This window comes from Lontra canadensis, unplaced genomic scaffold (assembly GCF_010015895.1).
Source record: "Lontra canadensis isolate GAN:19392208 unplaced genomic scaffold, GSC_riverotter_1.0 scaffold128, whole genome shotgun sequence".
Taxonomy (NCBI): domain Eukaryota; kingdom Metazoa; phylum Chordata; class Mammalia; order Carnivora; family Mustelidae; genus Lontra; species Lontra canadensis.
This window is the reverse complement of record NW_022631122.1, coordinates 2,044,136-2,115,472: the sequence shown is the minus strand read 5'-3', so window position 1 is coordinate 2,115,472 and position 71,337 is coordinate 2,044,136. Positions and strand designations below refer to the sequence as shown.

Here is a 71,337-nt window from a genome sequence, read left to right as displayed (position 1 = left end):
TACAGGGCGCCGGCCTCGGGGATGGGGACGCCAAAGGACCAGAGAGCAGAGCCCTCCTCCAGACACTCATGGCTCGGGAGGAGAAACAATCAGAACAATATTCCTGGCGGGCCCCAGCCAGGCCCAAGGCCCTACCTTGTCCCCAGTCAGTGTGGAATAATGGCCTTCCGAATCCAGCAGCGGGGCGGGGGCTCAGCCCCAACACCCTTCTTTTATCCTCTACTTGATGCTTTGGCACTTTGGGTGTTTTTTGTTTTTTGTTTTTGTTTTTTTTCTTTTTGGTTTGCTGGTGATTAGGATCTCTGATATTAAGAAACTTTCACAAATTTGGCTGATGTACACAGATTCTCCCTTCCCGGCACCTAGTCCCAGGCCCATGTCCCGATGGGCTCCCACATCTGGATGAGATGGGGGGCCTTGGAGTATGGGCAATGGGGCTCTTGGCACTGGGGAAACTGCGGGATGGCTGAGAGATGGTGGCAGGAACTGTCACCAAACCACCCCGGGACCTCCCAAGGGAGCGCCATTTTCACCTCTATTCTTTGCCCTTATCTTCAGTCAGCTTTCCTCTCAACCAGACGCCAAGCCCACCAAATGTCTGTTCAGGTGATGTTTTTAAGGCATGACAACTGCTCCCCATGCTGGCCTCGCTTCTCCTGGGGCCTGGGAAGCCCCACCTTTCTTTCTATCTACCTACCCCAGTCAAACATGATTAGGAAGGTCTAGAAGTATGAAAGTCTGAAACTGGGGTGGGGAGGTCCCTTCCACAGGTAGCTTTGAAGCACAAGTCCCCCAGCCTAAACAGCCATTCAACCCAAAACAAAGTTGGCCCCCAACAGCCCCAGACATCACCTCCCCACCCGGTGCTTGGATACCAACAGGTGGTTACATCAACCAAAAGTTGATGTGGACACTTCAACCTCCTGTGTCTTCATAAAGATAAAAAGTGACCAGCAGACAGGCAGGATCTCTGCCTGCAGGAAAGCAATAATCTAGAGAACAGAACTTAATCAAGTAAGGACCCAAGTTCGTACCTACAATGCCAACAGCTGGGAGGAAATACCCAAGTGCTGTGAGCACAGAGAAGGTTAAAGTGGAGAACAGGCCTCTAGAAACTTCTAGTTCCCTCTTGTCCCAGCTGAACTGGACTTCCCAACACTTTACTAATCTGATGCTGATGGTTTCCTCCCAACTTCCTTCCAAAATGTGAGTCAAAAGGGCTCCTCTCCTCCAAAGACCTCTCCCGTGTTGACTCCAGCTGGAAGCAGCCCTTGGGGTTTGAATGTTTACTGGGGCTTCCAGAGGCCTATGCCCACGGGCCCCAGGCTGGACAGACAGACTCGGCAATCACGTGACAAAGAACAGCTGACGTCCTTGCACATTGAAGGCTGAGCGGCTTGACTGTTGTGCTAGCTTATTTGTGGCCCTTCTCTGTTCCACATCTCTACCATTGATTTCCAAAAAGGCTAGGATGATTTTGAGCCTGATTCCTGCTGGCTTGGGTCTTTTCCTCCAAGACGCCTGGGTCTTTTTTGTCTCCAAGTAGAGAGTGCTCAGAAATCCCTCCAAAGACTTAAGTTCCACCCTGGTGTCCCAATTTACAGCCTGTCCCACTTACCTGCAGCTGCGCACCTAATCACAGGTGAATTTCCAGCAGGAGGGCAATGCTCCCCCGGGGCGGATCTAAATGGGCGTTTGCCCCCAGACGGCCCTCAGTGAAATCTTGGTATGCTGCCTGGACGCTAGCGGGCTCACCATCCTAGTCTTCCCTCCTTGCTCAACCCCCTGGAAAAGCACCTCATCGGACAGAAAAGGGGAAAGGGACCAATTCTCTCTCACTGTTGGGGCTGACCACCACATGGGGTCACCGTTGAACGATGACCCTGTGGAGTGTCCCCAGGCTTGAGCTGGCCCAGCAATGACGATGGCCCTGGTCAGTCCCTGAGCAGGCTGCAGACTTCAGCCAGAGAAGGTGGCCCTGCCTCCTTTGTTGTTAGATTCAATCGAGGGTATCCCCACCTTCGAGCATGGACACGTGCACCCACACACACACTCGGTTGCTATTTCCAAAGCACGTCCAGGGGGCCTGAGTGGTTGGGGTCAAGAGTTGCTTCTGACCCCACGCACTGAGCTAGAACCCCATCCTTTCCCCCAACTTACCCCCTCCTTGAGCCCTACTTATACTAAGCCTGGGCCAGCAGTCTTTTCTTAAGGTGTAGTATTTTATGTCAGAGTGTGGTCCACCAGCGTCCATCCCAGAGGACTTCAGGCTTGGACTATCCGGAATCAGGGGTTGGATCTTTCCCAGAAGGTCCCAGCTCCTATGCAAGAAGATTCACCTCCTCACCTAATTAGCTTTGCCTTCAGGAGATTGAGGGCAAGTCAAGGAAGGTTCTGTGAACAGTCTAATAAATGCATGAAGAAAACAAGTGCTAGCTCTCACTGCTTCTACATAACTAAGAGGGATCTTCAAGTGGGTTTTTAGAAGGGGAGGGATTAGCTTCTCTCGATTAAAAAAGAAAACTGAAGCCAGCTACATTTACACTCCTTGCGATCCGTTCTGTGTGCTTGGGGGCTGGGGGCTGAGGGCGGGGGTGCTTGGGGCGTGGGGACGGTCTCTAATGGTCATTGACTCTGTGGATTCCACTAAAGAGTTAAGCACAATACCCAAATCTTAAGACTTTTCTTTTTTTTTAGCATAGGCAATGGCCCTCCCCGTTTATAGAGTTGGCAAAGAGAATACTTCCCCATGGGCTGTTCTTCTGGAAACAGATTCTTAATCTAAGCAGAAAATCGCCCTTATTCATAAAGAGCAAGGCTGGTGTTCAATGCAGCACACAGGATACATCTGAAAAAACAAAAACTAACCTTGTTTCTCCTCAGGGGCCGGCACCAGAGTCACATCACCTCGGGCTGGCATTTCAACTCACGCTTCGTTAAACTTTTGAGATATTTAACTGGGACGATTAGACACCAAAATACGGGGAGCGGTGCTGGCCGCGAGCTGTTTTGTGGCAGAGATGTGCCGTTCTGTCCAATAAACCCATAAGGGAGAGATCTGTGACCTCGCTGCCCATCTGGCGATGGCCCCTGCCCCTCTAAGGAAACTCTTTGGGGCGGGCTTCATCAGGGTGGTCAAGGACCAGCCGGCAGCCAAGGAAAAAATAAAAATCTTCCTGGTCGGAAACCACATCTCATCTTATCAAATTATTATTACAAACTTCTCCTTGCTCTAAAAAAGAAAAAAAAATCTCAGATAATATCAGTCCTTAATGGAGAACCAGCATCCGTCCCTGGGATCCAGGGAGGGGCGTTGTGGTGGGGGAGGGGGAGGATGGGAGCAGGCTGACTAGTGGACCAAGCGCTCAGGCACAGCATACAGGGTCTGATTATTTTAACATTTTTACGGTAAGCTGTTCCCTTCATGCTTTATTTTTTGAATTTTTTTTTTTAAGTTTCAACATCATTTTTTTCTTGATTAAGCCCCGGTATATAGTTCTATGGCTCCTGTCGTTCGCAAGAAACAAGGATTTAAGTGCAATGGGCTGCAGACAAATTGGCTGATTACCATCCCAAGGAGATATCTCTTGGGAGCAGCATAAGGCTGCAGCCCATGGTGACTTTTGGTTCCATTGATAAGAAATGCTTTGAGACTGTGCTGAAGGAGACCCAATTCAGACCCCCGTATTGAGGCATGCAGGAAATCTGTCCTTCCTATCACAACAAGGCATAAAGAAACTGTCTTTGATCAGATAAGAATTTCCCATGTGGGTACATAGGATATAGTCTGATGTCCCATATTTGTGAGTGACTTGGGCCCACTTTAAGGTGAACCAGATACAAGTCCCCCCCCATTGTAGAAAAGCTCACGGGGCTCTTCTCTACACAGATTAACATAGCTTCATTGCCATGATTAGAAATACCTTGATAGGCAACTGGGCCTGGCCCTCCCTCCCATCAGCTGTTACAGATTCTGCCCCCCACACCTTGACTAATACCCCCATTCCTCACAGCAACACTTTTATTTACTGGGGTGACATTTTCAAAAACATGTATTTCTTTTTGTTTTGTCTTTGTTTTGGAAAACCTATTTCTTGAAGATACAGGAAACCACTTTGCTCCAAGTTAATTGAGCATCTTAGAGTAATTTCAGAAATGTGTTTGTTTATAGGCTAAGGGGGCATCTGGCTACACCTGTTCTCAGGATGATTCTGGCTGGAAGAGAAAGCACCGTCAACAAATATATTTAACTATGTATTGCATTTGGTTTGGAGGAATCAAAAGTGAAGACGTAAATTGAAATTTAACTACATGTCGCAGACTGGAAAAATAGATCAAAGCTGCAGAAGGATCTAATTTTTTTTAATTGTGTGAATTTACTCTCATAATTTTTGTTTTGTTTCTAAATGATAAAGAACAATCATGCATAGTCCACATTTCCACATTCAGCACACTGCGGCAAAGGAAGTCTTTTCTTCCTGCCTCCCTGAAATGCATGCTCGTTTTCCTTTTGAGCAATGGTTTTTGAGGTATCAGAGACCTCTTGGAGCAAGAAAGAGTACCTCAAAAATGCAGTTCAATTGGAGGGATTTTGAGGAGCTGAATGCCCCTTGGGGATGGGGAAAGGGTTATCCTGCAGCTCACCTGTAGAATTATCTCCCAAGTTTGCGCTCTGCAGTGACTTGCGATTCAGCATCGGGATACACTTGGCTTCTATTTTTAACTAACGAGTCCATTGTGGGTCTAAAGCAAATAGCGAAGGAGGAAAGGGAAGAGATGAGACAGACTGGTGGCCAGAAAGGGTCGTGGCAGGTGGCAGAGAAAGCCAGGCCACCCAAGAACGTTAGGCCTGAACACGCTCAGATAGTCTCCCCAAGCTGCCCCACAGGTGCAACCTAGACACGTACAGAGCACCCACACTTTGCCTTAAAGGGGCGTTGTTCAAAAATACTTAAGTTAGAGGTTTTTTAAATTGGCGATTTGTTTCCTTTAATTCTGTCCCTGTGCCTCGCAGAGTTCATGAACCAACAGTTGGAAAACCTCTTCTACAACAGCTAATGGAAAGGCACAACGATTAGGATTTTGAAAAATTTCAGAAGGGTTTGTTTGGGAGTTGCTTTTGGCTGGTTGGCTTGTTGGGGGAACAGGTGGCGACGGGGGACACCAGTCCTGCTGGCCTATGTGTGCTTTCGCAACCCGTGGCCTTGTTGGGATTCTCAGCTTTCCTAGAAGATCTCAATCCCCACTGCCTGTCAAAGCACCTGATGAGTGTCCTGTAGTAACCATTCTCGTAGTGTTCAGCAGGAGCATCAGTTGGGCACGGTAGGGGGACTATCCTGAAATACGGCCCACGCTGTCCATTGGCCACTCCAGAACACTGTTCAAGCATTTTGTTAACCCCCTCCCCAAAATCACATGCTATCTTTTCAAGTTATTTGACATTTCAAAATAAATTCAACCCCATAACTTTGAAATCCAACCCTCAAAGCAATAGGGCCACACATCAACTTGTTTTCACACTCCACAACAGCCACATACTTGTGAGAAAGGAGGAAACTGTGTTATCTGCAGACTATAATATAATTATGCATCAAGATACTGTAAAAGCATCAATGGGAACACTCTTGGTATCAATGAGACATCAAGGAAGTGTGGTAAAATACAAAATAAAACATACCGAAATTTTCCGAATCGATAGCTTTCCTATATTTCAACAATAAGCAGAAGACCTAAGTCAGGGCGTGGGGGATGGGAGTGGGATTGCATTCATGAGAGGATTGAAAAAAATTGAGAAACAACACTAATGAGAAATGTCAAAGACCTTTTAAAAACACAAACCTTTTAATAGAGATTGATAAAAGAGAAAAGTTAATGGGAAAACATAACCTTGGATTGCAACATTCAATATATTAATGCTATTAATCCTCGCCAAAGTAATTGTTAGGTGAAATTCAAGCCTAACTAAATCCCAGTGGGATTTTTTTTTTAACTTGATGAAAGATTCTAAAGCTGATTTGGAAGGGAAAAAAAAAAAGATGAGAACAGCTATAACAGTTGTTTAAAGAATCTCAAGGAGGTAATTTCCCTAAGAGATTGCTAACTATGTTATTGTTGATACAGTAATTAAAATAGTGTGTTGCTGATTCAAGACTCTGCAGACCTGTTGAAGAAGTAGAAGCACACAGTCCTGAAACCTAGTATATGTTTTTTAAAAACTTAAACCTGAGAAAGGAAATGCCAGAAAGTAATGGCTAACTGTTGAATTATCTAAAAGGAAAATTGGAAAATATGGGTCTTTGGGAAGGAGAAGGAATCAAATTTGATCCCCACCTCATAACATACACTCCAAAAAATCCCAGTGTGTCAAATGTTTAAAAAAAAATGAATCCAAAAATATCTAGAAGGAAATATTGGTGTATATTTAACTAAAGCTTTGGCGAGCAAAAGCTTTCTGATCACGAAGTAAGTGAAAGGAATGACCACCAATAGAAGAATGAGTTGTTTAAACTCACACCAGAAACAACCTGCACAAAACATGAAGGAAAATAATAAATTGGTTAAAAATGTTTGAAGGAAATGAACAAAGAGCTAAAAAGCTTCCTATAGCAAATGCTTTGATGCATCAATAAGGAAAACCATCATAGGCAAAATACAGTTTTTAGGAGAAATGGAAGTGTGTAACTAGGTTCATGATGAATGGTTTGATTTCAAGGTTAATCAGAAAAAGGCACATTAGTAAAATGAGAACACTTTTACTGTTAATAATGATGTTTTTAATTACATTCACAGTTGAGCAGGTGAAGGGGGGGTGGTGGCTAGGGGTGGGGGAGAGGGGAACCTGCCTGGGAAGCAGAAAATTGACAGCTCCAGCTGCCCGCCTCCTTGTGACCATGGAGGGTCCCAACCAAAGCTTGAGAGTGACGAGGGTCCTCCTACCAGCTCATTCCTGCAAGAAACTTTGGTTTGGGGGTTCCCTATCTCTGCTCAAAACTTTCTTAGAATCCTACCATGAGTCTGAGACCCTCCTACCCAGTCCTTTTCTCTCTTGCCTTCTCAAATGTCCATCGGAAGGTCTTCTGCAGGCCCTGCCCTCTCCCCACTCTCCCATTCACACTAGCATTCCCCACATCCAAATCCACCCGGTTGCCTGCTTCTCAGACGCCAGAGTGACACAGAAAGTGACGTGGGCACTCTTCTAGCTGCCAGTGTGTAAATTAGCATAACCTTTTTGGAGACTATAAACAACGGAATTAAGGTGCTCCCTCTTTCAATAGGATATTGTACGGTCAATAAATGTCAGGTTTGGGAAGAGCCCTGATGGGAGAATCCTTGTGCCATCACCTTAACTGGCTGAAGTAAGAGACGACATTGACAGCATGACGTCAGTGTAATGAACTATCACATATAATAGGACGCCCAGAAAAAAGACAGACAGCAAAGCCTGTGAGTTGTAACAGGATGCTCGTGTCCCAGGATGGAATTTTTTTTTTAAGATTTTATTTATTTACTTGATACAGAGAGAGTGAGATCACAAGTAGGCAGAGAGGCAGGCAGAGAGAGAGAGGCAGAAGCAGGCTCCCCACCGAGCAGAGAGCCCGATGTGGGGCTCGATCCCAGGACCCTGAGATCATGACCTGGGCTGAAGGCAGAGGCTTAACCCACTGAGCCACCCAGGCCCCCCAGAATGGAATTTTGAATGTTTTTTTTTCCCTCCTCAATCTTTTCTGTGCGTTTTGCATTTTCTCCAGAAAGCAGAGATTACTTCATAGTCAGAAATTGTTGCTTTAAAAAACAAGACTGAAACGTAGGCCAGAACAGGAGGGGGTAAGAGATGCGGAGCCCAGCGTCCTCATGTCCAGAAACCACTGTGAGGGACAGGGCAGGGCAAGAGGGCCCCTGGCTCAGCTTGATGGAAAGGCTGATGTTCAGAGGACTGGAGGGGCCATAAACCAGAGGGAGGAACCGGTCATGCCCAAGGCATGATCCGAACCAACAATGGGAACGAAGGTCTATGAGAAAAGCAACAGAAAATCCAGAGAAGTTAAAGTCTGAGCAAAGATTCTTCAGCTGCTAAGGCAGTCGAGAGAAAGCTTTGGAAAGTTCTTTGGCCTTGCCACAGACTAATGCTGCCTTGTCCCTCCTATTCCTTGGAAACCTAGAGAAAGCACCCAGAGCCATAAGCAGCTGGGAGTAGTTGGGGGCTCAGCCACCATGGGCTGACTCCGGGGAGCCTCAGCAGCCACGGGCTGTCCCCCGAGTCTGGGGAAACAGAAACAGGACTGTCGCACCGTCCCCACCTTCCAACCGAAGGGGAAGGCTTCCGTTGAAGAAGCTATCTCTTCTCTTTTGCTTCATCTGCATTTCAGTTTTTAAAAGGAGATGTTTGGGAAAGATTCTTGCTGTCAGCGTAGTTTCTGCGATGGTCACACATTCCCCAGGACGGGACTCTGAGTAGTCGGTTAGGGACGTGGCCCTGTCGTCACACTCCGGGCTGTGGAGACGCCCTAAGAAGGGCCATCTCAAAGGCATAATACAAAGTCCACATAGACGCACAGCTGTGGGGCTGGCCCTTTGCGGAGCTTTCTCCGGTTCAAGCACACCTCCCTCTCCCTCACACGGACCAGCGAGGCAGGGACCTGGGCTTCTCAGGCCTCCTTGCTGAAGACCAGGGAGGAAATCTGAGAGGAAGGAGGCCTAGGATACTTCCCCACTCTCTGTCTCCTCACCAACACTGGGCCTGTGGAGACCTCTTCTCGCTCAAAAGTGAGCAAACCAGGAAAAAGAAAAGGAGAAAAAGTAGTTGTAGTTTGGGCCCATGAGGACTACTGATCTTTTATTTATTTATATTTTTTAAGGACTATTGATCTTTTAAAGATGCTTCAGTTTGTTAAAATAACAACAGAACCTTGATTCCTGCTAAAATGTCTCTGCCCAGAGGCACTCCTGGGCTGGGGAGGTGTCCCTCCTGACTCTTTCTTGACCTGTTCAAAATCCCACAGAGCCCCCCTCGAACCACTTTGCTTTTCACTTTTTTACTCCCATATCTCAGGGCAAGCCACCCCTGTCGCTCTTAGACATGGACTCCTCCGGCCCCCATAGGGTCTACCTGGGCGCCTGTGGGTCTGATCTACCAGGAGGAGGCCCCCAGCTCCCCAAAGGCTGCCCGTTCCAATCTGCCTGCCCCTGCAGAGGGAGGAAGGAGAGAGACGTGAGACAAGGGAGGCAGGAGGCAGGCAGACCAACCCCCTCTTCCTCTTCCTTCTGAGCTATAGTAAGCCCTTCTTCTCCCAGTCTGTGCATCTCAAAACTCCACAGGGATTCCAGAGATGAAGAAAAGGCCTGGACCTGTCATTGACACTTTCATAGCTAACCGCTGAATCCCTTTTAATCAAATTCCCATAAGGCAGCCCCTCTTACCCAGGTATGTGTGACAGGACCTGCTCCAGGATGGGAGAGAGGGTACAGGGCTCAGGGCAGTCCCTTGGGTCCAGAAATCCTGGGTCAGATGCTCCAGGACTGAGGAGACATAGAGGGCATGCTACACCTGGCCCAGGACACTGGGGAAAGGCTCGCCCCTTTCTCTGGGACCTTCCCCACACCCCATTCCAGGCTTGGTGCTCACTCTGCAAGACTCCAGGGCTAGTCGGGGTCCGCTGGGACACTCTAAGAGGCAGTTCCGATATTTTGCGAACCAGGACCACCGTAAGAAGCTCCCATTAGCTATCAGACACATGAAAAAATGTTCATCATCACTAGCCATCAGGGAGATTCAAATTAAAACCACATTGAGACATCACCTTACACCAGTTAGAATGGCCAAAATTAGCAAGACAGGAAACAACATGTGTTGGAGAGGATGTGGAGAAAGGGGAACCCTCTTACACTGTTGGTGGGAATGCAAGTTGGTGCAGGCACTTTGGAAAACAATGTGGAGATTCCTCAAGAAATTAAAAATAGAGCTTCCCTATGACCCTGCCATTGTACTACTGGGTATTTACCCCAAAGATACAGATGTAGTGAAAAGAAGGGCCATCTGTACCCCAATGTTTATAGCAGCAATGGCCACGGTTGCCAAACTGTGGAAAGAACCAAGATGCCCTTCAACGGATGAATGGATAAGGAAAATGTGGTCCATATATACAATGGAATATTATGCCTCCATCAGAAAGATGAAAACCCAACTTCTGTATCAACATGGACGGGACTGGAAGAGATTATGCTGAGTGAAATAAGTCAAGCAGAGAGAGTCAATTATCATATGGTTTCACTTATTTGTGGAGCATAACAAATAGCATGGAGGACAAGGGGAGATGGAGAGGAGAAGGGAGTTGAGGGAAATTGGAACGGGAGGTGAACCATGAAAGACTATGGACTCTGAAAAACAATCTGAGGAGTTTTGAAGGGGCAGGGGGTGGGAGGTTGGGGGAACCAGGTGGTGGGTATTGGAGAGGGCACAGATTGCATGGAGCACTGGGTATGGTGCAAAAATAATGAATACTGTTACGCTGAAAAGAAATAAAAAATTTAAAAAAAAAAGAAGCTCCCATTACCTGGGTACCAATAACATCCGTTGGTGTACTCCAAGACGAACCCTAAGTTTCACAAAACAATACTTACCCTACTTTGTACGGTACACCCTGATACTTGCTATTACCACTTTGGTGTTGTTCAAGACCCCCAGAACTATTTCCTGACTCGCTGTTGGGAGGCAGCCGGCAGTGGAAGGAGCACTGCCCTAGGAGACGGACCCACGGGCGCCCTGACAGCCTCCCCTTAGGTGTTGGGGAGGAAGCGTCAGCACTGGGATTGGTGACGGGCCTCCCATACATCTCTGTTCCTCTGTGCTAGGTCATAGTAAACACCCGGGACCCCCAGCAGAACTGTCGGGTGAAGGGGTTCAGATGCTGGAAATTTTGATGATGGAATCTGGACCAGAGGAAAGGCAGGAAATGAGTTGTCTCAGCAGCACACATTCTGTGGATGTCATTCCAAAATCTCATGTTTCGTCGGCATTCACCCCTGCAGACCTTTCTGTCATTTGGGGGGGCCAGGGGGCTGGGGCGGGGGGCCTGGGTGGGGAAAGATGCCTCTGGGAGGAGAAGGGACTCTCTCAGGGCAACTACGTTGGGGCCTGTCCCATATGCAGGTCAGGGGTCAATCTGCATGGCACGGGCACCTGTGTTTTCCAGACCGTTCCCATTCCCAATGCCAGGCACCCCTCCTCCTCCCTGCTGAGGAAAGACCATTTACCCCACGGGATGTCCCTCAGAGAATCCTGGGCTCCCAGGCCCCAAGTCTCAAATTGGGCCACGCTTGTCCCCTGTGCCTAAATGAGTGGAGTTTAGCTGGAGGAGGGCAAGAGTGAGCTCAGTGGAAGCCCTTGCACTAGGGACATAAGAGCTAAGGGACTCCCTCTCCCTGCATCCCTCTCCACTCTCAAGGGCACAGAAGCATCATCTGAAAGGCTCCTCGGGGAAACAAATCTGAGAAGGTGAGCAAAGTGGCCCAAAGCCCTCCCACCAAGGGCCGCGGTCCATTCTCACCATCCTTGCCTTGCCTTGCCTGCCTGTCTCTTTGGGAAGCTGTGGTCCTACCCACGGAGCTGAGTGTTTCCAGTAACATGGTGGCCAGTCTCCAGCAACATCCCTCAGACTGCCAGCCACAGGCCCCAGGGCGCAGCACACCAGGCTCTGACCCTGCAGAGCTGGGCTCACTGCCACAGAGCCCAGTCAGAAGCCTTTCCTCTGTCGTGCTCTCCTCTTCTGCTCTGAGCCACGAGGGGCCGGCCCACTGGAAGGCTGTCGTCAGTCCCTGACATCCAAGAGTCACTTTCATCTGTGGCTCCAGCTCGAGTCCGTGTAGAGTCCCCCAAATTCTAACAAATTCCATCGTCTACAAACACCTAAGGATTACACCCTATACCGCATGCAAGCCCAAGGAGACAAGAAGACAGGACAGATTGCAAACACTCAGGGAGCTTACAGGGGCCCTGGGAAGACAGCAATCCAGCCACGTATGAGGGCCTGCAAGAGGCCAAGAGAGGCATCTAGGAGGTGGGAACTGGGCAGGGGAACTGGGGAGCCCTGTACAGGGGATCAGAGTGGGGGGATCGGATCTTAGCAGAAGCACGGTAGGCCAGGAATATGTAAGTCCAAGAACGATGAGAGACCCCACAAGGCCAGAACTGAGGGTTTGCCTGAGAATAATTCATGGGAAGGTATAGGGGGGAGGGGGGTGAGGGGAGAGAAGGGGGTTGGGCGAGGGGAAGAGAGGGCGGCCAGGCCAAGGGGAAAGACTGTTGGTGAGGGAGGCTGTTGGGATGCAGGGAACTCTTCCAAAGCCACCTGTGGGTTTATGCGGGCTTTTCTTCAGAACCACAAAAAGTAGCTCTCCTAGAAATGTGACCGTAGCCAGCCGGAAGCAACAGCTACAAGTCAAATCACTGCAGTGGTCAGGGATCCTGACACATCCTCACGGATGCAGCACACATCTGTGAGCCCTAGGATGACGCACGCGTGGGGATGGCACTATCCCAGTCCCCCGGGGCCACAAAGGGTGGGCTCCCCATGCAAGTAGCTTCTCCCTCCTCTGTGTCATCCTTTTTGTCAAATAACAAAGAATGTGTCAAAGAATGTTTCCGTCCTACAGACTGATGCATAGCGTTCCTCCCGGACGTAGATCAGAAAGTCAGTTTCCATGCATAACGGGGGGCATGGAGGCCCTCTGAGCGGGGGGAAAGGGGAGTCAGTGCTTGTACTGGGTTGGCCATCAGACAAGAAGATAAGTTAGCTCTTCCAGATCCAAAATTGAGAAGTCTCTCTACTCCCTCCCAAACTCTTCCTGTTTCCAAGGTTGCTAGGGGTCTGGTTGAACAGCTGCCGCCTTGCTTCCCAGCATGCCCAGTTAGGCACAGTTGCGTGGCCATGCTCTTTCCAATGTGAGCAGAAGGGGTGCGTCACTTGCAGGTAGCCCCAAAAAGCTCTGTGCTTTCCCACATCCCATGAGATGGAATGATGATCAGAAGAGCAACCTTGGAAGCCACTTGTAGAATATGGCAGAGCCACTCTCGGTATGGGTCCTACGGGAGTACAGAGAGCAGAACTTCTGCATCTCCAACTCTCCAGGACATGTGCCCTGGACTCTCATGGGAGAAAGAAATAAACGTCTCTTGCCCTTGAGCCATTGCATTTCGGGTCTGTTTGTTACAGCAGTCTGGCCTACCCTAATATAATCTCAAAGACCTGAGTTTTCCTTTATCAAAGACTTTCCTTTATCAAAGTCAAAGAAGTGACTCAGGAATAGTTAATAAAACTCAGTTACTTACAATTCTGGGTATTGATAACCTAAGGAAAGAGAAAATGAGGTGGTAATTTATTTTTTTGTTTATCCTTTTTTGGTGGTGATTTAAAATGAAGGGTTACACATTCATAAACTCGCTCTAAAATATATCAGAGGTGTCAACCGTAGCTTTGTACATCTCCTCTTGAATTTGAAGGCAGATTTGGAGGTTGGGTGTAAGGAGGTGTCGAACTGGGGATTGTTTTTCAATTCAACAAACACCTCCTCAGAGAGTCTCCCAGGTAAAGGCAACGCCTAGAAAGGGAGCTGAATACAAAATGGAAGAAGCGGCCGGTTCTTACCCCATTGACCTCGCCATATAATAGATAAGTATCAACAGTTTATTGTAGGGCTGTGCCCTTTCTTTCAGTTTGAACCAGCTGCTTCTTGGCTCTGGGCACACCTTGTTTGATTCTGACTAAAGCCGTTTCAGAAATCTGCTGAGCTTGGGGACGCTGGGGACCCGAGCAGGGCTTCAGGAGACCAGCCTCCCACAAGTCCTTGACATTGGGATTGCCAGAGTACCATATGTATGTTTCAGGTGACTGCCGAGAAACAATGGTACCCTTTACTGGGCTCCAAAAAAAGGCAATCAAATACAGCAACCCAACCGGTTCTCCCCTGCCAGGCTCTTTCTCCAGGCCCTGGAGAAGACTGACATCATGCAAGTGTGCTGTAAAAAAGAGAAAAATCCAAGGGATTCTGGAAGGAGGGAACAGACTTTTCCTCCCCCCTAGAATTTTCCTGGGCTGGGGACAGAGACTGGGCTCAGTCAGCTGCTAAGATGTCTTCCTGGTTCTCCAGGATGCATTGAGAGCTTACATTTTAAAGCACGCATGAAGTGTGTGTTGGCATGTTGTACAGTAGAACCTGATATATGCCTTCTCCCCGGTTCCCAGTTAAAATGTCCCAAAATGGGCTTGCCCTGGGGGAGAACCTCACTAACCGCTTTATTCACGGTGGCAGATGGAGAAGCGTGTCCCTGGAGATGCGCCAATGGCCCTCTTCCCTAGAAGAGGACATCTTGTCTGAAAGAAGGCAGGAAACCTCCCTTGCCTCGCCCATCCACCCCTAACTCTGGGGCACAGGACCTTCCCCAGCTCTGAGGGGGACTCCTCCCTACCCTGGGGACTGTCTTCTGTGGGGGAGAGGACAGTGCCCCAGCCCTGCCGGCATCAGACCTATCTCTCCATATCAGTTCAGAGAGAATGGCTGCTGATGGGCTTGGCTCACGGCCAGCTCTAGCAGGCGACGAGGAACAGGTGTATTGCGTTCTGGGAAAGGGATTCTAGCAGAGCCTTCCTGGCCACTGTTTCCCTCTCCCACCCCAAAGTTCTAATCATCACTTTTATGACCTCCTCAGGGGAGCTGGCTTGGTGAATGGGAAGCCTTTTACTTTCCTGAGCACCGTTAAGGGCTGGGACATGCCAGCTGATACCTGGATGGGAGGACTGTCCCCTCCCCCGCTATAGGAGTGGGCTAGAGGAAGTCATGATGGTGTTGGAGAGGGGGCTCTGGTGACATTCCTGGAGACTGTTATGTGGCTCAGGGTGACCCCCTCATTGAAGCAGCCATATCTACAGAGGAGACCAGGAAATACGAGGGGGTGGGGCAGGGGGTTGGCTTCTCTGGGGAGAATGGGGACAGGGCTGTGTCTCACACTTGTTGACACGGACAGCAGGAATTCGAGCAGAAGTCTGAGGCCAGGGGACAGGGAGAAGGCCCTTTCCAGAAACTGGCAGGAACACTACGAAGCTGTGCTTCAGCCTTCTGTAGAACTGTGGCCTGGAGCAGGGCTGGTAATGTGGTCCACAAGCTGCAGGCCAGGTCCCTCCCAGGCTGGGCCCAGACGGCCCCTCCCGCACCCCAGCCCTCCCCCATCCTGCAAGGCAGCCTTGGGCCCGGTGACAGGCATGTCTTCAGGGCGCTCAGTCACTTACCCGTTTGGAGAAGTGCTAAATTGCAATCATGCAAATATGTCCTACGTCCCATTTCTTAATCCACGTAATGGAAAGGAAATGCAAATGAAAGTATCCAGAAGATGCAGCCACTGGCTCCAGTCTTCTTCCGATGGCCAGTCTTCTGACGATAGCCCTCTTAACCCCAGCCCTGCCGCGACCTCGGGTCCTGGCAGTCCAGCTAAATGCTGCAGTAGCTCTCTCAGCTGACGTCTGAGCCTCAGGCACCGTGGCCCACGAGGCAAGGCGTCTGACCAGTGCTCGCAGCCCACTCCCCAGCCCGGAAATCCTCCCCTGACCAAAGCCTGCTGGTGCCAACACGGAGCTCTGCCCTACCCCACAGAGGGCGCTGACTGGCCCAGAAAGGCTAGTGATAGAAGCTAAAGGAATTCAAGCCTCTGGCCTGGCGCACGTGAGTCCCAGAGGAACGGTGCTCACCTAGGAATAATTAAACCTGAGGACCTGGGGTAGGGGTGGGGGTATCGGGAGGAAGGAGGTTCCAGCACAAGGAGAGGGAAATCCTACTCTTGATGATTTAGGAGACTGAAGGATTCCTAAACGCATCCTCACGCATGACCCTTCCCGCGAAGAGGAAATCTACACAAGTGGGGCTTTTTTGGTAGGCTGGTGCGTCCCCCAGTGCCCGACATTAGACTTGGCACATAGTAGGTGCTCAGTAAATATTTGTGAAATGAATGAATGAATGAATCGATCAAGATGGGTCCCTTACCAACTGAAAGTAGACGTGCGGAATTATGATGTCGAAGAGCGTCCATGCCAGTTAAGCTGCCCAAGGTGGATACCAAAAAGACCAGCCGGCTCACCACCAAAGGGCACGCTTCCCCTAGAGGCCCCGGGAAGGTGAGAGGAGGACGGAGGACCTCCACCCAGCCTCTGCAAGCTCAGACGCCTGGCTTCCTGGGTACCCAGACCTGATAAACTCCAAGGCCAAGGGTAATCATTAGAAAAAAAGAGAGAAAGGCTTCTGTCCCAGGGGACATGAGCACGTCCTGCAAGCACACCTCCCTAGTATCTGCCCCCTCCTCTCTGATCCTCTGAGTCTGCAGACCCCTCCATCACCTCGGGCTTCTCCCCCCTCCTGGGCTGTCTCCAGGACACGTCTAGAATTTATCTTAGGGCTGCTAAGTGCGGAATTGTGACAAGGCACACTAATGGGGGAGCACTTGGGCAGGAATCATATCATCGTATGTGGCTTCTTGGATGCAAAGTGGTAGGAACTCTCTAGAAAAAGCAAAAGCCATGATGATATGTACTAAGAATCTTTGCCCTCTGTCGTCCCGCTTCTAGGAAACCTTGGTTAGAGTGATGAGCGAAAGGCAGTCGTGACACACCTGCCGAAGGATGTTTCCCACAGCATTAATTATAATGATGAGAAGCTTGAAGCTACACGAAGGTCCAGGAGAGAAGGGGTAAATCAGGTCCCTGCCATCCCAATCCCATGGGATGGCAGGGACCTCTGGATGTAAAGCGGCCGTGCCTGCAAAGGATTTTCTCAGTTTGCAGGAGGTGTAGGGGTTTGCAGAGATGACTTACGTAGCAGCTTGGAGAGCATTTATTTCCCTCCAAACAGGAAAAAAAAAAAATTTCCGTACTCCGCTTTTGTCCCCATGGCTCCCTGGGTTCACCCCCAGCCTCCCAGGCCTCAGCATCCCTGACCGACGGACTCTCTTCTTCCTTATTAGATATTTAGGAAAAGAGAAGTCTACATAAGACGCGTCCCATGCCAAATTTGGGGGGAGGGGTCACTGGTACAGGCACCCACAAAATACGGCAGAGGCCACAGTCAGAAGGCACAGCACACGTATATATCCTTTTGTATATGAAAAATACATAAGTACATGAGAAAAGAATTGAGAGGTGAATTTGAAGAAATGTAAATGTAATTTGATGTCCACTTGGGCCTCTTTTTCGTACCAATGCCTACGTTCAGTCCCCTAGAAATAATATATCTGCATATCTTTATATCTTTATATCTCTTTATATCTTTATATTTGATCCCTCCTCCCTGAACCTCTAAGGTCCACAGGCGCCTCCAGCCCTCCTGACTCCTCCTCTCTCCGCGTGGGCTGTCTCTGTCCCCAAACTCCCTTGGAGAAATACGGACTTGCCAGCTGGGGAGCGAGGAGGCCGGTTCTGGGGGCTCTCTTGGGTGGCTCAGATACCAGACCCTCCAAGCCCTCCTGGGGGGGTTGGACTCGAGGCTGTTGCTCTGAGCTCTCCCTACTCTGAAGGCCCAGATGCCTCAGGTTGGGCCCCCGCCCCAGGGCCCAGCCAGCCCTCCTCTGCCCTTCCCCGTCCCTCCCCAAGCTCTGCAGGGCTCCCATCTTCCCCAGCAGGGGGTGAGGGGGCCATCTCTGGAACTGAAGGGAAGAAGCCCATGGCCAGGAGAAACCTAGAGAAGTAACTAAGATCTCAGTTTCTGGAAATGGCCCCCTTGGCCCCTGAAACTATCCCCAGAAAACAATTATTAAAAAACAAAACAAAAAGAGCAGATATTATAAAAAGAAGACTCTTTTTAAAGGCATCAAAGAGATGACAAAATAGTGAATGATTGAGCAGAGCCACAGAGAAGAGAACCCAGAACAGTAAACCCAGCTCTCGAAGTTGCTTTTGCCTTGAGGGTGATGCTTAGAAACGGAGCGGAGCGGGGCTTCCAATAGGCTCAGGGACAAAAGTCGCAGCCTGGCACCCGCCATGCAGCGCAGCCTGGGGCCCGGATGAGCCCCCCCCGCCCCCGACCACCACCTCCTTTACACTGATCCCAAAGGGTTACACCTGCAGAGCAAAGGAAACCCAGAGCTAAGCCAGACCTCTGTGGCCTAGCAGCACGGCTCCCCATCCCCTGGCTGACTGGGCGATCTCAGCCCACGAGCAGGCGTGACGGTGGGCCCCGCTCGGTCCCGCCAGCAGGTGTTAGGCAGCGGCAGAGGAAAGTTTTCTCTGGAAGAAAGTAACATCATCCCGGGCCTCAAACTGTTCCTATAACAAACCTGACCCCTCCCCTCCCCCTACAATGAGCCCTCAGTGTGCCCTTTTCTGGGATGAAGCTGGACCCAGATGCAGGTTCTCTGTGAATCAGCTGTGTGCACGCTGGAGGCCTCTTCTTGATGAGAGGAATTTAAAAACTTAAAAAATGAAAACCACAAAACCCCATGACTGTCTTTTCCGGTAGTTGTCTTTGCAAGGAGTCATAAGGATAGCTTAGGAACCCGGGGTCCCTGCCTGGGGAGAGTGTCTGACTCCCGGAAATGGGCTCCAGGCTCTTTGTTAAGAAAGTTATCCCTCTGATGGGCTCAGGACTCATGTCACCTCTGGGCCATTTCTCCTGAGCCTCCCTCCTGGGTCTCCTCCCTGGTCCCGTCCCTGCCGATCCCATTCGGGGCGGACCACCGCCTTCATCCCTTAGAGCTCTCACCACCACGAGGGACTCTTATTCACTTGATGCCTGTCTTTCGTTTAGTCCAAATCCCAAGGACACCCGAGCCAACTCTGTTTTGTCCCTGAGGGTGTTCCCAGTTCCTAGAACAGTGCCTGGCACAGAGTAGGGCTCAGCGGCTTTTTTTTTTCCGAGTAAATGAATGAAATCACAGCATTTCCTATGAAGCCCAGAGACTTCGGGCAGCGAGCTATGCTGCCTTTGCTCCAGCGATGGACCTCTCCCTCCTTCAGGAACACTGGGGGTCCTTCTCCTTACCGCCCTTCATTCTCCTCTTCTTTTGTCTCCTCCTTTTTTAAGAGACGTCTCAGGTGCCTGGTTCACCAGGGCTTTTAGAGAACTCTTAAAGTGCTGGTCGGCTCGTTTCCGTGTCAAAAACACTCCCAAATCCACTTACCAGCAGTGTTCTCATACTACCGTCATTGTCACTATCAAAAACGGCCACGGCCTCGCTGTCCACGTGCCAGACCCTGGGCTGCGCACAAAGAGAACTGACCATCCGGGGTCCGAGGGGAAGCCGGGGAAGCTGGGGAAGGTGGGGCCAGCCACTGCTCTGATGATGTTGCCGGTGCCTCGACAAGGGCCCCTCCTAGAGAAGGTAGGCTATTTGCAGGGGATGGAGATGGAAGAGGGCTTGATCAGTGCTTGTGGCTGTAAGGGAGGTCCCCAGAGCTAGAGAGCACAGGGAAGAGGGTGAGCCCACGGCTTCCCAGTGGCAGGGAGGCAGAAAGAATGCTCATGGGCAGGAATGTCCCAGGTACCCTTGTAAAAGTGTGTGCATGTGTCTGCGGTACACAAAGTCCGGACCCTCGGGAACATCTTCAGGTCCTCCACAACATCGAAACAGCGTCCCCAAGTCTTTTATGCGATTGAGTTTTGACAGCACCTGACACCCAGGTTGATCTGGTAAAGAGAGCGCAGATGTACAGAAGTCAGAAAGCAGGAGGCAAAGATGACCCCACGGTCACAAGCCCCCCCCCCCCCGGGGCCACCAAAGCAAGCCCACAGCGATAGCGCTGTGTCTGAGCTCCCTAGATCTCAAATCTCACCGGGGCCCGGCCACCTCAGAGAACAAAGCTCTCCGGAGATACGGCCACGCATTGGTGGGCCACAGCATCACATAAAAGTGGGGCTGGCACTGGACCTTGACCAGAAGGCGGTACGTGGGTGTCCAGGAACCGTTGAGGACAAGGGCTGTGTGAAGACTTGGAGGCTTGTGGGGGTGGACAGTAGAAGGCAGAGCAGGCCTCGGATCGCCTCCTAAGCTAAGTTAAAGAGTTTGGACTTTTAATCTGTTGGCAATGGGGAGCCAGTGAAGGTTTATTGACCACAGAAGCACCTGGGTCAGAGAGTGCTTGAGACCACCCCCAAGGGCGGTGTTGGAGAGAGCCTGGAGGCAGAGCCAGGGGGCGCTGCAGCCCAGAGAGCAGTTAGGAGACTCAGACTGGGAGAAGGAGGGTCTGGAGGGGAGGGGGTGGGGAACAAGGCTGACAACTGCAGGGGAGGCAAAGAAGTGACAAGAACCCACAGTGAGCAGCTGGTTGGAGGCAGGGAGGGGAGATGGGGGAGGAGAGCAGACATTGAAGCAAAGATGGTGTGGATAACCTTGACCTTGACGCCTGGGAGAGGTCTGGAAGCTCAGGGGACCCTGGGGAGAGGCAAGTGGAGCTCGGGGAGCGCCAGGAGGGACATGTGCTGGGTGAGCCAGCCGGGAGGGTGGGAGGTAGGGAGACCTTCTTGACTCACACTGCTTTTCTCAAATGCGAACCCCTCTCATTCTCATCCTCTGTCTTCTCAAGTGCACAGAGGCTTCGTGCCGTCTGGCCTTGCCCCAGGAAAGGCATCCACGTCTCACTGGATGGAGATGCACAGCACCCCAAAATGCCCACTGGGCGCCACGCACACGCCCCAGCCTACAGCACTAACGGGTGAGCGAGGTAGCCTCCCCTGGCCCATCCAGTCACTCCCTTCTGCTGGGGATCAGGCTAGGGGCCCAGCACCCTGCTGTCCTCCCAACCCCACTCACTCCCCAGCTGCCCATTTGCCTTTTCTCTTTTGCTCACGAGCAAGGGAAGCCCTGCATGTATCCCCGCGTGTATCCCCGCCTGGTGGCGGGGGTGGGGGTGGGGGGGGATGGGGCGTGTGGGTTAGGGTGCAGATGTCTGAAATTACCTGCCAAGCTGAAAATGTTGAAAATCTCCCCAACTACAAGGTTACCACCCTCTGGTGCCAGTTTCATGATCCTTTACCTCTACTTGCAAAGTTTGAGGTCGTAGCTTTTTATGGATTGCGGCTGAAGCTTCCGGGGCCCCTTCTCTTTCTCTCCTCTGCATCTATGTCTTCCTTGTGCCACTCGGCGCCACTGCTCAGCCAGCGTCCAGATTCTTTGCTCTATTCTTCCTCTCCGTGCTCACCGCTTCCCTGGGCGGTGGGAAGGGACGCTGCATCCCACCTCTCTCCCTGCAAAGTGAACTCACACCTTTTTTGAAAAGGTGATCTGTCCTTGCCAGGGCGACGACTGCAGGTCCCAGCTGTGGCCCACTTTGCCCGAGACCCACCCGCGTCATGCTCAGAAGGTACTAGGCCCGTGCTGAGACACCGAGGCGAGATCGCCTCTTTGACAATCCCGACTGCAGTGTCCAGTGGCCCCCAGGGGCTGCAGGCTCCTGAATGGGAGAGGTTTTTTTCACTCATGGGTTGCTGAGAAAAAAAGGAAACGAGTATTTTTTTTTTTTTTAAAGCCTTTTCTTTTCTTTTCACCGGCCATCCCGGAAAATCTGTTCCTCCAGACAAGGTGGCCCTCCTGAGCACGGGAAGGAAACTGTCACCCCACTCAGTCCCTGCTCACCGCGCTCCTCCAGGGCACTGGGGACAGCCCACTCCTGGCCTTCTGGCCTGGGGTCTCGGGGATGGTCTGTGGGCTTGGCACGTGGGACCCTCTGGCCAGGACCTCATGTGATTCTAATACATAAGGCTTCATGGTATCTGGGGGCTGTTGGGGGGGCGGGTCAGGGGTGAACTTGGTGACCTTAGAAAGGGGTGACCTTGGAGTGACCATGAGGCGGAGTACAGGAAGAAAGCAACTGAAACCATGGCTCCTCAAAACCTGTCTCCCTGCGCCAGCATCACTGGCCTTTCAGGGGAGCTTGTTGGAAATGCAGAGCCTTGGGCCCCAGGCCTGCCGAGCCGACCTGGGCTCCTGCATCTTCAATGCCGTGTGGCCTTGGCCTCAACGGACCCCACTGTAGTCTCCAAGTGGGCCTCCTGTGCAGCCTGCGAAGCTGGCTGTTGTCAGTCCAGGGCCCGGCTATCACCTCCCGGCTCCAGGGGCTCCAGCACCCCACACAGAACACCACACCCCGGCACCGTCTCCTGGGCTGGCGGGGCCTCCGGACAGGGAAACGGGCCGCCGAACCCCAGCAGCGGCCCCTGGGCATTGCCGCAGCCCGTGAGGCGGGGGCACTGCTCTCCACGGTGCTTCCTGGCCCCCCTCGGGGTGAAGTTCCTGGCTTTCAGACTCCCGGGTCCCTTGGTCGCTGAGCTGCTTGAGGAAACACCTTCTGGTACTTTCCTTTGGGAGCTCCACGTTGTGAATCTGGGGTTTTGTATAGATGGGTCCAAATCCACTCTCTGCCCCGAGCACCGTCACCCCACCCTTCCCGCTCTGGACTGTGCCCACCTGGCCGCCCCCCTGCCAGCACCGTCCCCTGGACGGGGCAGGAAAACCCCGAGGCACAGGTGTACAGGGAAGACCTGGAGAAAGAGGAGGCCAGCGGCCACCTGCTGAGTCTTGCTTTGGGCTCTGCGTGCAGGTGGTCGGGGCCCACAGGGAGCTTACCTTCCTGTGGAGGAAACAGTTGGAATTCCCATAAATTCTGTGAGCCCCCATTTCCTGAAGTGTAGCACGAGGACACTGGACACGGTAACCCCCCCCCCCCTGAGTCCCTCCGGCCTGAATACCCACATGACCAATCCCCTGGGGCAGTGCTCAAGCCTCTGGTACAGACTTCAGGTTGCACCTTTCCAGGCCCTAGGAACCTAGTCCCACGGATGCAGAGCCGAGATGCAAGAGCTTTAAACAGGAAACTTGGCTGCAGAGCTCAGCATATCACAGAGGGGGTGTCTCAAGTCCATGGTGTGGGGACAACAGGAGAACCAGTAAGACTGAGTCCAAACCCCACATGATGGCTGTTTCCGGGCCAAGCAGAGGGCTCGGCAGTTCTGAACCCCGTCTGCACGTCAGAAGCACTGGGGGCTCTCAGCGGGGCCATCCCTCTGGAGATGGGACAGAGGGGTGTGGAGCTCCAGGAGCTCATTCTGCCCACTGAGCCCTCCCTAGGCAGCCGCGGCCCTTTACGGGCTCAGGTGGGTGTTGCACAGGGGGTCAATAAGCAGCTTCGTGCCAGGGGAAGGACAGCAGAGGGTCAGGACAGCACACAGCCCAGCGCTGGTCACGCGGAGGTAGTGATGGACAGTGGTGGGCCCAGCTCTGCACTCACACAGGCTTTGCCCTCCTCTAGGCGCCACACTGAAACAATGAAAGGGGCACAAAGGGGAGGGCAGAGGGGAGGAAAGGAAACTAACTGTTATCTGAGCTCTCCTCGGGGGCCACGTCACACCCCGAGACCTCACTCCTTGCCCTTGGCCACAGGGCCCCTGGCTTCTGTAGCTTCTGCCAATATAGGTTAGAGAACAGGTGACTCGGTGGCAATCCTACAAAACACAATTCTAAGCCCCTCATTCAAAGGATTGTTTTAAATATTTATGGATGTCAGAAATGCTCATAATAGTAACATTGGAAGTGCTCATAGTATTAAGTGAAAAAATCAGCACCGTGACCCACTTTTGTAGAGAAGACTGTGAAAGTCACCCCCACAGAAAGCCAGAAATCACTCATCATCCAAGCAGGGCTGGTCCCTCCCTCGTCAGGGCTTCTGAACCCCCACCCTAACCCACAGTGCCTGTCACGGCCCTTTCTCCTCTGTCATCCCTGTCCGGTCTTTCTCAAAGCTCTTAATTAACACAGGGCCTGGCCTAAGTGGGCATTCAGTAAATGTCTGCAAATAATGAATGGATAAGTGATGGAAGGAAGGAAGGAGGGAGGAAGGGAGGAAGGGAATGGGGAAGGGAAGAGGAAAGGGAGGGAGGAAGGGAGGAAGGGAATGGGGAAGGGAAGAGGAAAGGGAAAGAGAAAGGGAGGAAAGGGGAAAGGGGAGGGAGGGTTGAGTTCAGAAGGAAACATACCAAAATGTTGAGGGTTATTATTCTCTGGGTAACTTATTTTATCTTCTTTATAGTTATTGGTCTTCCAAAATTTCACCAATTAAAAAAAATCCCTTTTATAATCCGCTTTTTATCCAAAATTCTATTTAGATCAGTCTGAAATGTTTTCTCATAACTTCCAAGGCCTGTTTTAGGTGAATCTAGAAGAGACTGAACTAGGTGATGTCTCAGTGGTGGTCATATCTGCCAGAGGCAGTACTGAGACACAGGATCCCACAAGTTCCCAAATGCTCATAAAAGACATGGAACTGAGTAGCGGCAATCAGGATGCCCAGCCAATCTGGACAGGACCCTCCCATCTAAGGAAGAGGCAGGAATGCTGAGGGTGTGGGATCCCTTGGGACAGCGGGCCCAGTTAGCCCCTCTGGAAGACCCAAGCAAGGATGGGAAGAAGGAGACATAAAGGAGAAACACACCCTACACAGGTCTGAGCTTCTTTCCGACCTGACTTGGCTTCCCCAACGCTAGACTCCTCCTGCTTTTAGGAAATAAATCTTGTCATCCCAGAGGAGGAGCTGGATAAAGAAAGGTAAAGAAAGGCCCTTCTGCAGCCTCCTGCCCCCACCCCGCCCTCCCTCCTCATCTGCCCAGGGGCTACATCTGTGGACCCCACTCTCCCAAGCACCTGTTGCCCAGACGCCTTGCCCTGGGAATGAGAGCAGCCACCGGAGAGCACCCTCTCTGTGCCTCTGACACCATGTGGCTCCCAGCAGGGCCTCCGGGCTGTGGGGGAGGGGACACGGGGGGTGCACCGGGCAGGACCCAGCTTCCTGAGCTCGGACTGAGACCCAGCACCGGGCAGCGATGCAGCACTGGGCACAGCACCCAGGGCTTCAGACCTGGACAAGTCCATTACCATAGCCTGTTTTCGTAGCTTGTAGAGCAGAAATGGTAACAGAAGCTCCCTGGAGTGGTTCTGAGGAGATCAGATGGAGAATGGGAGCCAAACGCACTATTTTCCCCAACGCACAGCCAAAATTCCTCGACTGAGGCTTGAGCTGAGCCCAGGTCAGGATTCCAGCCAAGGCCCCTGCCGGCAGCCTGTCCCCCTGCTCCTGTTGTCCCCACCTGGTCTGCACTGCGAGAGGCCCCACACCTGCCTGTGGATACCCCAGCCCGCACACCCCCATCCCAGGCACCCCTGGCCACTCTTTGGCCATGGTGTGGGCATGCAAGTGGCCCTTGGCGGGATGTCCCGGAAGCCAGGGACATTGAGGCAGAGAATTCTAGCATGAGATCTGGAGAGGGAAGGGCACGGATCCCTTGAGGAGGCCACAGTCAGAATGGGGCCCCCTAGCAGGTGGGGTGCCAGGCGGGACACATGACCTTCACTGTCCTTGACCCAGAGCTCAGATGTCTTATTCTATCTCTCTAGTAAGCTACCATGGTCCCTGAAGAGACGCCCCCTGCCTCCTTTCTTCAGGGGTAAGTGCTGGAGAGGGCAGGAGACTCGAGGCCCAAGACCTGCCCCTTTCAACCAGCTGACCCTGCACAGAGACAAAACCATCCCGGTCCCATGCCTCCAGGGAGAGCAAGAAGACTTTCACCAGCCTCCCCTCGTAGTTGGTGGGACTCGCAGCTGTGAAAGGGCTGGGCCCACAGTCTTCCTACGGGGAGTCAGGGAGGAGGTGCGGCTCTGGTTGGGGACAGCCCAGGGCCCATGGAAATGACAGCAGAACCCCGAGGCAGCTCCAGGACTGCCGCCCACAGAAAGGGCTCTCCCAAGGGGCAGAACCAGAGCCTGGGTGCACACACTCTTAGCCCACAGGAGGGACTGAAGTCATGGTGCAGTGGTGACAATTTCCCAAGTGCCTCTGTGCCAGGCCCATGCAGTGTGTGCTTTGCTGGATTATCCGTTTTAAGGATCACAATAATAGAAGATGTCGGCTTGCTCCCATCCGGCCGTGGGAGGAGTGGGGCCAGCCTCACACAGCTTGTCAGCCGCCAGGCCAGGAATCCCACGTGGGTCTGGCTGCCCCCAGATTCTTCTTCCTGCGGGGCTTGGCACCCCAGCTGGTTTTCCCACAGACGCTGAGGCAAAGTCCCCACACTCCTACCTGCCTGCAGCTCCCAGGACAGCACAGGTTCACGGTCAGATGTTCCAGCCAGCCTAGGCTCTGGGACCCCTGCTTTGCCAACACGCTAGAGCTCCCTGCGTTCCCATCATGCCAACGTAGCTCCTGGAAAACGCATCCCCAGGAGAAATGAGCTCGATGATAAGCCAACCAACCCTACACACAGTCTCTCTGGCCTCAGCACATTCTGAGTGCACTTTCGAAGCAGACGCACGCCCAGGTGCTTGGTGGACCAAAGAGTCAAGCAGCGATCCAGGGTGTGGCTCATGACCTCCTCATTAACGTTCTGTCTGGTTCCCAAAAACAATGCAAATAAATAGGTGTGCCTGTGTGGCTCAGTTGGTTAAATGTCCCACTCTTGATTTCGGCTCAGGTCATGATCTCAGGGTCATGAGATCAGGACCTGCATCAGGCTCTGCACTGGGCTTCAGATATTCTCTCTCTCTCTCTCTCTCTCTCTCTGCCCCTCCACCCCCTCAAATAAATAAATAATGCAAAATAAACCGTTTCCACAAGCTGTGTGCTGTGCGCACTCGGGTCCACATGTTCTGGGTTCCATTCATAAATACAAACCACGAGAACGTTTCAAGACGCCAGCACTGCCAGGACCAAGGCCAGCCCTGGCGCCCACCTGTCTCCACGGGGGCCATCCGGGAGACTTGCTGGGGCAGACCCTTTCTCTACACTGGCAGGTTGCAACAGACCCCTCCCCCACCCCGGAGCCCACTCGCCCCTCACCCTCAAAGGATGAAACCACTTAATTGTCGAAGACAAGACCTAACCCCAATACCCTCAGAAGACCCAGGAGACCGTTAATGGTGAAAAATGCAAGCAACACCGGGTCCCGCAAACTCTGCTCTGGGAAGCAGGGGGCAGGGGGCTGCAGGGGACCCTATAGGGAGGCAGCACGGAGTCCTCAGAGACCTCACACCCCCACCCCGTACTAGCATCCTCCTGTGCTGAGTTCTCTTCCCTCCCCTTCTCCCCTCTAAACCCTCCCCTACCCCTCCCTTCCCCTCTTCTCTCCTTCCCTCCTATTCCCTACCAACCCCTCCCCTCTCCTCCCCTCCCTTCTCTTCCCTCTCCAGGAAAGGGTGCCTCTCTAATCAGCTGGAGTGGTTGCCACCATCTCGCCAGCAGGCCTGGGCCACTGCTATCCCATTTCTCCAACCTTGTTTCTCTGGGTCATCTCCCTCTGCTTCCACTTACATGGTATCCAAACACAGGACTCCCACTGAAGGGGGCACGGAGGGAAGATAATACTTTCAGGGACAGTGGCCAATTCCTTATAAAAAGCCCTTTTGCATCAACACACGAGCCTGTCCCCCACCCCCGCGCTGTGTGGGCCGCAGCAGCGGGAAGGGCTTTGATGCTATGAATCGCCCTTCCCCTTCAAGCTCTCCTAGGTCCTACCTGGTCCTACACCAGGAAAGACAGGTTTTCTCTGTGTTGCGGGGGGCATGGTGGGGGTTGATCCCCAAAGGCATCCCCCCAAATAAAAAGCAAGGTGCAGTATGGGCCAACTCCTGCGGACCCCCGCTGACTCCGGAACACGCTTCCTCTCCCCCACCAGGCAGGCCCCTCCCTGAGTGTCCGAAGGACCCTGCCCCACAGGAGACCCTAGCTGATGGGACCTTCCCCTGGGGGCTGGCTTCCTCCCTCCGCCACCCCAGTCCTGACGATCCCAGCTGCGAGAGAAGTGAGCCGGAGCTGCTGCTCTGGGGAGAGGAAGGCAGAGCATGCCTCCTCCATAACTTCCAAGGACAGCGCGTTAGGATGGAAGCAAACGAGATTTCCTTCCTCGAATTCCCTCCCCAGCTGGCGAGCCAACCCAGCTCCCTACTCCACCCGTTCCTGCTCCTCACAAGCTGAAGCCAAGCCAGGGAGGTAGGAAGCAACAAGAAGGCAGCTTTAGGACACCACTGGTTCTCTCTCCTCTGGAGACACCCCAAGATGCTCCAAGCACGATGAAGGCTCAGTACTTCCTGGCCCGAGCGGCACCCTCCAGGAAATGGCCAGGTGCACCCACGCAAGCCTAGGGAAACGTCCAGCCCTTGCCCCCCTCTCCGCCAGCCCCACCGCATTCCTAAACTGTCCTCTGAACCACCAGGGCCAAGCCCCGTCCCCGGGACCCCATGCCGGCACTCCTCCCAGCCGTGCGCCCGCACCCCCGACCACGGAACGGTGCCTTGCTGGTGCCTCCTCAGGACAACCCAACCCAGGCACACATGGGTCGCGCCCAAAGGGTTTAAGAGCCCGCGGGCTGAATCCCCGGGATTTGGAAGGTCACTCTTGGTGGCGGCCACGTCTGCCAGGCCCAGAGGAAAGCACATGGCAGGTGCGTCGGATGCTGCTGTGTAAGGAGGAAGCACCTGGCTTTGTCACACACAATTCCTGTTCCAAGTTTCGGAGGGCACCCAGCCCCCAGGCGGCCGGTCCCGCTGAGTCACCGCTCTGGCCCATGAGCACCCTGTGGAGGGGAGAGGTAAAGCAGGCCCGCCCCTTGGACAAACAGGGCGGAGGAGGGCAGAAGGAAAAATGACCCAACCCGTGAGCCAGGAGGGAGCAGAGGGACAGGGGCTCATACAGGCCAGCTCGGCACTGCACCCCTCTCAGAGCCGTCTCCCAGGGGAACACCCCGCTTTCCTGAAGAGGCCAGCGTGTCTTCCCAACAGGCAGGGCTTTGGGCACCCAGGGACCCCAGGGACCCCACAGGCCCTGCACCACTGACTGCCCTTCTAGGAAACTGACCAATCTGAGAACAGGCGAGTCAGAAAAGGCTGTGGAGTTTTCATCCAAAGCCCACGGTGCAGGCATCCGCAGGCAAATGCAGAAACCGTGCAGAAAGTCAGAAAAGAGGGGATTAAAAAAGAAAGAAAAGCAAAACTCGTCTCCAGAAAGAACAGAGCCCCAGGGCTTGAAGGTCACTGACAACAGAGGTTTAGCAGAAGCTGCCTGGTTGTAGCAGATCATCTCGACCCCCAGCCCAAGAAGTCAGTCCCGCTTCTGGAAGCCAGCAGACATCTGGGCACGCAAGCTCAGAAACAAGCCACCCCCACCCCAACGTCCCGCCCCCGCCCCACACAACCCCCAACCCACACCTTCGGGAGGGCCCCTACTGAGGCAACCTGCTGGGTCCCACAGGCTTTCCACTCCATCTGGCCCGGACCCCAAACCCATCCCGGACGCCGTGCCTTTTCGAGCCAACCCGATACCCGTTCATCTGAATCACCACAGTGATTTTTTAAAATTCCATTTCCAAGAGCGACAGTGTAGAACAGGGCAGAGAAACACACAGAGGACATTCCTAACCAAAGGCTGCCTTGTACTGTGTCATCCCCCCCAACCACCACCAGAAAAGGAGAAATGATTCTACATGCACACACACACACACACACACACACGCACACACACTCCCATGCACACACCTGTATACGCGCATATGGGCAGGTTTTTCCCGATACTCAAAATTCTTTGCGAATTAGGTATGCCTGATTCCCCTGAACCCCTTTAAAAAAAAAAACGGAAGAAAAGGAGCCAGAAACACCAGTTGTACTTCTGCTAGGGCTGCCTAGCTCTCAACATTTCAACTCTGAATTTTCGCACAGCCATCGCCAAAAGCAGGCCAGAATCTGACCAAACCCAAAAGATCACCAAAAGGGCAGATGTCTGAATGTTGTAGATCCAGGAGAGCAGAATGTCAGAGATTATAAGCTGAGTATCCTTCAGGCTTTTGCGTTTTCGGGTTCCTGTTAACTTCTGATCTTTACCCTTTACTTTTGTCAACAGTTACCTTAAATTTTTTTTTTTAAGTCAAAATGTTTCTACGCCTGCCCCTGAGCAAGGCAAAAGCCCTCTTGAGGAGGAAAGGGTGAGATTTTAAAGGGGCGTCCAGAAGGTGGTAGAGGCGACTCTGCTGTGGTGACAATCTGAACCGACGCTGGACACACGCAGCGGTGCCAGAGTTTCATCAACAATGTTTGTTTCGGTCTCAACACCTCAGAAGAGACAGTTTCCGGATGCTTCACACCCCAGGCGGCAGCTGACTGATCCACAGGATGCCAACATGCTGCAAACAGATTTTACCTGAAAGAAAAGGGAGAACCAGTCAGTGCCCTCGGCAGAAACCTGCATCGATTCTGACCCTAACAGCCTCCATCCTGCAGGCCATATTTGCCAACCACAGGACCTTTGAACATACTGTCTGGAAAGTAACTCCTCCTTTCCTTTCAGGTCCCAGGATCTCAGGATCTCAGGATCTCAGGATCCCAGGTCCCCAGGCAGACTCCCTAGTACACAGCTTCTTTTGGCCTTGTATCCCTGCTTCCGACACCAGGGCAACCACTAAAAATGTGAAAATCATTCTGGGCCATACAAAAGCAGGCTGACAGCCAGATTGGACCCACGGACCAGAGTTTGCAGATCCCTGGTTTATGTCATTATCTGATTCACATCCGGCTCTAGCTTAGGCTGGGAGCTCCTTGAAGGCAAAACCCTTGTCTGAGCTCACTCATCTTTAAACCCCCAGCACCAAGCACATGGTACCGGGCAACGCGGGTGTTACAAGGAACATTTGTGCAGTGAGCGCAAGAAAGTTTGAAAACTAAATCCATTCAAGACATCATCCAAAGAGACTCAGGAAAGGAGAGAAAATCCGCGAGGTCAGAGCCATCGCTGTCCTGTCTTCATCTTTGCTCACAGGCATCACAAAATCACACATGCAAAAACAGTGGGGACTTAACAGAGTTATAAAGTAATGAACTTCTTTTCAAGATGTTACATGATCCCCCAATACAAATATTATCATTATCAGGCAACTACTTTCTAAAGGACACGAACATTGTATTTTTAGGAAATATACACCAAAGTACTTGCTGGAAAGGGACATGATACATGTAGCTTACCCTCAAAGAGTTCAGAAAACAAAAACAAAAACAATCCGTGGGCACAAACACAGGGCCATCAGGCAAATGAGGCAAAATGTTAAACCAGGAAAATCTGGGGGAAGAGTATACTATTTTTGTTTTCGCAACTTTTTTTAAGTTTGAAATGACATCCAAGTAAAAACTCCTTTCAAGGAAAAAACCCAAATACATAGGGGCATCCTCCAATTGGCCGCTAGGGTGTCCTCCTCAAAAGACCAGAGGACGAGAAAGACAACCACCCCAGCCGTGTCCTGTGTGGGGTGGGTTTCCCATGTGCTCCTTCCGCCGGGCTCGGGAGTGGGGGGCTCACCCCCGCCGACTGACATCCACGGAGCCCAGGCACTGCCCCCACTCTACAGATGCAGACTGCCAGACCTCAAGTGTTCAAACCTGGCCTGCCCACCCCCTACCCCCACCAGTCCGGCTGCATCCCCTGCAGGCTCCATGTTGAGGACGGCGGGCAGGGGGCCTGGGGACAGAGAGCTTTCAAAGCTCTCAAAGACCAAACCAAGAATGGGCATGTCGACATTGCTGATCTAGTGGCAGCACCACTTGGCGATGCTACAGGAACATGTCCCAGGGTCCTCCGCCACGACCTCTACGGCGCCCATTCCCCCGGGCAGTTGTGCACACCCGTGTGCTTCTACAGAATAAACACACACGAAGGGTGGCGTGGAACAGGGAGGACACGGCGGACCCCCATGAATCACCACGCTCGGCACAAATGGGGAAAACAGAGCTTCCGCTCGATCTGGGCTCGTGCAATCGCCCCCGGGGGGCACCAGCTCCTTCCACCTCTCTAGAGGAAGGGAGCCCCATGGCCAGTCTGAGCAGTCCGGCTGGCTTCAGACGCTCTGGTGACACTATGACTCAGGAAGTTTCAGGGGACCACGGACACGGACCCTAGGTCTCCTCATTTCCTCTTGCTGCCTCCCCAAGCTCATGCAGCTTTGAGGTTCTCCTCAGAAGGGCTCTGGGGGGTGGGCAGAGGCTCACAGCCACAGGCCACCTGGTTCTCCCTCTAATCACTCAAACTCGCACAAGCCATCAACTCCCCCTACAACGCCCTCCCCCCTCCCTGCCCCTTCACCGACTTTGGGGCGCTTCCTTTCAAACCAGTCATGGGCTTCACCTCCTTTGGGAAGAGCTTCCTGCCCAGGAGAGCCACCCCTCCTGGCTGTCCACAGCACTCCACTTTCCTCCCCTGCGGTTCTCAGGCTGCCTGGTAAGTGTCCATGCTCCTGGCTGTCTCCGTCTCTGCACGAGCTCCGAGCTCCGGGAGGCAGGTCAGGCTCAGCCTTCCGCCCTCAGTGAGAGCGTAGGCAGAGATTTCTGAAAGGACTCTCGAGCCTCGTTCTCCCCACCCCCCCCCAGAATAGCCAAACTGCTAACGACACTCCTGTTGTCATGAAGATAAACCTGAAATTGTCTCCACGCTGAGCCTTCCCCGTCTCCCCCCTTGGAAGTTCCCTGAGAGGAGAAGACACATCTAGGTTCCACGCTCTGTGCTTATTCCTTTCAAATCTCCAAATGTCCTATCCAGCGACACTGGGTCATAACCATCGCAGAGAAGGAGAGGGACGTGTCCCAACCTGTCGCTGCCCCATGCTTTGTCTGTCAGCACAAAGCCACGGAAGCACCTGTCTCTGCACCTGTCCAGCGCCCTGGCAGCTGACCTCTCCATGCAGTGGTGAAGGACGCCTCGGGAAAAGGGCACGCGGGCCCCAGGAATAAAGAACACAGAAGCCGAGGGAGGGAGGGAGGAAGCGAGGCCCTGTCTGCGAGTGCGTGTGAGACAGACGGACGTGAGGCTCGCCACTGCCTGTCAGCACTCCTGTGGCCTTCATCCCAGGACACGGAACACAAAGGACGCACGGGATGACATGGCTAGCTTTTACAAAAGCGTTTTTATGATTATTTGTGCTGGGTTTTGTTTTTTGGGTTTTCTTTCCTTTTTGCCTGATTCTTCTGTAGCTCTATAAACTCTGCGTGTGTGTGTGTGTGTGTGTGTGTGTGTAGGCGGGAACCTGAGTAAGTTGCATTCACCCAGTGGTAAATTTTCATTCCCACGCAAATTCCCGTCTGTGTAGGTTCTCCCCTCATGGACACGAAACTCAGAGAGTTTTCAGGTGCACGATACCTTATCGAGAACGGACCCCGCATGGCCGATACTTCTCAGGGAAATAAAAAGGTCTCACGACATGCCCATTGCACACACACAAGCTCGGCGCCCTGTAAGGAGGAGGGCGGGTAAGCTTCATCCCCAGGGCTCCGGGGAGGACCCTCCTACCGTTTCAGGGGCACGTGGGCTACTCCAGCATCTCCGGGGAGCGGGGCCCTGCCCGTCAACGACTCCTTCCGGGCCTCAGAAGCTCACAATGCCCATTGCCTCCGCGTCTGTCCACAGGTTGGTGCTCCCAACAGCTTTGTTTCTTACTCTAGAACCTTCTTTCCAGAAGACGAGGAAGCACGGGACAGGCAGAAGGGCCTTCTGAGCCCAGCCTTTCAGAAGTCGCTGTGCCCAGTGCACTCAGCAGCCGCCACAGGGTGTCCCTGGGGACTATGAGCCCTGGGGCCACATCTAGGACAAGCGAGTCAATCTGTTTTCTCACCTCCTGCTGCAAACAGCCACCCAACACCCTTGTTCCAAAGACAAGAGGCCAGGCCTCTCTCATGAGAGTCCCACAGGAAGCTCTACCCCGGAGAGGGCGGGAGGCAGGCATTTCTAGAATGCGTGACGGTATATTCCCAGAGGCCACAGCCCGTCTGAACCTGAGAGGCAGAGGGACAGGGCCGGGACACAGGGTGGGGGGGAATACCGTGGCTCCCGGGCTCCCAGCAGCCTACCTTCAGGCTGCCGGTGTGACAGCCCCCGGTACTGCCCACGAACGGACACGGGCCTCCTGTTGGGGAAACGCCTAGAGGGGATCACGGAAGTCTCCCGTAATAAAGTGGGTGTGCACAGACACCCAAACACCAACCACAGCCGCACACTGGGCCAGCCCAGCTCAAAGCACAAACACCCGGGACTCAGAAAGCTTTGTGAAATACGGAGTCGTTCCAAAATCCCACGGTTCCCTGTAATCCGCGAAGCCATCATTGCTTTCCTCTAATTAGCCTTTTTAAGGACAGAGCTAGAAATTCATTTCTACGGACTCTGTTGCCCTCCCCCCCCCAGCCCCCACCACATCGGGCCCTAAAGCGCAGAGGTCTTACCTCACGGATTAGAGCACCCCAGCTGCATCAGAGCCCTAAAAAGGGGACTCTGCACAGACGCCTCGCCCTGCCCACCTTCCCCCCATCTCCTGCCTGGCTGATGCGTCCAGGCTCTAAGTCACAAAGTGTTATCAAAGAAATGCCCTCGCCACAGTATGAACTTAGCGAGTTACCACCTCACTGCCCTGACGCCCAGAATACAGCTTTCCTCTCTGTGTTCACTCAAAACGCAACCCAGGGTCCCAATTCAGCCACATCGTTCCCCAGAGGGAACCCCGATATTTAGCTGAGCGACGTCTAAAGAGGAAAGACAAAGTGCCCGGGAACGGATTGTCAGGTGCGGACAAGGAAGTTCCCCAAAACACTAAACCAAACATAAAACGGATCTTAAAACTCTCGTTCTTTCAAACTTATTGACCTATAAAGTTGTTCGGACTGCGTCATTCAGGTGGAAAACGATTCCAAAGCAGCATGTGTTACACAGTCCTACTTCTATTGAGAAAGAACAAGAAAGAAAAGAATATTCACAGATATGTACTCATACACACTCTAGTGGTTACCGTTAAGCAGTGAGATTACAGGCAATTATATTTTTCCTTTCTCTTAGCTGTACTGTCCACAGCATACGTTACACTTGTACTCAAGAGAGCTGTTGTTCCGTCTTCCTAAATAGTCAGTCGCCTTTGGGCCTGAGGACTGGAGCAGTCTTGCATCTCGTGACCCGACTCCAAATTCACTCGCATCCTGATAGCATTTCAACCCACAAACAACGGAAAAGTCCACCAGGAGCTACTTGAAGTTGAACAGACACGGAGGCCGGGGGGCGCCCGGCAGTAAGGAAAGCCTGTGGCGGGCAGCCGAAAGGCTGACACCAGAAAAGTACGCTGAAAATAAGAGCTAAATACTCGATTTTCTAAAATACTCGATGGAAGACACTGGAAACACACCCAAAGGAAGCTTAAGGAAGGGAGGCAGAGCCCCCAGACCCCTCTGCCTTCTCTGCTCAGGGAGCAGCTCTCCTGCCATCCCTCAGCCCTGGAAAGGGACATGTCGCCAAGTTCGTCTCCCCCCACCCCCTGCCCTTCCTGGTCGCGAACAGCTCTCAGCTCTTGAGCCCATTGCTGTCTGCACTGCTGCTAAAACCTCTGGAGACATCAGCGTGCCTGAGGGGCTTAAAGTAATGCCTGTATGAAAAACTACCATGCAGGGTCCCTGGGTGGCTCAGTCGGTTAAGCATCTGTCTTCCACTCGGGTCATTATCCCGGGGTCCTGAGATGGAGCCCCACGCTGGGCTCCCTGCTCGGTGGGGCATCTGCTTCTCCCTCTGCCTCTGCCCCTGCTCACGCTCCGTCTCTCAAATGGATAAATAAAATCTTTAAAATAAATAAACAAATAAAAATAAAAATTACCGTGCGTTGAGGGGCTCCGTGCTACTGCTGTGCGAGATGGAGGACGAGTGCCCATTCACCTGGGGAACACTGACAGGTGGTTCAACGTAATCATTTGCTTCTAGAAACAAAATCACTAGGTTGAAGAGATCACCGCCTCCCTGCCTTCACCACGGCATTATGGCTCGACCGTGGCCAAGACATGGCGAACATCAAAGCGTCCGTTGGCAGATGAACAGACCCAAGAAAATGGGATATACACACACAATGGAATATTATTGGGCATAAAACAGAAGGAATCCTGCCATTTTCAACAATAGGGATGGACCTTTAGGCCATTACACTAAGTGAAATAAGCCGGACAGTGAAAGACTAGTACCACATGACCTTACTCATGTAAGGAATCTCAAAAAAAAAAAAAAAAAAACCTCACAGAAAAGGGTCAGATTGGTAACTACCCGGGGCAGAGAGTGGGGGGGGGGGGACTTGGGTGAAGACGCCCCAAAGGTACAAACTTCCAGTTAAGAAATAAATGAGTACTGGAGACTGAATGATGGTGTGACGGCTTCTGCCACCTTACACAGCGTATCTGAAAATTTCTACCAGAGTACCAGCATCCATACAGCACAAACCGTCAGCCCAGGAAAGGTGCCTGCTCCAGTGTCTGAAGAACTAAGACGAGCTGTGGAATTTTCTTAATCTGACAGTGGTTTCAATATGTACCTTCTTTCCAACAACACCAGACACAATGTCAACCCAGTGGTCTTCGGACCAGAGTAACACGTGTATCCGCGTACCCCAAAAGGGCCCCCTTCTCCACCTCACGCCAAAGTACGAGTCTAAAGATAGGACATCTGGACAGGCTGACTATTGTATTTCTCTGGTACGGTCTTTTCCTGTCTCGTGAGGTCTGTGGCTTCCACCGTGGGTTCAGTCACTAAATACGGATGGGATTTTATTTAGTGTCTCGGAATCAAAACAGTACATTGACTCATGTAAGATTCTCAAGGGCTCCCCATGGTATAATACTCCCCAGCCTGTAGGACGCAGCAGATATTTTTCATGGTGACTCAAAATGAGGACATAGTTTTCTTCACATTATGTTTTATTTCTGTGCATTTGATGTGAGACACATAAAATGGCTAAGCAATAAAACCAGCACAATCACTAACTTTCTCGTGTGTGTTACGCCGTTGTACGGATGAATTTCACCAATTGTTCTGATTCTACTCCAAGGGGGCTACTTGCCTAACATGAACGTGCAAATTATAGCTAATGGTTTGCTCAGCTATCTACAATAAGCAATCCACGTTTTAACATTTACGTGTTCTTAGTAAGATTGAGGTGTGATTCATTAACAAACTCTAATAGTAGTATGTGTATAAACATGATCACGCAGCCATTTTTTCAGACATGATGCTAAAACAGTATTTTTAGGTTAAAAATATACACATATAAATTTACACTTGCAGATATATAATAAATATATATATATTGGGGGATATATCTAATATATCTGGGAATATAACTAACAAAAACTTATAGAACATTTATGGAGAAATTTTTGAAAGTACTGAAAGACATTTTTTTAAATAGCTAAATAAATGGAAAGTCGACCCACATTCATAGATTGGAAGGGTTCTCATAAAGGGGTTGATTCCCCTTAAGCTGATACACGGAGTCAAAACCCCAAACTTGGTTTTGTTGATTCTGACAAGTGATTTATACAGAAGGGCCAAGAATGGCCAGGGCTGTGCTGATAAAGAACTAGTCAGGAGAGGTGGGGGAGACTTGCCTTCTCAAGGATGGAGAAGCTTACGTGTCACCTTGACCGAGTCACAGCGTGCCCAGATATTTGGTCAAACGCTGTCCTGGGTGTGTCTGGGAAGGCGTTTCTGGGGGAGAGTGACAATTTTGGCAGTAGGCCAAGTGAAGCAGATTGCCCTCTCTGATGGGGGTGGGGTAGGAGGGAAGTCACTCTCCTCGCGGACTTTTCAAGCTGGGACGCTGGTCGTCTCCTACACCAGGACCGTGACGCACACCACTGACTCCCCTGGTTCTTAGACCGTCAGACTTAGACCTTGAAAATAAATCTTTCTGTTGGTTCTGTTTCTCTGGAGAACTCTGGCAGGGAGGGCTCAGGGTGGGGTCCAGCCCAGACCTGTGGCTCCCTTTTGCTGGTAATAACTGGAACTTTGGGCAAACAGCTTCCTCTTCTCTGAGGCTTTAAGTCCTCATCTCTAAACAACGCTTTCCCCAGCCTTACAGTGATCCGAGGGACCATCCAAAAGGATCCAAAAACCAAACTACAGCCCTAAAGTCACAAAGGCCTTCTGACTTTCCCACGGGGCCGCCTTCAGGTCACACCCCGGCCTCTGGAGCTCATCGGCAAATTCCACCCAAGGAGTAACCCCCACCCCACCCCATGCTCTCAGTTAGGAGTGTTGGTGAGGCTGAAAGAGAAGTGCCCTTTTGTGTGCACCCCGTGTGGCGTCTGCGGCTGCTCGGACACGGCCCCCCGCCCCGGCAGTGCGGGACAATCCCGCTGTCTGACGTTCAGCCCTTCACGCAGACCACGCTTCTCCTGCGTCCGCATCGGGGGGATGTGGGAGTAACCGCTGCTCCGGAGTCCTCCCTCTGCTGGCTTTCTGGGGGCCGTGCGTTCTCAGAAGGGATCCAAGCGGTTCCCTCCGTAGCAGAACATCCCGAAGTCAAGACACGCCACCAAAGAACAAGGACACGTGGACGCCACACCTGGCCTCGCGTTGTTTTCCAAGGTGAACCGCCCTGCCACCCCAAGCCCCGAGAGCCCTGGGGGGAGCTGCTGTCCCCAGCCCATACCTGTATTTGATGTCAAATACTGTGGAGTCCTCGTCCTCGTCGTCCTCCTCGTTCAGCGGAGCCATCTCCACGCGCTCGGCGGGAGTAGTGATGATGTCGTACTTGCGGGTCTTCTTCAACCTCTTTCCCGACCTGGAAGAAGACAGGCACGTTGCTGAGAACGCTAGGACCCCCACAGGTAAGTCACGCTGCCACCTCCCGCCCGGCTCCCAGAAGCCCCGGCGAATATCCCTGCCCCGTCCTCTACCGACTTCTGACAACGCTAGCCCTCCGGGTCCTCAGCCACAAACGGGAGAGGATCCTGCCTGCCCTGAGCACTGCAAAGCCCAGTCATCGAGAGAAATAAGACCCCAGTGCGGTATTTTTTTTAAAGGGTAAAACATGCAAAGAACATCTGCGATGAGCAGAAGATTGAAACGCTCACGGAAGACAGGATCCAGCACAGCGTCTGCACGGGCGTGACACACCTGTCCTCTCGCCCCCTTGCTCCCTCACCCCTAACCTGCCCCCGCTGTATCCTCGCATCACTGCTCCCAGCACAGGTGGCATCGAGAGCAGCACCCATGGGCCACCCAGGTGGGATCGGGGTGGGGCTCGGGTACCCTCAACCTCTGTGATCACAGGCAAGCCAGCGATCCCAAAGCCTCCACGTCCTCCTAAATACAACAGGATAAGGACCGTATTTGTCCCTCCCAGGCAAGAGAGGATTAAATGAGACGGTGTGTATAAGGAACCTACACACAGGAGGCTCTCAGCAGAAATTACTGTTAGTGATAATAATAAAGAGAAGTGCCACAGCCTCTCTCAGACGACAAGGACTTGTAAAAACAAGCCGATACTGTTTCCACCATGAGGATTTATGAGGACAGTGAGTTATAACGCTAAGCGTCTACCTCCGGGATGGTAAAGGGTCACTGTGGGCCACAGGGAAAGTGCTAAGACAAGGCCTTCAGTCTCCAGCATTAGTCACACTGCACGTAGGATATAATATTCATCTGGGCCTGGCTGAAAGTTTATGACGCCGCTGGGAATAATACCATTATCATGACTACCAACGCTCTTTGCATTTATTTCTCCACGATCTTGAACGTTTTCCCAAATGCCTCGTAGTCTATGCTGTCCCTCCTCCTTTTTGAGTATAGCTGATACTATAAGAAACCAAGCCCCTCCTACCCACCCCCCAAAAAAATCATCAATGGGGCCCTGAAGGATCCTATGCTCCTGCAGACGGTAAGCTGCTCCCAGGTGAGGACCAGGTCCAAGACACACACACGATCTCTCGGTCCCCAGCGCACAGAAATCTTCGGTCAGTTTGTACAATGATGAAAGGAGAGAGGCTCACTTTCAGGTTTTTCATAATTTCTCTGCTACAGCAAATTGTTGTCTTACCTAGTGTGCTCTACCAAAAGCATGAAAAGTGTCGTTTACATGAGAAAATACATATATTTATCTGCATGTGTATCTGTGTCTTTGGCACAAAGCACCTTTGGTAATCCATAATACCTGCTCCTCAGGGTTCTCTGGTAGAAAAGGACCGTCCCGTGACCTGAGGGCTTGAGGAAGCCCCATGTGGACGCCCAAAGAGACACCCCGAAATGGTTTCAGGCTAAGGAGTCGCAGGGCTATTGGTAACTGTTTCTCAGGATCATTATTACCCAAAAAATCACCTTCCTTCTTCCTGATTGTTTAGAGTATTGTCATGAGAAAATTAACCTGTTTAATTTAAAACAGGTCCCTTAAACAGTTACCCAAGGGACAAGCTGGGAGATACCGCCAGGCTCTAGAATGTCGTGCCTACTTGCTTTGATGCCAACCATTCCAACCACATGATCTCAGAAAAGAATTTTATACCCCAAGATTACATCAGAGGTATAACGGTTAATTGTATGTATGTAATAATATGTCAACTTGACTGGGCCACGGGGTGTCTAGACATTTCATCAACATTATTTCTGGGTGTGTCTGTGAGGGTAATTCTGGATGAGACTAACATTCAAATTGGCGGACTAAGTAAAGCAGACTGCCCTCCTCAGTGTGGTGGGCCTCGTCCAATCAGCTGAAGTCCTGCCCAGAAAATAAAGACTGATCCTCCCACAAGTAAGAGACTTCCTCCTGCCCGACTGCCTTTGACTTGGGACGTTGTTTTTTGTTTCTTCCCTACCTTTAGACTTAAACTGAAACATTAACTATTCTTGGGTCTCAGGCCTGCCAGCCTTGGGATGGGAACTTACGCCATCATAAGCTCTTGGGCCTCTAGTTTGCACATTCACCTGGCAGATCCTGGAACCTGTCAGCCTCCATCATCTCGTGAGCCAATTACTCAAAAAATGTGTTTTAATCTATCGATTGTATTAATGCAAATGATTAATTAATGTAGTAATAACATAATTCACAGGTTATATATCGACATACATTCCGTGTGTGTGTGTGTGTGTGTGTGTGTGTGTGTGTGTCTCCATCTATCTTTCTATCTTCTTGGTCCTGTTTCACTAGAGAACCCTGACTAGTGTGAAAGGCCATTAGCAAGGCCTCATACATGCTTTAAATGCCAGTTTTGACCTAATGAGCTGAAGAAATTACATTTCAAATGATCGACTCTCTGAGACACAAAAACTTCACAAACAGGAGCCATGTCACTGTCCACTGTCGGACATGTTAAGAGGGACACGGGGACCTGAGAGAAGGTAAAGAGACTCAGACTCCTCGGCAGAGCCTCCCCGGACGAGCGCCCTCCCAGGCGGGCAGGTGGGTGGGCGATCACTGCCTGACATGGGACAATGTGCTGCCCTCAGCAGAGAAGAAGGCGACCCCTCCTTCTGCAGCCGCGTACAGCTCAGCAGTGGGGAAACCTCTGAACAGCCCATGAGCCTTTCCTGCACCCTCGAACGGTCCTGGGGCTGGGGAACAGGGCCACCCTGCCCCAGAGAACAGAAAATGGACATCTCTCTAGTCTAAATCACCTCGCCCAGTCCTGCTCTGTCCTCTCTGCGTGTGGACACTCTAACCTGTCTTTTTAAATTAATACTAGTTCATAATAATTGAGCTCTTGCTGGTGCCAACTAAGCTATTTACACAGAGGACACGCAGCTTCTCCGTAGTTGAGAAGGCAAATCTTTGGTTCTAGAGCCCAGGTGTAGAATCAGACCTGAGTTCATAACCCAGACATACGCAGGACTGGAAGTGGGGCAGGGTGGGGAAGGGGACTGGGCAGGAGAGCAGCTCCCCAAAACTGTGGGGCCCGGAGCTTCCATCTAAAGAAGGAGATTCAGGAATGAAAGAAGCCTGGCCCCCAGCATGGCCCTTGACATGGTTTCTTCTTCCCGGAACAAGGTCCCTTTAAAGCAGGTGGCCTCAACGAAGGGACAGCAAATGGTGGTTTTAAGTAAAAGTTTGCATTGTGTTTCACAGGAACAGGCAAGACCAGAGAAGTTCTGAAAGACAAAGGATCCTTCCACGGGAGCCAAAACACACATTTCTAACAGGACAGAGGAGACGTTCAAGATTCTTGTACTCTGAAATGTAATCCTATAGCCAGAGGATTTGTTTACTCAAAGGCCCTTTCAGCAGCTGGTCAGAAGCAGGTTTCCCAATGAGCGCCGCCGGTGCAAACACAAGGGACAGGAGCAGAGCTTTGGAGCTAAGCAGGCCAGCTTTGCGGGGGTGGGGGGGGTTGTCTTTCGCCCTAGCCCTCCCCCACCAAGAGGAACACAACCAAACAAACCCTTAAGGGTTGGGGGGTGCAGCGTTCATATCCACAAACTGAGGTAGCGTCCAGACATCCAGACATGGGGTTCGGACCTCAGCTCTGCAATTCCTTCATTATGTGCCTCTAGGCATATCCATTTCTACCACTTGCCTGGTGCAGTTGGGGTGCCAGTGACGGATCCCCAGGGTGCCTCCCTGCCCCAACCACCCCATGGGGCCACAGCTTTCCCATTTCCCCAATGAGCCTTCCCAGGACACCCAAGTCAGGTGTCCCCGTTTCTTCTCCTGTGGTCTCCATTCATGGGCACTGCTCCCACTATGGGCCACCATCTACATGTGACTCTCAAACCCGTGTGGCCCTCTTGCATCATCGCTCCACTGGGGTGACAGTGATGGCAGCCACCACGATGGGCACGCTCAGTGCCAGGCATCACACCCATGGTCTTACTGGAGCCTCCAGCCAGCGAGGCATCATTGAATCAAAGAAACGAAAGCCAGAAGCACTGAGTGACCTGACCCACAAATCTAGGTCCAGCACATTCCAGAACCTCCAACAAGAGAGCAGGAGACTCAGCTGGGACACCCGGTGTCCCCACACCCTCAGAGTGGGCACTCTCAGGCAGCTAGAAGTCCAACTGCGAGGGCTCTTGGTGGTCAGCTGTCTCCTGCCCCCGCCAAAAGCAACCAACGGAAGACTGTGTAAACGAAAAGAAGGCACGCCGTGCTTCTGACAAGAAAGCTTCAACCTCCATACTGATGTCAAGGCTCCCAAATGAATCTACCAATTTAATTAAATCCAATAAAATACTGGCAGATTTTTTGTGGGGGAATCTAGACAAGTTGATCCCAAAGCTCAGAGAAGGAAAAATTTTTTAAAGGGTAAAAAGAAGAGCCAGGAAAATTCTGGAAAAGAGGAGTATGAAGGGAAATGGATCCCAACTGAGTGTTTACCCAAGCCTGGGGGTTGGGAGGGAAATGGGGTTCTGCTGACGGGCTTGGAGTTTCTTTCTGAGGTGATGAAAACCTTCTAAAATTGACTGGGGAGGGGGCGCCCGAGTGGCTCAGTCAGTTAAGCAGCTGCCTTCAGCTCAGGTCAGGATCCCGGGGTCCTGGGATCGAGTTCCGGGTTGGGTTCCTTGCTCAGTGAGGAGCCTGCTTCTCCCTTTGCACGCTGCTCCCCCTGCTTGTGTGCTCTCTCCCTCTGTCAAATAAGTAAAAATCTTTTTAGAAAAAATTTCTAAATAATAAAATAAAATAAAATGGAATGAAGAGATTGTGCACAACTCCACAAACACTAAAAACCATGAATCAGACACTTTAAATGGGTGAATTGTATGACGTGGGAATTCTATCTTACAAAGTTGATATTAAAAATAGGGAAAGCTATGTATATATTTAAATGTGTATGTGCATACGTTATGTTCATTTCTACACTGTTAAAATCTCTGCAGAGTCACAGGAAGCCGACAGCACCCAGAAAAGGAGGCGCAGTGGCCAGGGGGCAAGAGGCAATATTATTCTCAACATACACTTTGGCTCCTCTGGAATTCCGAACCATGTGAATATACAACCTATTTTTAAAATGAACAAACAAGGAAGTAAGATTTGAAGTCAGTAATTAAGATAACGTTTTTAAATGCAGCAGGCACGTGTCAGGCCGGCTCTTTCCTGGAGCTGGCCCAGGGGCCCCTCTGCCCGGCCCAGAGCCAGCACTGTCGCCCCCGCAGGTGACTCTAGGAGCCAAATCCAGCAGCCGGACTTTCCCCCCAGCCTAGCTGACTTCATTTTTAATCCCTTTAAAGTAGTTCCTTAGGGGGCGCCTGGGCGGCTCATCCGTGAAGCCTCTGCCTTCGGCTCAGGTCATGATCCTGGGGTCCTGGGATCGAGCCCCGCATCCGGCTCCCTGCTCTGCGGGGAGTCTGCGTCTCCCACTCCGTCTGCTTGTGCACTCCTGCTCTCTGCCTCTGTCAAATAGTCTTTAAAAAATAAATAAAAACGAAAAATATGTGTCTATTTGTAAAAAAGTAAAATAATAAAAAAATAAAGTAGTTCCATAGCTCAAGGACCAGCACGCTGCCAAAACCACACTACTTGGCTTTTTTTGGTTTTTTGGGTTTTTCGTTTTGTTTTGTTTTAATTTTATTTATTTACTTATTTATTTGTCCGAGAAAGAGCAAGCGAGCGCACACAAGCAGGCAGAGTGCCGGCGAGGCAGAGGAAGAGGCTCCCCACCGAGTAAGGAGCCCGATGTGGGACTCAACCCCAGGACCCAGGGATCATGACCTGACCTGAGCCAAAGGCAGCGGCTTAACCGACTGAGCCACCCAGGCGCCCCAAACCACACTACTTGTCACAAAGATGACGTGTCACCTTTGACATTTAGAAAAATTCATAAAGCAAATGAGAACAAAAGGAGGAGGGACCAAGTCAAGCAGCTGTCAGCAGGTGGCCGAGACGCCCCGCAGCCACCCCGAAGCCTTAATGCCCGCTGGGGCTTCTGCGCTGGGGTCAGAGGCCCTCCCCACTCTGACCCTGAACCTGCTGCACCTGCGTTCTCAGAGCATAAGATGCAAGTGAGCCTTCCCTAGAAAACTAAGTAAACTTGGAGAAAGAAGGACCTCAATCCCAAAAGCCACCTCCCGGTGTCCCTGCAGGGGAGCAGGAACGGGAGAGGCAGGGACAACAGGGCGGACCCTGGAGAATGGGCAACGACTTGGACTTGGGCCCGAGTTCGAGCAGTGAGGACTCCACTGCCTCCCACCAAGACAGCCTTCCTTCCTGCCCTGCCTTGGGCCCTGCAGCAGGCTCCACCCAACACCTTCCTTTTACAGCAGTTCAAACAAGCCCCCGAAAGAGGGAAAGAGCCGTATGAACCTGACCTTGCACTGCTCCCGACGGGCTCCTGGAGACACAGCTTTTCCTCCCGTGCAGCACAAGCTTCAAGGTCTCCAGGGGCCCCGCTCCAACGCAGCTCCCGTCCAGCCCTCCTGAGCACAGCAAGAGCCTTCCAGAAGCACCCGAAGTCCCTCCACACCTCACCCCTGTGCTCGTACCACACCCTCCCCACCATGTGGGGCTCCTCCGACGTCCCAGCACCCAGCTCCAGGTCAAGCACCGTGACTCAAGGCACCAGGTCAGAAATTCCAATACCCCCAAGCCCCCGGCCCAGGCAATGGAAACCAGTGAAGCAGGTCTGGGATGACAGAAACATAAGAACAAACAGGATGGCAGATGGTGACCAATGCTCTGTCTCCCAGCCAGAGACACGAGGACTGGTGCTCTCCGCCCCAGCCGAGGCAGATGCCCGCCCGTGCCTGTCACACGAACATGGGCCCTGGGTCTCCAGGTAGTCCCATCCATCCAGAAAAGCAGACCTACATTTTTGATGCAGAGACTTCCGATTTTTAAGTGTTCTCGACCCTTTCCATTGTTAAAAACACTGTGCGCATCCGAGCAACACAAAACAAAACACGCATCCAGGGACGACCAGTTTGCAAACCCCTAACCATCTCCTGGCCGTGGCCATGAATGTGATGCTTAGCCTGAGGGACAGCAAACGACCCAATCAAAACTCAGGAGCCTAGACGGATGGAGTGATGGACACGTTCAACCCATACACTTCCTCACACCCGCTCGCCAGCAGCTCATTTGATGGAGGGTACCAGTCACTACTTAGACAACCTGGCTGCGTCCCCCCCTTCTTGGGCCCTATCCCCGTGGGGTTAAGAGAGTGCCGTCATTTCTGACCGAGCCCAATGCCCGCATCCAGCACACAACAGGGCGGGGGGCACACCGTACCCTGGGGGCGCTCACAGTTCATCTGAATACGCATAACCCCGGGGAGCTCCATTACAAGCCTTAGGGCTCCCGTTCATGCTGCAGCTTCTGGCCTGCACCTGCTCCCCACACTTGTTTCTCTCCCCCTCTGTAAATCCCTGAGGGTCAGATCTGACTTTCACTCTTCCGAGACAACATAAGCACAGCCCAGCTTTAACCTGTCGGAGGAGTCGCACGCAGTATGGCAACGGCAAATACACCAAGACCCGTTCCTCCAGCTCCCCAGCTGTGTTTGCCAAGGGCTGGGTCCTCCTCGTTTTCCTACGACGTGCCGGATGAGGCAAGCGGGGCATAAGGCAAGGAAGGCGGCCTCCAGAGGCAGCTCCCTTGGTTCAAGGGCAGTGGCAAGATGACCAAGAGGGACACTTCTGATGGACCCAGCGGACCCAACTACAGCTTGGAACCTCTGAGGTCACCATGCCTTGGGACACATGTCATGAATAGCCTTTTCGGCATCCACCTGTCCCTGCCACATGGTAGAGGAGGCCTGGGAATGTCACTCCTCACTGCCAACATCCCCAACTCAGGGACAGTCACTTCCCACAGAGGCTCCCAACCTCTCCACCCCAAGCCCAGATGTCCAGATGTGTGGCTGGAATTTCTGTGAGCAAGTTTCACTGGACACCACCTTCTTCCTCCCATTCTCCCCTGGCTGACCGCTCCCGTCCCTCTGCCACCCTTCTCCAGGCCCTTCAGTGTCCCCGACACTCTCCTCTCCCTCCTCCTCTTCATTCACTCAAGCCTCCAGGCGTCCCTACCAGTCCTTCCAGCACCTTCCACAGGTCTCCACAACCATCCTGAGTCCCCACGATAGCCACATCATGACTCACACACTCACTCAGCAAAGTGATAAAGTATTAAGCCCCTAGCAGGGCCGGCAGTCCTAAGCAGCACTGTGATTCCCTCCTCCACTCCTCTGACCCACCACAATTCCCCATGTCCTCCAGCTAGAACCATGTCTTCCAAAATCCACCTGCGACAACGGAAGGGAGGGGAATGCTGGCTCCAAACCCAGACTCCGGCCTTTCCCCAGCTGCACGTGCCTTGATTTACTCATCTGTAAAGTGGGGACTCTGGCAGCACACCGCTCACAGGAATGAGGAAACACATAGAAAACGTTTAGTACAGAGCATGGTGCACGGTAGAGGTTAATTAACATCAGTGGCTGCTGTTATCATCACCACGATTTCCAAGTGATCCCTTGCTCCAACCCTCCCCACAGCAAACCCTGCTCAGCCATTTGGTCCTGGAAGGGCCTCTTCATCCCACCCCACACCAAGCCCTAATCCTCCACCTCCCCATTTTCCTTGCCAGACTGTTCTGTCCCCCACCAAAGCCCCCGTGCCATCCTTTTGCAATTTATGCCTTTGTGTGCAAGTCTTACTTTTGATCCATCATTCCCCAGCTGAATTGGAGTCTTTCTTCTCTACCCAGTAGAGTCACCCAAGGGCACTATCCCGTCTCCCAGATTGAACAGGCTCTGGTGTGTTCCCCACAGCACAGTTCCCCCTAGGCTCACAGTGGGTCTCAGAAAATACACTGGGAAGAAAGCTTGATCCTGTCAACCGTGTTTTCTCATGGGTCCTTGACCTCTGCCGGGGAGACCCAGCTGGAACAAACCAAAACCCAGCCCACCCCCGCCTGGAGGCCCAGAAAGGACTGAGCTGAGCAACAGAACACTTGTGCATGGGACGCCTGGGTGGCTCAGTCGCTTAGCATCTGCCTTTGGCTCAGGTCATGATTCCAGGGTCCTGGGATCGAGCTTCACGTGGGGCTCCCTGATGGCAGGGAGCCTGCTTCTCTGTCTCCCACTCCCCCTGCTTATGCTTCCTCTCTCGCTGTCTCTCTGTCAAATAATAAATAAATAAAAATCTTTAAAAAAAAAAAAAAAAAGACAACTGTGCTTAAGTTCTGCTTTTCCTACAAACTCACTGGATGACCTCAACAAACCCTCCCCCGCCCTGTCCTGGGCCTCAGTTTCTTCATCTGTACAATGGGGTAGAGGGAGGGAGGTCAGGGGAGCTCTCCATGCCACGGCCTCTCCTCTGCTCCGAACTTGCCAGTGAGCATGGATTTCCCCCCTTCCTGCGCCCCCTGGGAAAATAAATACCAAGTCCGGGTTCCTGGCAGATCACCCTTAGATTAAGCACACATTTTTTTAAGTGAAACCATGACAACATGCGTCTAAATTCACAGTCCCAGAAATTCCCTCTGCAAAGAGTTAGAACCAAAGCCATCAGCCATAAGACTAAAATACCAGCACAACCCCTGAAGCCTTCTCTGCTTAAGTCTGGAAGCATGCTGTGCAGACACTAACACTGGGGACCCCCACCCCTTGTGTGCCAAGAAGGATCTGCTTTTGTAAAGCCCCCGAAACCAAGGCATGCGCAGGCATGAGAGTTTACAGGTAAAGCCGTCAAAGGCAGAGGGCTCAGGGTTAAATTAAAGAGGCATTTTTCTCCCTTCCCAAACTGATAGAAGAAATCAGGGGCAGGTGTGCTGGGTCCTCCCAGGCACATTAATAAGTGCAGCCATGAGGCACCTCCTCCACTCCGTGTCCTGCGTGTCCAGGGAGGCTCACACAGGTTAAGAAGTCACCAATTACCTTTGAGAGCAGCCCAGAGGCAGACGCACCTGCCTGATTATTTTGGCCATATGGCTGTATGCTCATTTACAGGCAGAAGCAAGGCCAAAACGTTGGGTATAAATTAGTTCTGTTTTCAGAACCATATTTTGAAATACAATAAGACACTTAGCTGTTTAAAGGGGAACCAGGGGCTCAGTTGACTCCATGTCATCCTAAACACCCCCACAGGCGGCATATATGGCAATTAGTGCTGGACACTGAAGGCCCAGAAAAGCTCAGTAAACTGCTCACTTCGGATGACCAACAGCCTTGCAGCCCAGGCTCCCAGGAGGCACCGGCACTCCTGATGTCTCAGGCTCACTGTTCTCTGTTACGGGGCTGTCCGGTGTACTGTAGGGCGGGCCGCAGCATCCTTGGGTTCTAAATTCTGGATGCCAACAGCATCCCTTTCCGCAAGTCATGACAATCAAAAATATCTCCGGGGGTGCCTGGGTGGCATCTGCCTTCCGCTCAGGTCATGATCCCAGGGTCCTGGGACCGAGCCCCACATGGGGCTCCTTGCTCGGCGGGGAGCCTGCTTCTCCCTCTCCCTCTGCCCCTCCCCATCCCCACTTGTTCTCGCTCTCCCTCTCTCTCTAATAAGAATAAAATCTTTTTTTAAAAAATTACATATCCAGACACTTGCCAAATGACCCCAAGGGAGCAAAATTCCTCCCTGGAGGAGAACAACTTGAGGGAACTTACGTTTCCCATGTGCTGTGACTGTTTTTTTAACTTCATGGAAAACAGAACCAAACATAAACTCTACCCTCGTTTAAAAAAAAAAAAAAATCTGCATTTTTACTGCCTTAGATTTATTTAACACTCTTTCTTCAATGTCATATATAAAATTAAAGGCTGGCGGGGGGCTGACCATATGAAAGTGGCCAAAAGGTACAAACTTGCCCTTGTAAGACAAATACATATGGGGAGTGCGTTGTAAACATGACCACCGCAGCGAACACTGCGGGACCGTGTACCCAGGAGCTGCTTAAACCAGTAGATCCCAAAAGTTCTCATCATAAAAAAAAAAAATTTTTTTCCCTTTTTCTGTTGGGTATGTCGGTGAGATGACAAGTTCGCTAAACTTATCGTGCATTTCACAATAAATGTAAGTTGAACCACGAAGCTGTCTGCCCTCCACAAGCACAGTGCTGTATGCCTGCTTTAACTCAATGAAACCGAAAAAGGAAAAAAAAAAAATCCACTAAAAAATTAAAAATTAGGATAAATATGTTTCACTTCTATATCTTTTCCCCCAATTCGAAACCTTGGTCAGACCATGAAAAAATGACCTGACACTAACAAGCTCCCCAGTCTCTCTCAAACTCATAAAAAGGGACTTCCCTTGCTAACCTCGCTCTGCCTAAGGCTCTGGTTTGTTACAATAATATTCTCCTACTAACGAGCAATAACTAAAACCACGTCAAACAGTAAGTCTCCCCAAATCCCGAAAGTATCAAGCTTCTATGTTTTCTCTTAAATAACATTTGTTCTTATTATAAATGTAAACACACAGGCGATGGGAAATTTGGGGAATCCAGGGTAAGCAGGAAAGTCTTCGTTCCTCTGCCAAGAGCTGGCTTAGGAAGGTGACTGAGCTGTTGGGGTCCTGACGTCCTCAAGTCACAGGGGTGCGCACCTCTGCCATGGATGCAAGTGTGACTGCTGGGCAGTGTCAGACCACCTAGAGCTCATCTTTCTCCGCATGCCCCAGGAAGCACCACAACCCTCCTTCCACATAAGAGGACTGTACAAAGCTTTTGAAATAAGAAGTGGCTGGGAAAGCAGCCAGCAGAGACCTGAGAAATGTGGCCTCCGCAGTGGAGAATCCACGGGGAAAGGAGTGTCATGGTGGAGGGGATGGGTTCCCTGCCTGGTCTCCACCCTGTTCAGAGGACCCTGGAGAGTGAGGTCAGACTCCTCCCAGATCTCAAAGAGCAAGGTGAGACCTCAGAGTCTCTGATGCCACGCAACCCACCAGATAGTTCTAAACATCAAAAAATTGGAGGAATTGCAGTTTTCTGCTTCCTAGACACAGCGTCCTTGTCGATTCCCTTCCAGCTTTCAGAAACATACCAGGTAACAGACCCGGGGGAACAGCCCCACTGTTAGCTGTGCAGAAACGCGCCCAGAATCGCATGCGCACCCGCGCACATGCACACGCACGAACACGTGCACGCGCACACATGCGCATGCACACGTGGAGGGTGCAGGCGCGCAAGCCGCCTTTCCCTCCTCCCAAATTTGTCTCCGGTCCCAAAACAGTGTTCCTTAATGATTCAGATACATGAAAAAGGTATCATTGATTCTGCAGACGGAGGGATCTACTTGATTAGTAAGTATTGGATGGGGGGATGCTCCATCTCAGCAGAAACTTGGAAAATGCCAAAAAAAAAAAAAAATGAATGACCAAATTACACCCATCTGCCCGAAACAGTGAGAAAGTCAGGTGGTACTAAGGATCCTCCATCTGTGAGGGGGGACCCTCAGGCACTACCAGCAGGAGGGAGAACTGGTACAAACTCAAGAAAATCAAGTATGAGTGGCTTGGGATCCAAAATTCCCACTTGTAGATGTATACCCCAGACACTCACACAGGTCCTCAGGAAGACAGAGCCAAAGACACAGCCAGGGGCTGACTGTACAGACAGGGAGAGCAGTAGTGTCCACTGTCAAGAAATTCAGATCATGTAAAAACATCATCTGAAAAATAATAATCACCGTCACCCACAAACGTGCACACAGGCATAGATTTCTTTGCATATTCGTTATATGTGTAATTTATTATTTAAATGAAATCATACCATGCATGCTGTTGTGTAACCCGTTCCACTCAATAATGTACAGTATTAGATCAATGTAGTCATTGATCTAATTTTTTTTTTTTTTAAGCAGACTCCATGCTGAGCATGGAGTCCAGGGCAGGGCTTGAATTCCCAACCCTGAGATCAAGACCTGAGCTGAGATCAAGAGGCAGACATCCAACAGACTGAGCCACCCAGGCACCCCCAGCGTCATCATTTTAACAGTTAAACAGTATTCCATACTTCCCATAAATTATTAACCAAGACCCAATATTTTCAATACCAAACAACTGCTCTGAACTTTGCTGCCCACGCACCTTTGCTTCCTCTTCTAATTAATAAAACTGGAAGAAGGAAGATGTATCACAGTGAAAAAAGTGTGTACCTTGGGGATGGAATTGCTTCATTAAAGGTATACATATTTTTCATGACTGTATATATTCTGTATTTTTAGTTTTCAATTAGCAATAATCACCCCTTGGATAACCCTCATTGGCTACGATGCCGCCACTGCACAAAGTTTCCGTGTTTTTAGTTTTAACAGTTTCCTTGGATCCACACCTTTTCTGTTGTCTGGCGAGGTGGCTCTAGGGAAAATAGACAATTGGGCTAGAGTTGCTGCTTTATAAGCAGTAACCTGACTAAGCTCTTTCTCCCTGGTCTGTGTTGCTAAGGATCACCACAGAGGGTCACCATCCAAATGAATTCCTACTTCGCAGGCTTCCGGCAACAGCCGTGCATGGAGTCACAGAGGGCTTTTTGAGGAGTATCAGTAGCATAAAATACTTAGGCATTCCATACTCCTTTGCTAAAAAATATCTTCAACAGATGCCAGCATGGGCTTGGAGGCTACCCGGTGCTAGAGAGACACACATGACCAAGATCCAGCTCTGCTCCTGGGAGCACCCCATGCTGGAAAGCAGAGGGACACGTTCAGTGACTGTCTCCTGTCTCGAGCCCATGCAGGAACTTGAAAGCCCCAGCGTGCTCTGGGAGCTCTGGAGGGCCCCGGCTGGGGAGGCTTCTCAGAGGGAGCAGAGGAGAGCAGAGAGCAAGGAGGCAGCCGTGGAGTCAGGATGGCGGAGGGGACTCCAGGCAGAGGGTCAGAGTGGGGCAGAGCATGCAGGTCCCAGGCCCCCAGGACCTGGAGAACCCCCGGAAGTCCAGCGAGGAGGGGGCAATAGGCAGAAGCTGACACAGGGGTTCAAGAGGGAGGCGGGGCCCCTGTTCGAAGAGCCAGCATCATCCGCACACTGACGAGCTTGTGCGGGGGGACACAGGTGGGCAGAGGAAGGACAAGACCAGAGAGGGAGGATGGACAGGGGCAGGGACGAGACTGGCAGCAGGAACAGCAGCGGACATGAAGGACATTGCTAAGACTTAGTAGGGAGTCAGCCGAGCAGAAGCTCCGGCAAGTGAGGGGGCTCCCATGGGGGAGGGACATGGGCCCAGGCGGAACAGCCTCAGTGTCACTGGCAGGGTGGAATGGCCAGGACTCAGGGACTACACGGAAGCAGGACACCCAGCCAGAGCAGCAGGTGGTTGGGAGGCCTGATGGGCTGAGCCTGCTGAGGACTGTGGAGGGGGGAAAGGCCACGGTACAGACCACCAGCAAGATGGGCCACCTGCCCTGCCTCAGCCGTGGATTTACAGCATGTTCGAGAATCTGGTGGATAACTCATTCTGCTCCCTGGAATGTAACTTTCTCCTCTGCAAAGGAGCCCATGGGGACTGCGTACCATCAAGCCCGTCCCAGCTGTCAAACGCTGTAAGTTCCCGTCTGCCTCAGAGACCAGGGTGACCGCAGCCCACCTGCAAACTCACCCCAGCGAGAACACCGGCCCTGGAAGAAGCAGCAGATCACACACATGACCAGCTTCTATGAAACCAGAACCTTCTTCCAACACTGCGCAAACCCTCCAACGAGGCTTGAGTATCCGCTCTCCTCCCGCCCCAACACGCAGCTCACATCTGGCCCCATGCTGCTTGCTTTTCTTCCCCACCCCTGGGTAATAAGGAGCAGACCAGCAAAATAGTTCAAATGCCTTCTTAAAAAGTACACTGCCTTGTAGACTTGGAGGCCTATTTTGAGCAAAATGTTTCAAACCTCCATGCTCAGAGCTGCTCTAGGCATCAAGGCTCACTCCAGCTGAACAATCGGGAGGTCAGTAAAGGACTAAGGTACCTCCACTGAATGCCAGGCCGGCGGGGGACACTGAGACCCTAGGAGGGACTGAACATCCCTGCTGTCAGGCCTGTGCACTGAGTATAGGAGCTTGGCACTAAACCCAGCCACCCAGCATGGCATGAGAAGGGTTGTACAGAAGATGCACAAGGCTAGGGCTGCGGTGGGCCAGAAAAGGAAGTGATGGCCTCACTCGGATGTCCAGAAAACCACACAGAGGAGGGAGCCTGGGAGCTGGGCCTTGGGGCCGTCATGGCAGGTGTGCAGCAGAAACTGGCCCAGGGCTAGGAAAGCACAGACCAACACCATGGAGCATAAAGAAACAAGCAAGTGACAGAGAGGAGGCTCAGGAGGGCTGGCTGATGGCCACCAAATGGGCTGGGCCCAGTTTGTAAGAGCCTTGAATGCCACACCCAGTAACAGCTACACAGGGAACCACTGAAATTTGGAAGCAGAGGAGTGAGGGCAGTGGAAAGGATGGGGGGGTGGGCAGGAAGTCAATGCCCCAGTACATCAAGGGCATCAGCATGGTGAAGAACAACGTGGGCTGTGCCAGGGCAGAGGATGGGGGAGGTGGATGTGAAAACACGCCCCCCCTTCTCCATTTTCTCAAGATCTCTGGCATTTAATCCTACAGACCCACAAGGAAACACTTTGACTCAGAGTCACACAGCAATAGCAAACCTCAACAGATAACTCCTGACCCTGCCTTTCCAGGTCTGGTTTCCGCTCCTGTGTTGAAAATGCTCCCCCGGGGAGAGCCAGACCCTGGCCCCAAACCTCCAACAGCTGATCAAACAGTAAAGCACACTGTGTACACTTGGAACGGGCCGGTGGGCAGTGAATAACAGACACACACACCCAGATTTCCCAGCGGCCCGCCTGAGCAACAGGACACATTTATTTGGTTCATTTCCTGCAAAAACAGGATTTTCCAGGCATTTGGGGGAAATGACCTCCTTGCATTCCAGGTAGCTTTTTTCATCTCTACTCCAGGGACCCACGACTCCCTTCCTCATTTCCCAGACACTTTCTCCCTGAACTTGAGCAGCCGACAAAAGCCTCTTCAGGACCCCTCATGGCCCTGTGCGTCTTCACTGGGGCAAGCTCTGTCGGCAGGAGCATAGGAGAGACATTTACATGCCCCAACAGAAAGTCCCTGAGACCACCAAGGTCGCCATGCACCCTAGAGTCCAGTTCCAATCCCCGGTGCAAAGCACACCTCCAGCACATGTCCTGGGCACATCCCTGAGCCCTAGACACTGCTTTTTTGGGTAGCACAATGAAGGAAAAGGGAAAAGGCAGGTGGGGCATTAAGGAGCCTGGGAAGCAAAGGAGGGAAGGATAAAGGTGGGTAAGGTTAAAGGCAGACGGGACCTGGATTCAATTCTACCGCCACCACTGAGTCTACTTGGATAAACCACCCTGCCTCTCTGGAGACTTTTCCCCCATCTGTGAAATGGGTACAAAACTAAATTCCGTGTAAAAAAATGCGAAATTATCAGAATCCTTAGCGCTCCTGTTAGCGTTAAACATTCGCAGAGAGTTCAAAGGCAGCCAGCATCTGTGACAGCTGCCGCTGAAGGAGGCGAACATTTCTGAACCGTGTCCGGGGGGGAAACCGGACAGAGCGCGCTCCTGCAGGACAGGGCCCGGAGCATCTGTGCGCGCAGGTGCGGCGGGCGCGCGGCGACCGCTGGCGGGGCAGGTCGGCCCGCGGGGGAAGGACGGGGGCGGCCGGACCCACCTGAAGACGCGCAGCAGCAGGCAGGCGATGAGCAGCGCGGTGAAGGCGCACGCCACTATCACGGCCGCCTTCAGGGTGGGCAGGTCGCGGAGCAGGCTGGAGATGCGGGTCACCAGGGCGTCGCCGCTGCTGTTGGAGCCGCCGCCGCCGCCGCCGCCCGCCGGCGCCCCGGACCCCGTGCGGGTGGCGTTCCCGGGCCCGGGGCCGGGCGACGGCCGCGGTCGGCGCTCGGGCTCGGGCGGCGGCGCCAAGGCGGACTCGGCTCTGCGGGCGCGGGCGGCGGGCGCGGCCAGGAGCGCGAGCAGCAGCAGCAGCGGCAGGAGCGGCGCGGGCGGCGGCGCGGCGCGCATCGTGCGGTCGGGCGGCCGGGGCCCCGCGGGGCGCGCGCGGCTCAGCCCGGGTCCCGCACCGGCGCCGAGGCCTGCACCCGGGGCTTCCGCGGCGGAGGCGGCTGCGCGGTGCTCGGCAGGAAGCTGCGGCGCCCGGAAGAGCCGCAGCCGCCGCCGCTGCCACCAACACGTTGCACGGAGTCATTCGACGGGCCGCGGCCCCACGTGGGCGGGGCAGGCCACCGGGCCCGGGTGCGGGCAGTACGCCGCTCCCCGGCTGCCCCAACCCCCTCCCCGCACCGGGGCCTGGAACCCCTGCGTGGAAGCGATCAGGGTCAGGCTCACTATTGTGCAAGCTCTGTGCTTTGGTGTTGACGTTTTCTTTATTTCGTTTAATCCTAAAACCCCTTTAGGAGACAGGTATGTCTTCATTCTCTCTGAATCATTTTTTTTAGGACCTAGAGAGCCAGCCCACAGCAACCCAGATTATGACAGACTAAGAACCAAAGTCTATGAGACCTGGAGGTCAACCCCCATTTTACAGATGAGGAAACAAGCCCTCCAGAGTAAAGAGGCTGCCTCCTGCCTATGCATTGCATTATATTTTAGCATCTCCCCAATTCCCCTCTTTCTCTCAAAGGAGCTCTTTATCTCATGATGTCAATTTCCAGACATTTTGCACTTCTGCTTATGAACTGGATTGGGAAGTGCGTTTCTGCATTCATATGGAGGGATTAATAAACTCCCTCCCAGGCTGAACTTTCAGACTCCAGAAGTAATTGACTTGCTGCCTCTGGTTTGTAAGCTAAATGATGCTTATGTGGAGAAACACAATTGTGGAGGGTTCCAGTGGGAGGGCCAAAGGTGGGAACTGATGGAGACCACAGAGGGCTTTCCTGGAGCATTAGGAACTACATGGAGGACCCTCCTCCTTTCACTTTGAAGATTATCCTGGCAGGAAACTCTCCAGTGGTAGCTGAACAGGTAAAGACACATGACAAGAACTCACTGACCTTAAACAGCTCTCTCCTGATCGTGCTAGAGAAAGAGACAGATAAAGATACTAACCGTGTAACCGTTCGCTGTTGCTGCCTAACAAATTACCTCAAAACCGCACACATATATTATCTCCCAGTTTGTGTGGGTCAGGAATCAGGCATAGCTTAGCTGAGTCTGCTGTTTTAGGATCTCTCACACGTGTATACTCAGGTGTTAGCAGGTGCTGGGGGCTTATCTGAAGGTTCAACTGGGGAAGGACCTGCTTCCAAGTTCAGTCATGGTTGTTGGCCAGATTCAGCTCTTCACAGGCCATTGGACTGACAGCCTCAGTTCCACACTGACTGATGGCCAGAGGCTGCCCTCAGTTCCCTACCACAGAGACCCTTCCAATATGGCAGCTTTCTTTGTTAAAATGTACAAGCATGGAAACATACAGAGAGTCCGCTAGTGGGACAGAAGTCACTATCTTATAAAACTATTGCCTCTAACTATTGGTTAGAGGCAAGTTACAGATCTTGTCCACACTCAGGGGAGGGGGGTGGGTGGAGGATTACATACACAAGGGTATGAATATGAGGAAGCAGAGACTATTGAGGCCATCCAAGAAGATGCCTGCCACTGTATGTGATTCATTTTGATTCAGTGGGATGAACAATAATCAGGTTATCACCCAGGGAATGGTATTTTAAAATGTGTGTTGAGTATTCCGGCATGCCCCAGTGGTGATAAATTTGGACAGAGTCTCTTCCGACTCTAAAATGTCACTTTATGGTATGTCAGAAATGTTGCTTTGGTAGAAAGCCAGTATTACCATATCACCACAATAGAACTTATAAAAGAAGTTCCCTAAAGAACTACCTCGGACGCCCATGACTTTGCAACACTGCCTTCAAAGGCATAAACCTCAGACGTCACAGGCTCATATTTGCATCCTTATCAGAAATTCCTGTGTGGTAGAGTAAAGAGGTTCTGGGCTTTGGAGTCTCTCAGCCAGGATGAGAGCTTTGACCACTGAGTGGCCTTGGGCAAGGTACTTAACCATTAAATCCCAGTTCTTCTTAATGTCTAAAATAAGAATAATACTTAGCTTAATAAGGTCATTTGAAGCACTCATATGAAAGGAGAGAGTATTAATACCCTTATCCTTCTTCTGCCACAATTCCTGGGCCTACGTAGACTTGATTATTCAACACTGACTCAACACCAAGAATGCAAAAAGCACAAATGTTAGATTTTTTTAGTAAAGTGAAACTTTAGAATCTTTCATTCTTCCTGATTATTTGCTGTGCAAGTCATCATAATGAAGGACTTATTTATAAATTGCCCTAAATTAGAGTTCCTTACACATTTAGATTCAACTATCCATAAACAGTGACGTTTTTAACATGGAATACTTGTGACATCAACAGAAACCAACTCTGGCTGATTTCAGAAAAAGGGAGTCTATTGGAAGCATGCTGGGTTGCTTCTCGAATCAACTGTAAGCTACAGAAGTTCTAGAAGTGTGGTCTATGGACTTCTGGTGTCTCTGAGACCCTTCCAAGGAATTTTTGAAATGAAAACTCATGCCATTATAATACTGAAATGTTATTTGACTTTTTCACTGAGTGAATATTTGCACTAATGGTGCAAAGCAATGATGATGGAAACTGATGACATCTTATTTCTCCAAAGAGGACATCCAGATGGCCAACAGACACATGAAAAGATGCTCATCATCACTTTTCAGGGAAATGCAGATCAAAACTACAAGAAAGATCACCTCACACCTGTCAGAACGCCTAAAATCAACAACACGAGAAATGACAGGTGTCGTTGAGGATGTGGAGAAAAAGGAACCCTCAGGCACCGTTGGTGGGAATGCAAACAGGTGCAGCCCATGGAAAACAGTGTGGAAGTCCCTCAGAAAGTTAACAATACAGTCCAACAGTCACACTATTGCGTATTTACCCAAAGAATACAGAAACACTAATTCAAAGGGATTTGATAGATAATGCTTATATAGATAGAAGATATATATCTTATATATATCTTATATAGATATAGATAATGCTGCTATAAGCATTATCTATAATAGCCAAAACACAGAAGCAATCCAAGTGTCCATCAACTGATGATGGATAAAGAAAATATGGTGTATATAGAATGGAATATTATTTGGCCATAAAGAAGAGTGAAATCTTGCCATTTTCAGGGACATGGGTGGAGCTAGGGTGTATTGTGCTAACCAAAATAAGCCAGGCAAGAAATACAAATACTATGTGATTTCACTCATGTGAAATTGAAGAAACAAAACAAAGGGAAGAGAAAGAGAGAGAAACAAGTCAAGAAACAGACCCTTAACTATAGAGAACAAACTGATGGTGACCAGAGCGGAGAGGGGTGGGGGGAGGGGTAGAGCAGATGATGGGGATGAAGGAAGGCACTTGTGGTGATGAGCACGGGTGATGTAGGGAAGTGTTGAAACACTATATTGTACACATGAAATTCCTATAACACTGTGTCATCTAACTAAAATCAAAATAAATGCTTAAAAGAAAACTGATGGTGTCTCATCGTGTACCATGACAAACTATACTCACAGTAATTGTATTCTTCACAACCTGCCCAAGCACTTATAAAAAGAGAGAGAGTCAGTTTCACTTTAGAATATCCTTGATATAGCCATGAAGGTATTAAATCTTGACCCTTGAGGACAGAACATTTTAATATTCCATGTGGGGAAATGGGAAGTATGAATAAATCACTTCACACCGAATCATGATGATTGTCTTAAGAAAAAGCACACATGCAGTTCCGAGAGTTGCAAACTGAAAAAGTCACTTTTTTTTTTTTTCTCACAGAATACCATTTTCAATTGACAGAGGGCTTGACAATCTTCAGACCCGGTCTCGGGCAGGCATTTTCTCAAAAAGGAACAAGATGAACCTGTCACTTCAAGGATAACAACCGACAGTATTATAGCCAACGATAAAATTCAAACCTTCCAGTGAAAATTTGAATTCCAAGAAAACTTGTCAATTAGGATGCCTTCTGCAGCTAGCTAGACTGCTTCCCAATCCTTCAAGACTTTTCTGATTAGCTTTCTGATTTAGGTATTATATAATGAAATATGTCAGCCTTTAGAAGATCTGCATAAATCAACACACCAATTTTTCTAAATGACCAATGTGTAAGGGGCGCTTGGGTGGCTCAGTCATGTTAAGCGTCTGCCTGCAGCTCAGGTCATGATCACAGGGTCCTCGGATCAAGCCCCACATCAGGCTCCCTGCTCAGCGGGAAGCCTGCTTCTCCCTCTCCCTCTCCCACTGCTTATGTTCCCTCTCTCGGTGTGTCTCTCTGTGTCAAATAAATTTAAAAATCTTTTTTAAAAAAATTAAATAAGTAAATAAATAAATGGCCAATGTGCAATGTTACAAAATCGTGTTGGGGTAACAAATCCATTTAAAGTGCAAGGTAAACAAATGAATTTGGATGAAACAAAGTGAAGTTCATTGACATGGTTTTAGATTTCACAGTTGCAGCTGAAGAAGCTACTAATTGTCGGGTGCCTGGGTGACTCAGTCAGTTAAGCATCTGACTCAGGTTGGGCTCAGGTCCTGATCTCAAGGTCATGAGATCAGCCCCATGTTGGGCTCCACGCTCAGCGTGGAGCCTGTTTACAAGTCTCTCCCTCTCCCTGCTCACTTGCTCTCTCTCTCTCAAAAAAAAGAAACTACTAGTTGCAAGTTTTGCTGTAGTATCAAAGAAAGTCCCTACTCAATGAAAAGGCTGTTAAAATTCTCCACCCTTTTCTGTCCACATATCTGAGTGAGGCTGGATTTTCTTCAGATTCTTCAACCAAAACAACAAATTGCAACAGATTGAAAGCAAAAGCAAATATGAAAATCCAGCTATCTTCTATTAAGCCATACATTAAAGAGATTTGCAAATAAAAAGTTAAACAATGCCATATGAAAAAAACAGTTATTTTTCATAACAATGTTACTGACATTAACATGTTAATGTATTTGTAATTTTGTTTTTAAATGAATTAATAAGTATTTTTAAGTCTTCTTCATTTAATTTTTGTAAGATTCATTTATTTTAGGGGGGAGGGGCAAAGGGAGAGGGAGAAAATAACAAGCCGACTCCTGGACGAGCCCACAGCCTGGTGCAGGGCTCGATCTCATGACACTGAGATGATGACCTGAGCCAAAATCAAGATCAGATGCTTAACCAACTAAGCCATCCAGACACCGCAGTTCTCTCCATTTTAAAGTTCTAATGCAGCACCCGGCTGGCTCAGTCAGTAGAGCAGATGACTCTTGATCTCAGAGCCATGAGTTTGAGCCCCACCTTGGGGGGTAGAGATTACTTAACATCAAATAAATTTAAAACAAGTATTTTTATTTCTAATGCAGTAAATATCAATAAGTATAACCTACATAACAAAAGCTCTTTGAGGTCCTTCAATTTTATTAAGACTGGAAATCAAGAAGAAACCAAAACATTATTACACTAAGAAGTTGTTTGAGAAAGGCTAAGCTAGGGAATCACATCTGCAAAAAAAAGCAGCTGCACCAAACCGGTTAGGATACTTTCCACTAGGCGAAACAGAAAACTCCCTTTGAACGGATTTAAATTAAAAGGAAGTCTCTTCTCTCACATAAAGGAAGTCCCAGGAGGGGATGCTCCAGGGTTCATGGATTCAGCAGCTACATGACCTCAAGGACCCTGGACCTTTCCATCCCACCTGCTCTGCTGCCCACAGCTTGGGCTTCAACCCTAGGCAGGGGGTCTTCTGGTCACAAGATCGCTCCAGTGGCGATCCAGGTGGCATGTTCACTTGTCCACATACAGCAGAGAAGAAAGAAGAATGAGAAAACCTTCTTCCACCCATGCCATACAAACCGTCCTCTCAGTCTGACTGGTCCATCCTGACTTAGCACACCAGGGGAATGCCATGCACTGGCTGGACGAGAGCTCCCTTGGAGCTGAGGATGGGGCAAGCCCCTCAAGAAAAATTAAAGGAGAGGGAAGGTTCTTAAGAAAGGAGCAGGGGACGAAGTGGATGCTGCAGAGGCTGCGACTCTAATTCCAACCGGGCAGGAAAGAGAGAAGTGAGTCCGGCGGGGCTGCTAATGCGGAAGTCAAAGTCAGACCCCCGGAAGGATCCAGGTAGCAAGCTACTCAGCACCAGATGCTCTGCCAGCCCCACCGCAACAGCTGTCTCCTTTGTCCCTGGACCAGAGATGCCACTGCCATTACCACTGCTGCAAAAGTGACTTCGAAACTGCTCTCGAGTTGTATCATTTGCATGGACGTTCCAAGCCATGGGCTGGAACATCTGACTGATTTACCTAAGCCGCACGTCATTGTTCTAGCTGTTCCCGGAGCTGGAAAGGGCATAGCCCACCCCCTTCAGCTTCCATGGGAGAGGTGGGGTCCTCTCCCACCATGACTCACAAACACTGGGGGCGCCCTCCAAAATAAGGACATCTGGATGCAGGGCGGCCAAAAATGACAAGTGCTCCCTTAGGACGTGGAAATTCTTCAGAAACCACTCAGATCAGGGGCACCTGGGTGGTTCAGTCGGTTAATCATCTATATTTGGCTCAGGTCATGATCCTGGGGTCCTGGGATCGAGTCCCACATTGGGCTCCCTGCTCATGTGCACACATTCTCTCTCTCTCTCTCAAATAAAATCTTTAAAAAAAAAAAAACAATTCAGATCCAAGATAGATGATAGAGACTTTAATGTACACATAATTTATATATACATGCATGCCTATACTTATTTATTTATTCATAGCAACCCAAGAGAAGTCATTTAATTCCAGTCCACCGTTTACGAGCTGTGTGACCTTGCTTAAAACTGCCAAGCCTCCGTTTGCTACCTGTACTACAGGGATAATAAGAAAACCTACCTCATGAGCGTATTGCAAGGACTAAAGTATTCGTGTTTAGCATAATATCTGAGAAGTGTTAATTATTAATATTACAGCAATAAAGAAGGAACATCGACGTGGTAGAAAATATTTAACTGTAAATTTTTTTCCCAACCTTTGAGGCACACCAATGGCCAAGGGGGAGAGTTTCTGATTCCCTCCTGGGGACACCTCCAGGGGCAGGAGCTAAGAAGTAACAACTAGTTACCTTAGTTAGTAAACATGTATACCACCTTCGAATTCAGAGCAGAAACAACCTTTGAACATGTCTCCCCTATTTACCTGTCAGCCCAGAGTAAGTAGGTCTCAGGCAAGTCACCTAACCCTTCAGAAGACAGACAGTCTCCGTTCTCTGGCTGAGAATGGCTAACTTCTTCTTCTAAAAGCAGGAAAGAAAAAAGACTGCAAAGATAATATACCAACATATTAACAGTAACGACCCCTACGCGTGTGCTCATGGGGCATTTCTGTTTTCTTCTTCTCCTTACCAGAATATTCTGGTCTCTAAAAAAAATATGTATTAATTTTGTTCTTTTACATGTAATAAGATATCATTATGAATATGTATGTGTATATGTGTCTATATATATGTACATATATATATGTAAATGTAGATTACTTATCACATATAAAATACATAGTATGTATTTTAACTCATTTGTTGCCTAAAACTGGTAACAACAATCCTTTTCCATGTAACTTTGGGAAACTGCTTACACAGGTGACCAGAATTCGAACCTCAGAGCGTGGGTAAGGAAAATGTGAAAATCGGGCTCCAGAACCTCGCAGCTGAGCCCCTTCCAGCTCTACCTCACACCCCACCCGCCAAGGCTCTTTAGTGAAAAAATTTTTTTAAAGATTTTATTTATTTATTTGATAGAGATTACAAGTAGGCAGAGAGGCAGGCAGAGAGAGAGAGGAGGAAGCAGGTTCCCCGCTGAGCAGAGAGCCCAATGCGGGGCTCGATCCCAGGGCCCTGAGATCATGACCTGAGCCGAAGGCAGAGGCTTCAACCTACTGAGCCACCCAGGCACCTCTGAAAATAATTTTTAAGGAAAGACTTAACCAGGGGAAAGAAGTTCAAGATGATGGCCACTGTTCATTGAGCTTTACACGCATAACCAACCCTCACTTTCCCAACCCCCGGGGTAAATAAGCATCCATTGTCCTGTTTTGCAGATGATGAAGCTGGGGTTCAGCTCAGTTTCTCAATTTAGGGACTTGAGAGGAACCTGTGTGCCTGGGCAGTGGGAGAAAGGTCTGGCCTGGGGAGGGGTCCCCTGCAGACCTTGGGGAGAGAGGTCTGCTCCCCTTTGGAGAAGCAGCTGGCCAGCCGTCTTCCCAAAGGGCGCGCACAGCAAAGGACTGCAGGACGCCCAAGGCAACTCGCCAGAAACCCAGGGGAGCCACCCACACCGGCTCAGCCAGTCTTCCATTTCTCCCCATTTCTGTCGGCAGAGCTCATGTCATCTGGAAGGCTTCTTTCCACAGCCGCGGATTCCGTGTGCGTGCTCCTGCGAGGAACTGGGCACTACAGGGATTGAGGAAGCCTGTGACTCGTGGCCTTTGGCCTCAATGAAAGCCTTTCTGATTTGCAGACAAGACCCATTGGCCGTTAATCTAATCACTAGTGAATAAAGTTTCCAGACCTAAGAGAAAGGGGTCAGGGAGAGAGGATAATAGGCTTCAAGCATACTAGACAATTGTGGCTAGAGAAGCTTGGACAGGAAACTAATATTTATTGAGCGCCCACTGTGTTCCAGACTCATCTCACACAGTCTCTTTCAGTCCTCCCCCTCTGTGGTCTGCGGTCTCCCTGAGTCGCAAAGCCCTGAGAGGTCTGATGACTGAAGCCATGCCAGCTGGCACCAAGGGGCAGAGCCCGACCCCCACCCTCGGGCTGTCCCACTCCTAATCACAGCTGACACTCTCTCCAGGTTGTCTGCTACTAGTTTAGAAACGTCCCATGAGCCTCCCTGGCACCGTGAATATCTGAGTGCCTGAAGAGAGCAATGCTGGCTTAGTGGGAGAAGCTTCTGGAACCCTGTTCAAAATGCCTTCTGCACAGGCCTCAGTCACTGGTATCAAACATGCTCCTGGAATGCTAGATGTCTTGTAGATGTCATGTAGCTGTAGATGTCATGTTCAAATTGTATTTGACAATGGGCTCTTGTATACACGTTTCCGTCACCCATGTAATCAAAGGAATCGTACGTCCCTCACTGTGACACCCTTGCCTAGGTTCCTCCCCCTTCTCCTGGGTGGGCTGGAAGCTTGCAGTAACCCCGCTGGGGGCCAGGGGGGAGGGGACTGGCCTCACAGCCACCATGTCACAGTACCCCACCACCAAGTGGCTATAAGGTGGCAGTCCCCTTCCCTTCTGTAGGGCAAGTCAGTTAGTGTCCTCAAAACTGGGAGGGCAGGTCACCAGGAAAACAGATAACGCATGCGTGCTGCAGCTCCGGCCTGGCCACAGTCCCCGGGAGGGAAGACAGGAGAATAAAAGTGGGCACCCAACCTAACTCAGGAGGGCGAGCGGTTCTCCCATGCTCCTGCCTCTGAGAGGGCTCCCAGCATGCAGGACTTTGCATTTTAAAGTCAATCTAGGGGTGCCTAGTGGCTCAGTCCGTTGAGTATCCGACTCTTGATTTTGGCTCAGGTCATGGTCTCAGGGCTCTAAGCTCGAGCCCCTCATTGGGCTCTGTGACGGCCAGGGAGCCTGCTTGACTCTCTCCCTTCCTCTCCCTCTGCCCTTGCCCTGCTTCTCTCACAGAAGGAAGGAGAAAGAAAGAAAGAGTGAAGGAAGGAAGAAGGGGAGGGAGATAGGGAGGAAAGGAAGGAAGTAATTAAAATGTAAAAAAATTAAGTCCCAGACAAACCAAGGAAAGTTGGTCACCTGACCCAACCTCTCCAGGCTCAGCTTCTGCACTGCTCCTGTCCTCCCCAGCCACGTGCCCGCCTCACTCTGCGTGGTCCCCAGTGAGCAGGCTTTGGTAACAGCTAACATTGTCATCACTGCTTCCTCGGGGTCAGGCACTTACCATTTGTCTCACCTCATCCCGGCCACGGGCCTAGGGAAGAGCTTCAGGGATTGCCTCCTGTCCCTGATGGAGAAACTGAGACTTGGGTAGATGAGGTATATACAAATAGCTCCATAAAACAGCTTCTGGCCACATTCAAGTTCAGAAAGGGGCTCCGCACTCTGCTTTCTGAAGTTTGCCAGAGTGACAGAGGGAGGGCGGGAGGAGGTCAAAGAGGAAAGAAGGAAGTTAGGACAGAAGGAAAGGAAGGAAGAAGAGAGGGAGGGAAGCAGGGAGAAGGGACAGAAGAGGGATAGAGGGAAGGAAAGGAGAGAACATGCGTAACAGGGGAGACCTGACCATCGTCCCACAGAACGTGGGACGTCCCTCCCGAAGGCTGCAGCCTTCTCTTGCTCCCCACCCCCTCTCCTGGGGAGCTGACACAGCACCAGCTGCAGCTCATTTGACTCCCCGCTAGAAATGAGAGTATTATTGCATGATATTCATGCCTATTTTGATAAATAATTCATCTTTTTTTTTGCATGAAAAGTAAAACAGCCTGAAGCTAGAACATTTTAAAGGAACGTTGGTGCCTTATTCATAAAATAATCATGTGCTAGTTTGCCAGACAGTTTGTGAAAAGTCCCGAAGCTAAAATACACCGAGTTCTGGATCTATTTTTAGCCTGGAAAAGGCCTTCCGATGTCTTTCTCAGTTCACACTTGATAAGGACAGTGTTATGCTTTCTCTGAATGTGGGCTTTCCCGAATCAGTTACATTCACAGAGGGAAATCTAAAAGATAACTTGGCAAATAGCATATTTATAAAACCCAAACCCCTAGTACACACATGCTTTTTTTAACTCCCAAAAAAACAAAATTATAAACAAAAGGATAATGGAGTCTAGGTCAACCACAGCTATAGAAAATGGGGACATAGACAGTTATGTTTATGTGAGTCTTTTTCCCAAGGCGCACAGGGAGATTTCTTTTGCAGAGGGATAGCAATTCCAGAGCTGGAAAACTGCTTAGAAACAACTGCTAGACAGTAAGATTTGGCCTCTAGGTTATAATGGGTCCTCCCTTCCCCTGGAAGTCATGAGATCGTTTTTTACAAGGTCTTTCTTTTGTCACCTGTGATGATCTTCAAAATACAAATGCAGGGTGCCTGTGTGGCTCCGTCGGTTAAGCGTCTGACTCTTGGTTTCAGCTCAGGTCATGATCCTGATGTTGTGAGATTGAGCCCCACATCAGGATCTGTGCTCAGTGCGAAGTCTGCTTCGGATTCTTTCTCCCTCTCCCCCCGCCCTCTCTCTCACTCTCTCTCCCTCAAATGAATAAATTTTTTAAAATAGAATAAAATACTAAGATCACTCTTGCCCTATTATCTCCAGAAGAACACACAAAGACTCATGATGCTGGTTGCCTGTGACATAGGACGACCAACCAGCTTGCTAGGGACTCTCAGTCCTAAACCAGAAAGCCCCAGGCAAAGCAGAACCACCTTGTCACCCTACCTACACCGAGGGACTCTGGATTACTGGGACAGGGGCGGGGAGAAAATGGTGACTATACCCTTCCACGTGTTTGGAATACTGACCTGTGTGAGTTTATTACCTGTTCAAAAAAGGTAAGTTAAGTTCTCTGTCAAGAACTAATCCACCATGCTGTTTTGTACGGCAAGGTCAAGATAATACCTCACCTAGCCACAGGAGTGGAAACCACTGAGCTCCGGCCCATGGTACGTGCCCCTTTGATCAAGTTTAATCTACACAACTAGGTAGGACTAAAACCCAATACCACAAAAAGCAGCTGAGCTGGGAGACCCCTACCAAAGCCATCATTTCTAATCCGACCCCAGGTGAAATATTCACACGTTACATTATTTCACCTCTTGGAATTTGTGATAAGGAAATAAGAACGAGCACAGACATTTAGCAACCCAAACATCCACCGCAATGTTGTTAGTCACTGTAAACAGACAGAAACCACGTTAATGTCTGACAGCAGCAGGTTGCTAAGACAAATAATAGAATACCCAGACAGTAGAATACTATGTAACAATTGTTTTTGTTTTTTTAAGAGCTAGAGAAAGCCTGGTGCATGAGCGGGAGGGGAGGAGGACAGAGTGCAAGGGAGAGAGAGAATCTTAAGCAGGCTCTGCTCCCAGTGTGGAACCCGACGTGGGGCTCGATCTCACGACCCGAGAGCACGACCTGAGCTGAAATCAAGAGTCTGACACTTAAGCAACTGAGCCAGCCAGGCGCCCCTAATATGTAACAATTTTAAAGATTTTTATATTTTCAGTAATCTCTACCCACAATGTGGGGCTCAAACTCACAACCCCGAGATCAAGAGTTGCATGCTCGACTCACTGGGCCAGCCGGGAGGGAGCCTGAGGTGATGCTATAGAAGAATCTTTTATCCTGAAATATGTTCCTGATACATTAAATAATAAATATGCTAAATGCAGATTATAAAACATGTATGTTTTGACCCCACTTTTGTTAAGAAAACAGAAGAGAACCTGGATATATTAAATATTATGGAGGGGCGCCTGGGTGGCTCAGTGGGTTAAAGCTTCTGCCTTCGGCTCAGGTCATGATCTCAGGGTCCTGGGATCGAGCCCCGCATCAGGCTCTCTGCTCAGCAGGGAGGCTGCTTCCCTTCCTCTCTCTCTGCCTGCTCCTCTGCCTGCTTGTGATCTCTGTCTGTCAAATAAATAAATAAAATCTTTAAAATATATATATATTTTATATCATATATATATATATAGGAAATAAATTAATGAACCAATGGTTATTTTGTGTCCAATTTTCCCACACAGCAGTCTGAGCTATCATGACATGTGATTAAAAAAAAATGTTTTAGTAGTATTTTTTAAAATGTTCTGTTAATAATCAGGTGCGAGGGCTGTTTACTTAAACGAGCAGATCTCCAAGAATGGCAAACGAGAGTGTATGAGACTCAGGCAAAATTAACATCATTACGTTTTAAGCTCTGCTTTACTTATGATTTCATCAGTTCCTAAAATATATACGCCAAAGGACTTTACTATTATTCCCCTTAAGAACTCAAATTTTAGGGGCACCTGGGTGGCTCAGTTGGTTAGGCATCTGCCTTCAGCTCAGGTCATGATCCGGGCTCCTCAAGTCTCATGATCAAGCCCTGCATTGGGCTCCCTGCTCAGCAGAGAGCTTGCCTCTCCCTCTCCTCCCTGCGGGCTCTCTCTCTCAGATAAATAAATAAAATCTTTTTAAAAAAAACTCAAAATTTTGCGAAGTTCTATAAATATGCATTCTCACAACACTGGAAGGTAAGTGGGGCTCACAGGGTTATTCCATTTCAAAGATTAGAGAACAGAGGCCTAGCGAGGCCATCTAACTTGCCCAGGTTGGACACAAGTGTGTGCGGGCCTTCTCTCCCTGGGGCAGGCCTGTCCTTTGCCGGCCGACATCTGGTTAGTATTGTCAAACCATGGAAACAGTGGTCCGCTGCCAGAGAGAAATAGTTCTATCGAAGTTTCTCGAGTGTCCCCTAGGAGAGCCCGCCAACACCAGTGATGACAGAATATTGGCTGAGGGAGCCCTCCCGGCCCATCGCGCGGCCCCAGGAAGTGCCACCCACCGAGAAACTTTATATGGGACTTCAGTAGGACAGAGTCTTGAGGTACATGATGTGGGGAGGGCCCCAACCTCCAAGCCGGGGCTGGACCATCTGTCCCCAGCTCCTCTTGCAATACGGTTTTTGTCTCATACACGTCAAGGTCACATTCGTGCATTTTCTTCTCAAAATGAAGATTTTGAGAGGCGAAGACCAGCTGGGCAGAACAAAACCAGCTACAGATTTCTTTCTGCAGCAAAGCAGAGGGTGAGGAGAAGGGCAGCTCACCCTCCGTGTGGCTGTTTGTAAAATAAATAGTGACTGTGGGGCAGACTCCGGTGTGCTTGATGAAACAGACCAGCCATTGTCTCTGTGTGTTTCAGGGTCTGCAAATGGGGGGTCACCCCCCATTTCCCCAGAAACGCCCCTCCATGCCTGTCCCGCTGTGATTCCCACAACTGGCATCAGTGACCTCACAGTGAAGACCTGAATTAGGTTTCATGTTTGCAAAAGTTCGTGTTTTAACTCCCAGGCAGAGTTCTTTGAAAGACTGGGAGAGGGAAATGATAAGTTTTGAGATGGTCCCATCCCCCACACTGTGAATGACAAACCTTCAGCCCTCTGTGGATGCCTCCTAGCCCCACCCTGGACCCTTCTATCTCCAAAACCACCTTGCCACCTGCTTCCTAGGAAACGCTACTCTGCATCCCTACCCACCTTTCCTGGCTTCCCCTGGGTCTCAGGGCTGTGCCCTCCCATTCAAGACTCCTCCTCCTTAACTCTGGATCCAGTCTCCCACATGTCCTCAAAAGCTCTGTTCCCCCAACTGCCTCCACTTTCTCCAGGATCGTCAGTCCCCTGCTATAGACTCCTGCTTCCAAAAATAAAAATAAAATAAAATAAAATAAATCCCTGAATTCTGGATGTCTCCCTCCTTGCTCCTCAATATCTCTTTCTGCTCCTTCCCTGAACCTCTAGGTGGCACACGAAGATACCGGGGCTTCCTATCTTGGAAATCTGTCCCCTCCCCCCCACCCCCGGAGGGCTGGACCTCTTTCTCTCCAGTTTTCCCATCTTTCCTGTGACCTTCTTCTCCCTCTCTGGAGCCGGCACCCCTGACCATAGTTGAGTCTGCAAGGTGTCCACCCCAGACCTCCTCCCACTCTCCACCCTCTCCTTGAGTCCTCAACCATGGCCCCACGATTAAACGACTCTCTCAATTTGCCCTATGACTGCTCTTAAGAACTTCTGAATCCAAAGACCTCAAACATGTCCAAAACTGGACTCTCACCTTCCCCCTAAACCTGTCCCTGAGCTCCGTGTCTCTGCAGATTCCCTGGAGCCAGAAACCTGGGGGTCTCCCAGGCTCTTCCCCTCGTCACTGCCACATTGCCAAGCCCTTTCTCTTCTCCTTCAAAATGACATCCAAAGCCATTCAGTCATCTGTTTACCTGCCTCCCTAACACGCGCGTGCACACACACACACGAGTGCAATATCCATCAAATCAGGAATTGTGTCTGTTTTGTTTATAGCTATATCTCGCCAGCCAGAAATATGCCTGGCACATAGTGAGGGCTCAGTAAATGTCACTCAACTGAATGAACAAATAGGCACAGACTTTGTTTCTGTTGGGTAACATCATCGTTAAGCAGACCTATCTAGGGATGCCTGGGTGGCTCAAGTTGGTTAAGCCTCTGCCTTCTGCTTGGTTCATGATTCCAGGGTCCTGGGATCGAGCCCCACATCTGGCTGCCTGCTCAGGAGGGAGCCCACTTCTCCCTCTCCCTCTGCCTGCCACTCCCCCTGCTTGTGCTCTCTCTGTCAAATGAATAAGTAAAATCCTTTAAAAATATATATATTTTTTAAAACTTACCTATTTATTTAAAGTCAGAAGGCAAGCGTTTCAACCTTGGCTCTGCCTTTATTCTTTGTGTGACTTTTTATACTCAATTAACTTTACCCGAGTCTGAACTTCCTGATCTATCATATGGGCATAAAAATAGCAGATGACAAGAGCTCACTGTCAGGGTTAAACGAGGGAACACATGTAAAGAGTTCATCGCAGTGC

General features: G+C 50.8%; 1 protein-coding gene and 1 pseudogene across 1 annotated transcript; both read right to left on the bottom strand.

Annotated features, from left to right (window-relative positions):
* Positions 1 to 29,657: 29,657 nt before the first annotated feature.
* On the bottom strand, positions 29,658 to 55,938 carry FAM174B (family with sequence similarity 174 member B). Its single transcript, XM_032842346.1, has 3 exons — positions 55,389 to 55,938; positions 38,482 to 38,613; positions 29,658 to 30,197 (listed from the first exon to the last, which is right to left on the bottom strand). Exons 1-3 carry the CDS (start codon positions 55,736 to 55,738, stop codon positions 30,194 to 30,196), a joined length of 486 nt encoding a protein of 161 aa, XP_032698237.1. The 5' UTR covers positions 55,739 to 55,938; the 3' UTR covers positions 29,658 to 30,193.
* LOC116857909 lies at positions 51,858 to 51,978 on the bottom strand (annotated as a pseudogene).
* Positions 55,939 to 71,337: the final 15,399 nt, after the last annotated feature.

Coding starts and splice junctions, on each gene's coding strand:
- FAM174B (XM_032842346.1), bottom strand. CDS start 55,738: ATGCGCGCCGCGCCGCCGCCCGCGCCGCTCCTGCCGCTGCTGCTGCTG. Junction 38,614..55,388: donor CTGCTGCTGCGCGTCTTCAG/GTGGGTCCGGCC, acceptor GTCTTCTTCCAG/GTCGGGAAAGAGGTTGAAGA.